This window comes from Homo sapiens, chromosome Y (assembly GCF_000001405.40).
Source record: "Homo sapiens chromosome Y, GRCh38.p14 Primary Assembly".
Taxonomy (NCBI): domain Eukaryota; kingdom Metazoa; phylum Chordata; class Mammalia; order Primates; family Hominidae; genus Homo; species Homo sapiens.
In genome coordinates, this window is record NC_000024.10 from 17,766,410 (window position 1) to 17,838,498 (window position 72,089).

The 72,089-nt window shown below is 36.7% G+C and overlaps 7 pseudogenes across 1 annotated transcript; 2 read left to right on the top strand and 5 right to left on the bottom strand.

Annotated features, from left to right (window-relative positions):
• Positions 1–2,570: 2,570 nt before the first annotated feature.
• XKRY (XK related, Y-linked (pseudogene)) lies at positions 2,571–4,151 on the bottom strand (annotated as a pseudogene). Its single transcript, NR_171026.1, has one exon. The product of NR_171026.1 is annotated as an XK related, Y-linked (pseudogene) (transcript).
• On the top strand, positions 15,722–18,507 carry USP9YP23 (USP9Y pseudogene 23; annotated as a pseudogene).
• USP9YP27 (USP9Y pseudogene 27) lies at positions 21,806–23,175 on the bottom strand (annotated as a pseudogene).
• RNU1-128P (RNA, U1 small nuclear 128, pseudogene) lies at positions 22,594–22,753 on the bottom strand (annotated as a pseudogene).
• Positions 29,776–34,409, bottom strand: TRAPPC2P3 (trafficking protein particle complex 2 pseudogene 3; annotated as a pseudogene).
• OFD1P1Y (OFD1 pseudogene 1 Y-linked) lies at positions 43,399–57,130 on the top strand (annotated as a pseudogene).
• On the bottom strand, positions 70,792–71,119 carry ELOCP6 (elongin C pseudogene 6; annotated as a pseudogene).

Genomic DNA, 72,089 nt, shown 5'->3' on the forward strand with positions numbered 1-72,089 from the left:
ACTGACAATTAAATAGAGAAATCAGACGAAAGTTGAGTCATGTAATCCAAAGCAAAATAGTATTTCAAGAATGAGGGTGTGAATCAGTTTTACAGATACACACGACTGTTTGAGTAATACGCAATAGACAAGTGATATATGGGATTTAGTGACAAGTATAAGATATGATTCCAAAAACAGGGTAAATGCCTGAAGAAAGGAGAGTTAAGAAAAATAAAATTAAACCTTGTCACAGGCAACTCTTTCCATGAGTCTTCCTATCATAGAAAATAAATAAATGAGTTGACAGTGGCATATCTAGAACTAAGACAAGCAGCATGTAGATCTAGTAAAGAAAATGATCAAATGGGGTGTGGCATCTTACACCTGTAATTGCAGCACTTTGGGAGGCTGAGGTGGGGGATCATTTGAGGTCAGTTTGAGACCAGCCTTGGCAACACGGTGAAACCCCATCACAATTATAAGTTCTAAAACTAGCCAAGCGTGGTAGTGCATACCTGTAATATCAGATACTCAGGAGGCTGAGGCAGGAGAATCAATCACCTGAATCCAAGAGGCCAAGGTTGCACTGAGTCAAGATTGTGCCAGAGACTCTCTCTCAAAAAAATTAAACTAAACTAAAATAAAAAGAAATGATCCTGCAGGTAGAGCAAAGAAGTAATGGTACAAGGAGACAACAAATAATAAGCAAATCAGTGTTTTAAGAAGCTGGGAAATCCAAAGCAAAGGCGAAGAGGGTCATAACAAGGAGCAGTAAAAAATATACACAAATCTACACAAGTTTTATTTTTGGTGGTGATTTCTCAGGAAAAAGAAACACAAAAGAAAGTGTGAATAAGAAAGTTGTCACCATTGCCTTGGTAGAAAAAAATGGAGAAAAACCACCACCAACAAAATAATGTAAATTATACAATGTTAAGATCTAGTGTTCTTCATCCCTTCCCATGGTGTTTGTTTCCTCAAGAAATAACAGAAGCCAAATATTCAAAATAGAAGGAAACATTAGCATATATTACTGTCTACATATATTAAGTCAAGTTTGTTTTAACTGCAATTCATTCTTTTAAAATTTGTATTTTAAATTAACAAATATAAATATTTATGGGACACAAAGTGATTTTATAATTCATGTATATATTGCAAAAGAATTATATTGGGCTAGTTACCATATCCATTACCTCACATACATACCATTTCTTTCTTTGTGGTAAGAATATATAAATTCTACATTTTAAACAATCCTTATTTTTGAGATAGAGTTTTGCTCCTGTTGCCCAGACTTGAGTGCACTGGTGCAAACTCAGCTCATTTCAACTGCCACCTCCCGAGTTCAAGTTTTTCTCTTGCCTCAGCCACTCGAGTAGCTGGGGTGAGATGTGCATGCCACCAAACCTGGCTAATTCTTATATTTTCAGTAGAGACAGTGTTTCATCATGTTGGCCAGGCTGGTCTTGAACTCCTGACCTCTACTGATCCTCCCTCCATGGCCACCCAAAGTGCAGGGATTTCAGACATGAGTCACCATGCCTGTCCTTTTTTTTATTAAACAATTTTTAAGTTGACATTTATTAACTGTGATCACCATTCTGTGCAAAGGATCACCAGAACTTCTTCCTGTCTCACTGAAATTTGTTACCCTTTGATGAACACCTCCCCTTTCTCTATCCACGCCCATCACCACCCCACACTCCAATCTCTGACTACTTTTTGTGTGTTTGTAGAAAGAGTCACGGCCTTGCTGCATTGCCCAGGCTGGAGTACAGTGACACAATTATGGCTCACGGTGGCTTCAAACTTCTGACCTCAAGTGATCCAACCACCTCATCCTCCCTTAGTGCTGGAGTGACAGGCATGAGCCACCACATCTGGCATATTCACAGTTTGAATGAGTTCAACTTTTTTAGATTTTACATATAATAGTGATCATTCTATACTTGTCTTTCTGTGCCTCTCTTATTACACTGAGCATAATATCTTCCAATTCCATTCATTTTGTCACAAATAAATAAAAGATCTTCCTCCTTTTTTAAGGCTGTATAGTATATCTCATTGTGTATATGTGCCACACTTTATCTCTTGATGTGCACTTAGGTTGTTACCGTATCTTGGCTGTTATGAATAATGCTGAGATGAATATAGAAGTGCAGATATCTCATTGCCATGCTAATTTTATATCCTTTGAGTACGTATCTGGAAGTAGAGTAGCTGGATTATGTGGTAATTCTTATTTTTAATTTAACTGTATTTTTGAACACTCAATTCTATGACCCCAAAAGCACAGACTAGAAAAGCACAACAAAAAACAATTGGATCACATTACATCAAACTAAAATGTTTCTGTACCACAGAGGGAAAAGGGTGAAAAGCAAATGTTCACTGATAGTGTATATGCTATATTACAAGCACTTATTAAATTAAAGGTATAGGTTCCAAAATGTACTAGGTGAAAAATGTATTATGGTTATTTTTTCTGCTTAGTTTTTGTAGCCAGATGGATTTTTCATTTTGTTTTGTTTAATAAGCTGTACAATTATATTTAAGAAAACAAAAATTATTAATGCATAGTCACATTAGAAAAATCAATTTTATTAGAAACTACTTCCAAGGTTTTGTTGTTTATATTTTTTATGAGTATCTTTATAAAGTCACACTCAGCCTCTTTACTCTTTGTTCTGTGAAAGTATATATGGATATTGCATACTCACTTATTGAAAATATCCTACCCTTCTCCATGAGTGATAGTAATTCCTCAGCTGCTTACTTTTATTCTTTTAACTGAATTTTCTCCAGATGCTTACACAATATCACAGTGCTTCTGGATGATTTTCAGTATCTCCTGGCAATACTTTGCCCGACCACCTTGGTTGCAAATACTGACAGAAGCGGAGCTTAAAGCCAAAGGCTAATATGTAGGTTTTGATGAACTACACGGCAATTATTGAGTCACAACACTTCGGTAAAACGTTCCCTCCAAAGAAACTAAATATCAATATTATTATCACATTTTCTAAAAACTGAAATCTGTAGTGTAGGATTGTATGTCCCACCTCGTGTCTCTTATCAATTCCTCATTTGACAGCTGCAGTTTCACTGCTGACAAGCAGGAGAATTGATGGCAGCATATACTAGCATGATTAAGATAAGCATCCATACTTACCCACCATGCTGGAATTATTTTTTGTGTTGCTAGGAAGATGAGTTCCACTTTTCGAAAACTCCAGCCATGGTGTCAACAATAATACAAAATATATGATTAATAGAAAGTGTAAGCTCCCCTGTTTCAGAGATGCAGGGAAGAATGCCAGAGTCACTACAGGTGAGATAATCACCAACGAATGCCATATCATGAGATAGATCAATTTTATCACCTGTAGCTTAATGGCAGCAAAGTCGTTGCCAGTGCGGATGGCCAGTATATTGCAGTGAATGGCACCTACACAACTGATAAGAGGGAATATGTCATCAGCAATGCTATTAAAGATAAACATGAAAATGCTAGAGAATAATTTTCATTAGTAATGGCCACTTTCTCTTTTAAACTTGCCAAGTTAAGATATATTTCTCCCAACCCACCTCCTTCGGAAAATAATTTACATACAAAAAAGAAAGAAAAAAAAAGATTTGTTATCTTTCCATTATCAGGGATTTAGTGAATATATGCATGCAAAACATATAAAATAAAGAATAAGTGAATACACACATACACAAATTTATAAATGTATATACACATTCCCTTAAAATAAAATAACTGGAACTCATGAAATTGGATAGAGACATTTGTATCTGACGTTACAAGGTGTGACAGCACCTAGAAAGAAGTCTCAATTAAGAACAAATAAAATTGCGTGAATTAGATCTTGAAAAGGTAGTTTCTTTTTTATATAAAGTTAGAGTGTAAAGTAGGAAATTACGGTGTAAAATAGGAGGTGAATGCAATATAAACTGTGTTTTAGACTCTGGTGATAACAGGAAATCGGAAATAAGCTGTGGAGTTCAAGTAAATTCTGGAAGTGGAGCTGCCAGATTTTGCTGTGTGATGGAATACAAGGTACTAGAGAAGCAGAAAAATTAAAAGTTTTAGAAATTAAGTGATTTGTGTGGGCATGTTTTTGTTTGTGTGTACTTAGGTAATTTTATCAGAAGTTTTTAATACGAAAATTAATTTAATTTTGACATTGTTATCCCAATAATTAGACTAATATGCACAAGGAAGAAAAACAAAATTATGTAGTAGCTGTATAATCAGTTTAAACAATCTTCTACTACATTCAGTTGAAAGAGTAAAAATTCATTTCACATATACAGAAGGGTTAAAATAATACAGTCTTCATACACAATGAAATGAAGCCAGAAAACAAAAAGAGGCCAAATAGTCTTTACTCATCTAAAGTAACTATTCATTTTCTAACACCATTTAGAAAATGAATATCGAGAGTCCATTTATTCCTTCAGGGATACCCAAAGAGAAACTCTAAAGCAATAACATTCTTAACTGCATTTATGAGAAATAAGACTGAATAAAAAGAAATGATCTAAAAGTTAAATTTTAGAAAGTAAATTTTAGCTGGGTGTAGTGACTCATACCTGTAACCCTAGCACTTTAGCAGGCTGAGGTGAGTAGATCACTTGAGCCCAACAATAACAACAAGAAAACACCAAAAATGTTATCCAGGCATGGTGGCACATTCCTGTAGTCTCAACTATTCAGGAGGTGGAGGTGGGATGCTCACTTGGGCGAAGGAGGTAGGCATAGTACATTTTGCCTTGGGACATTTATTTGCCTGTCCCCTTGCCCCAGCACTTTGGGAGGTTGATACCCAGGGGTAATCATGTAGACCAACCCCGGCAACAGATTAGAAACTATGATCTCCGCAGAATGGAGCTGAGTTCCCGTCAATATTCCCACTGATTGACTACAGTAACCTCAGACACTGAATAAAGATCAGAGGGCAGACCATGGAAGTTACAGGCCTTGAGTGCATCCAGTGCTCAACTGTGTGATACAGGTGCAACCTGGCACTGAGTCGACTTTGTCAGTCAAATTACTCCAGCCATGAAAGTCTGCTCATTAATGTTTCCCCTCGTGCTACCAGGGCTGAAGCTATCATAGGCTAAAATACCTTAATTTCCTCCTCCTTGCCCTGAATCTCCGGACAGCCTTACTGTGGAAGAAAGCTTCCAAACAAAGGCAAACTACAAACACTGCATTAGGCACCTACATCACTGCACAGACATTGATGCATAGTCACAAGCATTAGGATCAATGAGAGAAACATGACGGCATCAAGTGGTCAAAATAAAGTGCTGGTGGTGACTGACCCAAAAGAGATGGGCATGGACACAAGGCCTGACAAGGAATTCAAAATACTTGTTTGAAGACAATGCAGTGGACTTCAGCAAAACACAAAGAATTCTGAAATTTATCAGAGAAGCTTACAGAAGAGATTAAAATACGGGAGGAAAAAACAAACAGAAATCTTGAAGAATAAAACACAACAAAATAAAAAATGCAATTGACAGCAGTGACAATAGAAGTGGTCAAGCAGCAAAACTCAAAGGGAGGTCAATTCAAAATATACAGTTAGAGGAGAAAACATAAATAAGATTCATGAGATTAATGGGATAACATCCAAAGAGCCAATGTGTCAGACACTGGCATTCAAGAGTGTGGTAGAGCCGGGTGTGATGGCCCATGCCTGTATCTTCAGCACTTTGCGGGGCCAAGGCGGGTGGATCATATGTTGTCAGGAGCTTGAGAGTAGCCCGGACAATATGGTGAAATGGTTTATCTATTATAATACAAAAATTAGCCGGGTGTATTGGTGGACATCTGCGATCCCAGCTACTCAGAAACCTGAGTCAGGAGAATCACTGGAACTCAGGAGAATCACTGGAAACCAGGAAGTGGATGCTGCAGTGAGCCACAATCACACCATTGCACTCCAACCTGCGAGACAAGAGCAAACCTCCATCTCAAAAAAAAAAAGTGTAAGAAAAGAGTAGAAAGCTTATTTGGATAAATAATAACAGAAGCCTTTTCAAACTTAAATAAAATATAAATATTCTGCTATAGGAATCTTGAAGGCTTACAATCACATTCAATTTCAATAAACATATCCCTGTGACTTAATATAATCAAACCACCAAACATCAGAAACAAAGAGAGGATACAGAATTAAGCAGCAGAAAAAAAATAACATATTATAACGGGAATACATCCATACAAATAATATATGCATATATATAATACAAATGTTAATAGATCCAAAGGAAGAAAAAAATGCAAGATAATATTAGAAAAATTCAGCACCTTACTTTCAGCAATGAATAGATAATGCAGACAGAATTTAACAAGTAAACATTGGATGAAAATGCCATGTAGTGAAAATGCTAAAAACAGTTACTGAACTATCCATCCAAGAGCTATAGAATAAACATTCTTCTCCACTGCATACATGAGATATCTTTCAGGATATGTCATACATTAGGTAAAAAATCACATCTTAATGAATTTGGAAAGATCAAACTCACATAAAGTATCTCTTCTGAAATCACTAATTCATAAGTACATCAAAATTAAACAACATGCTCCTGAATAACCAATGAGTCAGTGAGGACATTAAAGAGAAAACACCATATTTCTTGAGACAAAAATAGAAACACAACACACCAAAACCTATGAGATTCAACCAAAGCAGTTTTAAGAGGGAAGTTATGACAATAAATGCCTTCAACTATGAGAAGATATCAGATATACAACTTGATGTTTCAATGAAGGAATTAGAAAAACATAAATCTAAACTCAAAAGTAAAAACAAAAAACAAAAACAAAAAACAACAAAAGAAAACAAAGCCCCTGATAAAGGAAATCAGAGCCATAAAAGAGATACCATAACTGATACCCAGAAACAAATTAATGGTAAGAAATCAAATCAGCAATAAAAGATCACCTATTAAAGAAAAGCCCAGGACCTGATGTATTCACTCTTGCATTCTACCTACCACAAAAAATAAACTGCTGCCAATTTTTTTTAACCTAGTCAAAACATAACACAAAAAGGAAGATATGGGAACTGTTCCAACTCATTCCATTGGGATGGCATTATTCTGATTACAAAACCAGACAAGGATACAAGAAAAAAGAGAGAACTATGGGCCAAAATATCTGATAAACATAATGTAAAAATCCTCAATAAAATACTGGGAAAATGACTTATAATGCCCATTTAGAAAATCATTCACCGTGATCAAGTGAGATTATAGGGATGCAGGAATGGTTTAATACACTAGAATCATTAAATGTCATACATTATATCAACAAAATAAAGAACAAAATCTATGCAGTCATTTCAATAAGTGAAAAAAGTTTTGACAAAATTCAACAGTTTCACAATAAAATCTCTTAACAAATTATGCGTGGAACAACCGTAACTCAACACAACAAAAGACACAGACCCGAATAACCAGATAACACCACATATACAAGCCCTTAGCTAATATCACACTCAAAGGGAATTAAAAGTTGAAAGCTTTTCTGTGAAGATCTGAAGGAAGACCAAGATGTTCATTTTCACTACTTCTATTAATGTAATAATAAAAGTCCTTAGCCGGAAAAATTAGACAAGAGAAAGTAAGAAAAGCTACCCAAATTAGAGAGGAAGAAATAAAATTGTCCATACATGCTAATGACAAACTATGGAAATCCTTAAACACACAACTAAAAAGTAGTTAGAACTAATACAGAAGGTCAGTAAAGTTTCAGTTTACAAAATCAACATATAAAATTGGATAGCATTTCCATACACTAACAGCAAAATACCAAAAAAAACAACAACAACAACAAAGATTAAGAACACAATCTCATTCACAATAGGTATGGGGGATAAAAGGGAATAAATTTAACCAAGGAGATTTAAAAAATCTGCATTCTGAAATCTATGAAACACTAATAAAATGTTAAAATGACATAAATGAGTGGAAAGATATTTATGTTCATTGATTGGAAAAAGTAATATGGTTAAAATGTTTATATGATCCAAAGAAGTGCACAAGTTGAGTGCAGTCTCTATCAAAACACCAATGGCATTTTTCACAGAAATTGAAAAAAATCCTAAATAAATATGAAACCACAAAAATAAAACCATGAATAGCCAAAGCCATCCTGAAGATGTCAATGGGGTTAGGGATTGAATCCACAGAACTGGGCATGCCACAATGCTATAAACCAATACAACAGAACACAGTGAGCAAAAATAAATCTACACCTGTATAGCCAACTGATATTCTGCAGAGGTGGCAAGAAAACCAAATGAGGAAATGTCAGTCTCTTCAATAAGTGGTGCTGGGAAAACAAGAGAGCTACATGCAGAAGGACCTAATTACAACCCTATCTCTCACTGAATACAAAAATTAACTCAAATGGATTAAAAAGCCCGGTACAGTGATGTGCCCCTATAATTTTAGCTACTCAGGGGTCCCAGAAGGGAGGATCACCTGAGCCTAGCTGTTCAAAGCTATAGCGTGAAACACTTATGCCACTGCACTCTACACTAGGTAATATTGTGAGACCTCACCTATAAGAATACATACTTAAAAACATTTAAAATTAAAGATGTAATGACAACAGCAATCTGTCAAACTAGTAGAATAAATCACAAAATATATTTAATGACCTTGGTCTGGGCAAGAATATTTTTGGATAAGACTTCAAAAACACAAGCAAAAAAAATGCACAAACAGAAAAATAAGGTTACATCATACTAGAAAAATTCCTTACAGCAAAAAATAAAAATAAAATAAAATAAATCACCAGACTAATGTAATGAGAGCAAATATTTGCCAACTGTATATCAGACAAGGGGTTAATCAAAATGTACAAGGAACTAAAAACAGATTCAAAAGAACAAGAAAATAATAACCCAATTAAAAATAAGTATCTTCTGTTTCCCAAAGAATGTATATACACAGCTAACAGGTGTGTGTGTATGTGTGTGTGTGTGGCTGTGTATATATACACACACACACACACACACACACTATACATAAATATCTCAACATTTCTCATCATCACAGAATTGCAACCTCTACCTTCCAGGTTCAAGTGATTCTACTGCCTCAACCTCCTAAGTAGCTGGGATTACAGGCGTGTGCCACCACACCCAGCTACTTTTGTATTTGTAGTAGGGGTGGTTTCACCATGTCCTCTAAGCTTGCCTCGAACTGCCATCTTCAGGTGATCTGTATGCCTTGGCCTTTAAAAGTGCTGGGATTAGAGGTGTGAGCCACCATCCTCAGCCTATTGTAAGAAATTTAAGAAATGTATAAAATTTCTTAAATTAACCTTGTAACAAAGACAAATTTTGCCATGCACGATGGCACATGCCTGTATTCCCAAAATTTTGGGAGGCCAAGGTGGGTGGGTCACGAGGTCAGGAGCTTGAGACCAGCCAGGCCAATATAGTGAATCCCCATCTACACTAAAAACACAAAAATTATCTGGACTTGGTGGTGTGCGCCTGTAGTCCCAGCTATTCGGGAGGCTCAGGCAGGAGAATCCCTTGAACCTGGGAGCTGGGGGTTGCAGGGAGGTGAGATCACACCACTGCTCTCCAGCCTGGGTGACAGACACTGTCTCTAAACAACAACAACTACAGCAACAAAACTAGATGTGTTTCTACTACACGGAGATTTATTGGTTCTAATATTTTCAGGTGTTTTATTTATTTGTTGAGTTTTCTGGCTAATGTATTGTTCATTTTTTGTTGTTTCTGCCTAAGTCCTTTTCTTTCAGGAGATTCAGTCAATTAAACTTAAATTATCTCCAGAGTATGGCCCAAAATCACTTCATGCATTATAACTGGTATTAATTCTTTGGCTTTGCAGGAGTATTTATTGCCCTGCTAGTGCCACCAACTGCCCTCGCTATTACTAATTTTTATTTGCATAGAAGATTAAATCGTGAGATTGCACATTTTTGCATGTGTTTATAAACTTCTGCACTTACCTTTTAAAGAAAGGTAACACTTATCCCCAGTGACTCCTAATTCTATAAAATGTATATTTTTTATATATTTTACTATCTTGGAAGTCTAAATGCAGATCTGAATGAAATTAGTTCTTACAAAATTTACAGTACTCGTGAAAATCAGTATAGTAACAGACAAGTCATATGGAAATGAATTGTTTAGCTACATTTTGATATTCCAAGTCACAGCTCCAAATTTAAGGATGAGTAGAAAATCTACCACTAACATGTTAAATCACATGAGTTGACAAATAAAACTTATGAGATTATTTTTGAGCCATACTTTCTTCTGTCTCACTCTACCCTCATTCCTTAATTTAAGGTTATATTCATATCCCTCATTGCTATTTAGAATGCCCATTAGGCTGAATGAGAATAATATTAAAAGGAGCAGAAAAAAACCACTAACTAAATTCCATTTTCATTTTTTTTTTTAAAAGCTATCATTATCTTATGACTGATAAAAATTGAATAGGAAAATTTTCAGAATTGTGAAAACTAAATAAAACTAAACAGGGATGTATTTCAGTTAGAGGAACAATGATTATCCCATCCTTAATCTTGTTAGGGAACTATTTGTATTCTATTTACTTGTTGGAAACAGAATGAGAGACATTTGTGTCGTCACTTACCTCACCATAGATCCTAAAGGAAGAACGTGCCAAAAAAAGTAATGTAGCTTTATTTCTTCTAAAGTCTTTGTTGAAAAACATTAGGGTAATTTGATCCAAAAGTACTTACACAGTAATAAAGTTCACGGCAAATGACATCAGAATCTGTCAATAGCTTTTCAATTAATTTCAAACATATACAAAGCATAGGTGGCCTCACCACAACAGAGAACAGTTGAGCAGAGAATTCTGAAAGTAAAGCTCACATGGGGTCTGTGCCCAAGGACCATTTTTTCTTCCAAAGATAAAACTCCTCCTGTAATTTCTTTATCAGTCTCTTCAAACGCTGTGTCCATTCTCAGCATGCTGCTAATTCAAACTCTTCTTGTCAGTGAATCCAGTATAGTTCTGTATCAAATCCAAACAGAAGAAAACAAGATTCTGTATAATTCACTATTCATGGAAAATGTAAAAAGGTAAGTATGGATCACTAATCACAATAAAACATATATATCTGGTTTAGGAAATATTGAACCACCACTTGACATATGCAGTCAATTAAAGCATTTGACATAATTTAGTCAATATGTCAAATAACTTGACATATTATTTCTTCAGCAAACAATGTTTCAAGGAAATAGACAATAAAACTTCTATGATGCCTTAACTACCTCTTAACACCAAGATGATACTCCTGTCTTCAAGTAGTAAGAAGAAAGGGATATATTTCTCATAAGTTTTCTTTTGGTGCTCTACAGTCAATGTCTGCTGCTGACATTGACTAAAACAAAATGGCACAAGGTCTAAGCCAAGTCCAACCATGATGACACTAAGAAAACTATCTAGCAGATATTTCTGATTTGGAAAGGAATACAAAACAGTGAGCCCTTTAAGTTCCACTTATTGTTAGATGTTGGTCATTTTGCATTTAAAATACTGTTTCTTGGCGTGATGCTATGAAGTTATTAATCAAGTAAAGTTTCAATATAAATAGAATGGAAATCCAGACTTTGCATGGTTATAGAAGATGTAAATTCTATTTTGTTGGGGGGTATGAAATAGCTCATATTAGGTTCTTTCTAGACAAACTGTCAGAGAAATTAATGATATATTGTGAAGGTCAATTAGTCATTATGGGTGGGAAGCAATCAATATTCAACAAAAATGGCTAAAAAGGAAGATAAAAGGCAACAGTACTTTTAAATCCAGTAAATATTGGAAAGGAATTTAGACAGCTTTTCTGAATAAAAATTCTGTTAATATAATAAAAAGGCATGAAATGTGTAAGAATATAATGCAAATTATCAGAGAGAGAACATAATATTTCCCAAGAAGATGTTGGTCATTTGTTAAAATATATCAATGGGAAAAATAGAAGTAGCAGTTTAAAAAAGTGGGAGGGAAGAATCAAGAAGTTACCTATTTTGTTTTTATTTGATAATATGTTCATTTCCTGAACTTTCTTTGCATTGCTTTTATTCTCATAACTTATCATAAACATCCTTTCCTCCAATTTGTTAAGTTTTATACTGTACAGTATTAAATTCCTCAACTTCTGTTGTTTGTTATTCTGATCTAAATCACACCTTTATCTATATGCACGTATTTATTCAAAGACAAAACCTTTATCACGTTTTAAAATACATCCTCCTGGACCCAACCCATCAATGTGATTGATCTTTTCCTCTTTCGTGTAATTTCTTTTGTTCTCTTCTTCACTGCCCTGATTTCCTTATCACACATATATAAAAACTCCATATTTTATGATCCACAACAGAAACTGTCTCTTTTGGTACTGACATTTTTCTCTGCTTTTAATATCAACAGAGAATTTCTATTAGTGATTTTCTTTCCATCAGTTCATATACTGTCTCAGGTTTTATCCCACAACAAGGAAGTCACAGTCCTTTCTCAAAGGCCATCGGTGACACCCTAATTGCTAAATTTAAAATGTTACATTGAATTTCAGGTGAGTATTTTTTCCATTGGTAATATGCTCTCATTTGAAAATTCCACTTACCTTACCAGTCAGGCACTCATCCCCAACAGTCTACCAAATATACTATACTTAAAATAATCACCTTTTTTTGGCCAAATATTTATATATATATATATATTAATTTTAATTTCTTGTCTTTGGTTTTTTTTTTGTTTGTTTACTGAGACAGGGTCTGCCTCTGTTGTCCAAGCTGGAGTGCAGTGGTGCAATCAAGAACTCACTGCAGCTTCAAACTCCCATGCTCAAGTGATCTTTGCACATCAGCCTCCTGGGCGACTTTGACTACAGGCCACCCAGACTAGCTAATTTTGGTAGAAACAGGGTCTCTCCCATGTATCCTAGGCTGGACTTGAGTTTCTAGGACCAATCCATCTGCCTGCCTCAGGCTTCCAAAGTGCTAGCATTGGAGGTGCAAGCCACCAGGCCTGACCAAATATAAGTTACTTCTTAGACACCCTCTTCCTTGAACAATTCCTGATGAATTTGCTCCCAATCTCCCAGTTATCTCTGCCTGTATGATGGATTTCTGAATGGTACTATGAGTCCCACATGGTTGTCTCCAGCCAGTCTCTTACCAAACCCAAATCATATATGACTCTATTGCACATATTCATGTTTAACAGGCAATTTGATCTCAAGGCTATACACTGAATTCTGATGTTCCTTCCAAACAACTTCCCTCCCCCAAGTGTTTCCCATTTCACCTGATAGTAATTACATCCTGTTGCAAAGGCCTAAAACTGAAAGGTCATCCTTGATGCTTTTCTTTTCATCTCCTCATTTCTATTAGTCCTCAAATTCTTCATGTTTTCCTTTTAAAACAGGTCCAGAATCTAACCACTTTTCCCTATTTTTCATGCTGTCATCCAGATACAGGTTATCCACATTTCTCATCTGATTAGCTCAGCCTCTTTACTGATCTCCTACCTTCCACTATTACAAGTATTACACTATTACCACTATTACAACTAGGTGAATTATATCTCAGATACTATAAAATTAACCATTTTAAAGTACACATTCAGTGATTTTCAGGATATTCTCAATGTTATGCAACCATCACTATTATTTAAATATAGAACGTTGCCCTTACCTTAAAAAGTAACTCTACCTATGAGCATTCAATACCAGCTTCCCTTTTTCCTAAGCTAAAACCATGGTCTTTATAATGTAACAAACAACCATATATTATTTTCTTCTTATTCTCTTTTGCATGTCTTCTTCTACCATCCTCTTTCTTTGCTCAAATCTCCTTTGAGCTTATACTATTCACATGCTTATAAATGAACCCCAAATCCTTATCCTTCTTACATAAAAATAAAATCAATAGACGTTGTCACTACTTTCCACTAAAGTGAAAATGTAAGTTCCATCAGTACCTGGATTTTTGTCTTTGGTCAGGTGAACTGGCATAAACAATACCTGATGTATTCACAGTTAATTTGATCTTTTCTTATTTATTTATTCTTTTTTGGCACGTGAGTGGGGTGTGATTAAATCTTGCTCTGTTGCTCAACCTGGAGTGGCAGGATCTCAGTTAGCTGCAACTTCTGCCTCTCAGGTTCAAGCAATTCTCCTGAGTCAGCCTCCCGAGTAGCTGGGACCTCAGGCACCTGCCAGCCCAAACGGAAGTTTTTTGTTGTTGTTGTTGACATTTTTAGTACCGACTGAGTTTTGCCATGTTGGCTCGGCTGGTCTCAAACTCCTGAATTTGAATGCAATATATTCCATAGACAAGGCAATACTAGTGAGTTTTTAAATTATAAAGCTGTTTTTGTTCATTAATAATAGTTTACTTTGAAAGTCTATTTTCATTTAGAAAAAGTTAACTCATGTTTTTTTTGTCTGTTTTTGATCAACTAGTTTAAAATTTTGTAGCTATCAGGTACATATGTAAAATCATTTATGTCAGACAATATTAAATTAAAAGCATATGCATTTCTTGTTTTTTTTTTTTTTTTTTTTTTTTTTTTTTTGAGACAGAGTCTTGCTCTGTCACCCAGGCTAGAGTGCAGTGGCGCGATCTCGGCTCACTGCAAGCTCCGCCTTCCAGTTCATGCCATTCTCCTGCCTCAGCCTCCCGAGCAGCTGGGACTACAGGCGCCCACCACCACGCCTGGCTAATTTTTTGTATTTTTAGTAGAGACGGGGTTTCACCGTGTTAGCCAGTATGGTCTTGATCTCCTGACCTTGTGATCTTCCCGCCTCGACCTCCCAAAGTGCTGGGATTACAGGCTGGAGCCACCGCGCCCGGCCTAATATATGTATTTCTTAAGTGTTCCCCTATATTTGGTGTTGGTAACTAAACTGAGTTTTATTGAATCATATGTTTCCTTAGTGTAAAAAGAAGCCAAATTTAATGGTACAAAATGTTTATATTTAAAATGTATTCATGAGAAATATTTTAATAAACCAAGCCTTGAAGTTGCTTAACGTTATTCTATTTAAATTCTAAGAGAGGTATGGCTTTAAAAATCATAATGTGAGAAGAGAAATTTTGAGTGCATTGTATGACTTCTAAATGTCCACCTCTGTCCAACAAAGTAAGTAGTAATGTTCAAATCTTACACGGAACTGAAACTCAGGGTGGGAAGTCATGTAAGTAAATTAACAAATTATAACAAAATTTAGTTCATTTCAAGAGAAAACTGAGGGCTAAGAATACAATTAGCAACACATTCTCTACAGATCTTTAATTGGAAAGTGTGAAATTATATTTGTTTATGTTTTTATCTGTATGAGTATATTTTCTAGTGCATTGAAGAAGTTTCTAGTTAAACTCACCACTTAAAAGGTCAGATCTTTATTTGTCTTGTGGGATCTATGTAGAAAGAAGAGTTTCCTTTATAAAAACACCTTTTTTGTTAATTTATTTACAGTTGCATTGACACAGTAAATGTATATAATCAAAAGATTTTTTTAAACAAACACATTTTTTAAAAAAACAGACAGATATAATGTCATTAAAATATGGACCTAAGGGGTCTGTAGTTAAAAATCTGTATAGTCACTCAATTTGTTGTTAATATCAAAATTTAAAATACTCCTTCAAAAATGGCTGCATTGATAAATGAGTTGTTGTTAATATTAATTTGTCACTTGATGGAAAGACAAGTGGACAGAATTATTTTCATACTACAAGCATTATTTTTTCTTCTTATCTCAGGTTGTGAGCACTTTTTGAGTGGGAATATCTGCTCCCTGTTAGATCTCACCCACCAGAAAAACTTGTGGTACTCAAAAATACTGGTACTACTTGTCACATGAATTCTGTGATCCAACAGCCACATATGTATATATATTATATAATATATTATATATAATTATTCTTATATATTATATAATATATATTACATATAATTATTCTTATATATTATATTATATATTATATATAAAATATAAAACATATAATATATATTATATAATATAAATTATATATTTTAATATTATTTATTATTTATTATTATTTTAATAATATATTAAAATTAATTATTTTAATAACATATTATATATTTATTTTATATTATATTATATATTATATATTACATTATATTTAATATTTATTTTAATTATAAATAATATATATTTATATAATATAATATATATTATTTATATAATACATTATATATTATATATAATATATAATGTAAGAATATACATAATATAATAATATATAATATAAGAATATTATATATAATATATTGTATATAAATATTATATATTTATAATTTATAAATATATAACATTTATAATTTATATATAAATTTTATATAATATATATAAGAATAATTTTATATAATATATTATATATGAATTATATATAATTTATATAGTTTATATATTATATATATAATTTTTATATGTATATAGTTTCCACCAGAAACAGTATTCCTGCAATTGAATGCATAGGTAAAAATATAGACTATGATTTTTCAAACATGAGAAGCAGAACAGTTAGGTAAATTCTAATTATTCATTATTATTACTTTGAAGATTCTGATAGCAGCTACTGTTTTTCTCTCAGAAATTAGTGTACTTTAAAAGAATTATGCAGGAAGTTCTTCTTCATAATATGGCTGAAATCTCTGAGTTACTGTGACTGACATATTTATGTTATCTGTTTCATAAGCTGTGCTTTTTTTAAAATTCTCTATGTATTTTTCTCAAATGAGAGCTTTTTCTGCTAAAGAAACAAATTTCTTTTTCAAATTACGTTATGTGAACTTGTAAAAAAAATTAGTTAAGAACTATCATCAAACTGCCTATGGAAAGTATTCATTTGAAAATAAAGTGGTAAAAAAGTTATATCATATTTGTAGGTCACCTATTTAGGATAAACCTCCAAATAAGAGAATATGGGATGCTTAAATTTTGGTAATGTTTATACTCAAGCTCTTTATTATTATTATTTTTTTTTTTTTACTTTTCTGTATAGATATTGATAGAAACTAAATTTAAAAATTAGAATATTTTAACTGTAGTAAATGATTCTCCTAGAATTTCTTCATTTTTTTTCCTTTCAGTGGGCAGAAATAGTTTGTCTTTCAGCTACTAGTTTCTCAGCACTTATCATTTATAGGATTACAAAACACACACTTTCTTTCTCTTTCCTAGATTCAGTAAATTATGTCATCCAAACATCGCGGTCACGGTAGCTTTACTTTTAGTAGAGTCTTCATATGGGATGTTCACCAATACTTGGTTAACAGCCACTATTGGAAGAAAAATTGTAATGTAAGTTCTGGTACTATAGCCCATATGACCCCTAGGGTGTTGAATTTAACACATATAGAGATGGTTAATCACACCAGTAAGAAGCAAATGAAACAGACAGAATATAAAATTGCAAATTAGGTATCTTACCTTTGTACTTGGTTGCTTGTGCTTTATGTTGTCTCGGCAATGTACTGAGGCATGTATATCTGCCTTGTTTCTTTTTCTGTGCAATCAGCTTCTCCAGGGCAGGAAGTGGGTATTCTTTCTTTCTTTGTCACAACCCTAAGACACGATTAAAAGCATACAGAAATGTCTTAGATACTTGTAAACAAACTGTATTTTGCTTTATGGCTACAACCATGTTTTGACTTTTGGAGCTTCTGTCTATGCTCCTCTTTCTTCCACAACTATGGTTAATAGGTATATTTATTGAGTGTTAATAATTCTGATTTAATCATGTAAATAATCTTATGTAATTCAGAAAATGCATTATTCTCAAAAGAAGATACTGAAGCCTAGAAAGACTAAGTAACTTATTCCCCAAAATGTACTTATTTCCCCAAAGTTACTCATGGCAGAGGACTCACTTGTCTTTACTCCTGCCTACTTGACCAAACTTTACCATATTACATCCAGTGTATATTATTATTTTATTACTCTTTTATAATAACTTTTCTGTGAACTCAGTTATAATACCCCATGTTTGAAATAAGCAATAATCACAAAAATTAAAAAGAAATTAACTACTTTGAAAATTAGGAGTATAAACGGTATATCCTTTTATTAAATAACTTTTGGTATTTGTTGTAACTTCTTTCTTTGTATTTATAAAGTTAAATTTGTGCATTGCTGATTTCTTTTGGTCTTTAATGTTGGTACCCAACATAATTTACTAGAATATTTTTATTAATTTGAAGACAAACCAAAGTTAAATAACACAGGAGATAGAAAAGAGTACAATATTCATGTCCTAAGACAGCTTCAAGACATCTTTGTTCATTTAGCTGTTTCCAAACTACAGTCCTATGTACTGAAGGAATTTTGGTAACAGTTAAGGTAAATTTTAAGCAAGTCATTATTTCAGTTTTATAAAAACCTCAATACATTAACTAAACATTACTCAGAAAAGGGCTTCATATAAGGGACATTATGTTAAGTGAAATTAGCCAGGAAATATAAAGGACAAGGATTGCATGTTTTTATTCATACGTGAGAAATAACAAAGTTGATCTCATGGACGTAGAGAATAGAATGACGGATTATTATAGGCTGTGAAAGATATTGAGCGAACAAATAAGTAAGTTAGTTAATGGGTAAAAAATACAGTTAGAAGGAATGAGTCCTAAAGTTTGATTGTATAGGAGGGAGAATATAGGTATGAATAATTTATTATGGATTTCAAAATAACTAGAAGTTTGGATGTGGAAAGCTGTTTAAACAATTATGTCATGTATGTCTGAAATTACTAATACAGAAATTACCAATAGGGCATTTAAAAATTTGGTCATTACTCATTGTGTGCATGTATAAAAATAATAGTTCTACTTTGTAAATATGTAAAATTATAATTCATCAATTTGAAAAACAATAAATTGTGGTCTATTTAAATAAGAAATTTCACTAAATCTGGCCATTTCTGAATGGTAAAATGCTCCTTCTGTCTACACATTGGGCTTTTGTGATCCAAATTCTGATTTAGAAGTACTTTCAACATGTTCTCGGGCAGACTGAGGCCATGGCAGAAAGCCCACACATGCCCCTCTTCATCATTAGCTGGAAATTGTGATCCAGGGCACTCCTGGATGCCATGAAACAACAGCTGCCATTGGAAAGATAATTACTAGCTTGTCTTGCCTTGGTGTTGAGACTGCTTCTTTGACTGAAGACCATAAAATAATTACAAAACTTGCAACACCTATAATGTGTTGGGGAAATTAAGGAAATAATCTAATGAGGAAGTGCTCAGAAGGCTTCCAAAATATCATAAAAGATGGCTTTATAGAGTAAAATGTTACCAGGGAAGTACAAGGAGATGCTCATCCTGTTCAACAGCAAGTAGTCTGGTATTTTCTAGCATCAAGTTTGGAAACACCTCAGGAATTACCGGATCTCACTCTTACATGGGCAATGCCCTTTGAAGAGCTCCTGATTAACAACAACATGCCTGGTTGACGAATGGCAGTTTCAAGGTGGATGAACAATGTCTTCTTGGCAGACTTTCATAGAGACCAGAAATGAACGGACAAACCTAAGATGGAATGAGCAAATTAGCTCAATGATTAAACTGCATGCTGTTTTTTTAAATGAAGCAATAAAAACATTAAATCATTATTTTATAAAGGCAAATATTTGAATTCATGGGTAGTAAATAGTCATTAATGTTCTGGTCATGTGATCAATAGAAAACTGGACTTTCAAGCAGATACCAGTATGTGACATATGGACTTTCCATGGGCTGAGTCACATCCTGACATCTGCTTAATAGTAATAATTTAAGGGGTCCATTAAAGAAGGACATGTTGATTTCCATTTGAAGAATCCTCTCCAGGATGATTGGGAGGTGATTAGAACCAGGACAACATGATGCATTCACTTGAGGTGGCAAACTTGTAGAGATGCAGCAGTAATGCAGAGCTAGGATTAATCTACACATATTTCTCTTACACTCTCTAAGGAATAGAAATTCCAAAATCTAAGTCTAGGCCAGAAGAGAAATGTAGACTGCAAATAACAATAGGCCAAATAGGAAGGGCCATAACATAGTTGGATTACAATGTACCAATATCAGTAGCCCTGATGGTATATTTATAGGTCTTGACTAACGTAGACTGCATTTTGCATTCATAGTGGTCGATGCTACTGCTTATGTACTATAAAAAGATAAAAACATAGTATATTCTAACCAATTTGAACAAACAAATTGCTGTTCCTCAAGCTATGCAACACACTTCATATCCTATTGTTTCCAACAATGGGCATTGAGATATTACATCAAATAAAAAATTACATGTATTATTTAAAATCAGAAGGCACTTATATCTTCAGTAAACCCTACATCTAACAACAAAAGCTTTAAAATAATATAGAAATAAACTAGAAGACTTACTGCTTTCAAGGAAAATTGTCACTGGCTAGCAAAGCTGTCAGAAATCTTGGCGCAATGGTACTTCAAGGTACTGTGGATTCTGATAATATGCACTTCACTGGGGTTAGATGAAACCAAATTTTAGAAGCATCACTTAATACATTCTACCACAAAAGTGCCCCAACACAAAAACATAATCTACTATGCTCCACACATTGTGACATATGAAAATTGTGCATATTGATTTTAATATTTTATAATTTCTATTAAAAATATGTCCAGATTCTTTATCTCAACAAGAAATTAAACTATCAAAGATTAAATGTGAAGAACGTTTTAGAATTAAAATATGCTTGTTTTTTACATTTTCCCGTTTTCTATTTTTTCTGGTGATAAAAAATAAGGTTTCTGAGCAATACAGCTGCTATTCTGGGCAACTACTGTGATTTAGGTAATTCCATCCCTTGGCTACATGAACTTGATGAGAAGTCATGCTAAATGTTACAGCACAAGACAAGCTTTAAATGATTAACCTGGCTGGGTGCAATGACTCACCACCTGTAATCTCAGCACTTTGAGAGACCAAGGTGGGTGGATTGTGAGTCCAGGAGATCTAGAACTATCTGACTAACACAGAGAAGCACTGTCTCTACCAGAAATACAAAATTAGCCAGATGCATGCCTGTAATCCCGGATACTTTGGAGGATGAGGCAGGAGAATCGGTTGACCTCAGGGGGTGGAAGTTGTAGTGAGCCAAGATCACAACCATTGCACTCCAGCCCAGGCAACAGGAGTGAAACTCCATTAAAAGAACAAATGAAAGAAAAGAAGAAAGAGAGAAAGAAAGGAAAGAAAGGAAGAAAGGAAGGAAGGAAGGAAGGAAGGAAGGAAGGAAGAAGGAAGGAAGGAAGGAAGGAAGGAAGGAAGGAAGGAAGGAAGGAAGGAAGGAAGGAAAAGAAATGGAAAGGGAAGGGAAGAAAAGAGAAAAGAGGGAAGAAAAGAGAAAACTGCATTACTCACATTGTGGCTAATCTTCCCAAAATATTGTAACACAAATATTTGTTTTAACTTAGCATTGCTCATACATTGATTTTATTTACATTTTTGTTCAGTACTTTTTGTAGTAAATTTTGTATTAAAGCTGGTAAAATTGTTAAGTTTTACTGCCACTGGATTTTGAGAAAGACTAAATAAATTGCTTTATGCTTCTATTGAAATATTGCACATTTTTATGAACTAAGACAAGGTAGTACCTAATTACAAAGAAAATATCACAAGGGTAAAATAAAAGATGACCCCACTTAAACTATTCTTCTTCTGATCGTCTTGCCAAAGCTGTCCTAGAATTTTTTTTTTAGTTTGCAGTCACAGCTGATACGTTACAAAATATGTAATAAAATAATAATTGAAGACCATATAAGTAAATCATCAAAATGAGTTTTGAAAAATTATTATTATTATTATTTAACCTGTTGATACATAGAGCCTGTTGAATGAGGATATAATGGAGTATCTTCTGTTGGAGAGGTCTTATGCCCATCTAAAGCATCGTGGTCAACTGGCTCCAAATTCTAAATATTTAAAAAGATTGAAAATTTGATTATAAAAGTAACTTTATACCTTATATTTTATTTTCTTCATTAGAATAAACTTTTAAGAAATACAAGAAAGCTGACATCTATAACATGTTTACACTTCCTCAAATGATTTATAATTTAGGGAAAAAATCTGAATTATTTTAGCTACATAATTTTCAGGCCATTTCACACAAGTTGCTTCCAAAAGGAAACTACTTTTTAAGAACAAACAAACCAATGCTAATCATTTCACAAAGTAAATATTTTTAAGGGCAATATTAATACATAAACATTGGCTTATGCATTTAAAAATTACCTCTGTTTTTCCCAGATTTATCTGCGGCCTTTTGGGGGCTTCCCCCAGCCACCTCATCTAGACAAAGTTCTCAAGCATTTGCGAGTGTCATCCTAGCACTATTTGATGTTTCTAAGAAATAACCATTTGATGTTGTATTGTTTTGTACTGGAGGACACCAATTTTTGTAGGCATATTGAATTGTTTCCAGTATGTGGTTTCCTTTCAATTTTCTATATCCACTAAATGACTCAATTTTATTTTCTCTCTCTTTTTTTTCCCATGTGAAAGCACAAACACAGTCCTTCACTTCCACCAATTATGCATTTGAGTGTCCCACATTTGGGGAAATCTCACGGGTCAGCACATCTAGAGTGCAACATATCGGCCTTTCCCTGGGAAAGCCACCTTCATGATCACGGTATCTCCCCTGGCAGGGAAGTATCCATTTTCTTTTTAAGACTTCCATTAGCCTTTGAAAGAAAATACAAATAGAAATGTAATAGAATTTAGAATAATTTTCAGTATCAGCTTAAAATGTTAATTTCAATCATCCATGATTATTCTCTTCTAAAAAAGTTCTTAATTCTGACACAGGCTTCTACAAAATTGTAAGAAAAAACACTACGGTAAACAATGAAATAACTGCTAAACTACCACACATTTTATGCACTGATATGCTCATTTTTGATAGTGACTCTTAGAGCATTCTATTGTATCTAACAGCCATTCTCGGTCTTCTGGAATTTTATCGTGTGCACTATGAGCTTTAAAAATAAGCAGATGAAAATAATTGATAATATGTAGTAGTAGCTAATGTTTTACTGTCTAATATGTGCCATTCAGAACAAGTTTTTGAGGTAATCTAATTAATATCAGAGTTAGTTTCCTTAGAGGGTAGCATTAGTAAATCCACAAATAAAAAATCAATTACAGTTAGGTCAAATACTTTGCCAATTATTACAGATTTAGCCAGTTGAGGAGCTAGCTAGCAATCTGACCCAAACATCTGACCTCTTGGTGTATTGCCAATTTAAAATGTTTTGGCTAAATATACTATCCATGCATTACTACTAGCGAATTAAAAACTGTAATGCTATATTACTTTTCATGGTTCTATTTTTTGTTCTATACTTAGGATTATGCTCCATGGCCCAGGCTGGACTACAGTGACAAGATGATAGCTCATAACTCAATGAGGCCTCACATCCAGGGTTCAAGGAATACTCCTGCCTCAGCATTCTACCTAGTTGGGATTAGAGAAATGCACCACCATGTCCCACTCGCCTCATTACTTTTACTAAATATGAGTAGCATTTTATGACTACCTTTTTAAAGAAAAAACAAAACTTACTTGGTGTTCACTCATTTTTCAGAGACAACATTTTAGAATGTAAAGCAAGAATCTCATGATAATAAAACAGCAATATTAATTGGCAGTACAAAATTGATTTCAATTCTGATAGTAAATGAACACACACGATGGGTAAAGCAATTTTCAATGGCAACAATAAAATTTTCCTGATTTGCTAATGATCAGTCATTTTCTTTCAGAGCTGGCTAAATTGCAACATATTTACATTGCCAACTTTTTACTGTTCTTAGGAGTCAATATTAAAAATCACAAAAAAAGACTTCTGTCTTTTTTGTCATTACCATGACAGATAAATAAAATAGTTTGTTTCTCTCTACCATGTATCTTACTTAATAAAATGATATTAGATTCCAAGTCAGAGGCCAGGTTTTTTTTCTTTTTGCCATAGGAACATTTATAATATAAATTTCTTTTGAAAAAGGTAATTTTTATAATCTAATTTCAGGTAAAGAATAACATGGAGAGGCTTCTTGTAACACTTAAACAGTACACATTTCATTATCTTATTCTCTTAAAAATTATAATAAAGTAAAAATCATGTCATTTGCCACATTATTAATAGCATCAAAAGTTTTCATGTGAAATTTGGATTAATATTGTATTTGCCTATATTGTTATCTGCTGCCTTGAACAGTGTTGATCTCAGTTGAACACTGCCTATTGAATAGACTAAATGTTCATCAGAAAAAAAGATTCCAAGCTTATCTTAATAAGGAGAATAATAAATTTATACATGAAACCCACATTAATCCACATCAACTATTTTCCACATTAACCCAACATGTATACCTTTACTGTAATCACCTCCTTGGATGAGATGAGGCTAAGATGTGATTTAGCCTTACTTTAGAGCAAATACAAGAAGTTACATAGTAAACAATATATGACTACAAACAATTTTTTAAATGGTATAAATTAATTTCCATTGATAGGAACTCAATGTCATTCATACAACATTAATTATCTGCTTGAAATCTATGATGGTGGACCAAAGAACAATTAGAAAATTTTAATTGCTAAAATCTAATATTTCAGTTGTTTAAATTTAAAATTATCTTATGCCTTTAATTATTTTGTTCTACAGCTTCATAGTAACTTTATTTTATTATCAGGCTTTCATTGTGCTTATTATAATGTCTATTGAGTGAAAACGGTGTGTTTGTGTGTAGGTGTGTGTGTATAGAGTTTCCAGATATATAGTATGATTGTCTCTAGAATCCTATAACAATAACACTTTGAATCTCCTGGCAGAGTTGGGAAACTAATTTTGGTGCAATTCTTAGGCTTATTTTACTGCAGATGACACAACTAAGAATTCTAGAAGAATGCTCAAGATCTGTGTTTAGCATAAACATAGTTCTTTAAAATTATCATTTTTCTCAAAACCAGTCTGGCCACAATTGTGAAACCCCATCTCTTCTAAAAATACAAAAATTAGCCAGTCATGGTGTCAGGCACTTGTAATCCCAGCTACTCAGGAGGCTGATGCAGAGAATTGCTTGAACCCAGGAGGCAGAGGTTTCAGTGAGCCGAGATTCCGCTCCTGCACTCCTGCCTGGGTGAGAGTGAGAATTCCTCTTACACACACATGCACACACACCCACAAATAATAGTAATAATAAATAAAAAAGAAAAACTCTTCTCTTACATACTGATTAAACTAACTACTTAGAGGCTACGGACTGCTTTTGGATAACTTAATGTTGTCTGCCATGATAACATCAACTTTTTAAAAAAAGTTTCCATTCTAGTACATTACTTTCTATGACTGTTTTTCATTGTTACTTCTGTAGTAACACATGTATGCTTTTAGATGATTCCAAATTCTGGACATTTGTATCCATTGCAATTTTTTATTTGGTGTCCCGTATGTTTCTAAAAGGCAATCTGCTCAAACAGGTTCACTTTTTTCTATCAGTAAATTGCATTACTATTCTCTCAGCTTATCAAATCACACCCAGGACAGAGGTGTTAACATCTCTTTCCTACTCCACTTTCTCAAATATCCAGTTGGTAACCCCTGCCTATTCTAACTCATTAAGAGCTCATACATCTGTCCACACATATGTTCTACATTGCCAGCTTTTCTAATGTAGAGCACCCACAGTCTTTTTCTACAGATAATTTTGAATACTTCCTTACTGTGGTATATTGTGAAATTTTCTATGCTATAGCCAGTGAGATGTTACTAATATATGCCTTTTTTTATCCTCTGATGGTTTATCAAGTCACACTGAATATCTCACATAATTGCTAAAAAGCCAAGTTATGTCAATACTAAGTCTGTACCCACTGTCTACTTAAAAAAATCAACTTAACAAAGCAACCCTTTTCAACTGCAAGATGCTTTCTACTCTCCAAATCTAAGTCACATATGCCCTATAATAGGCAGAAGATCACCCTGTATTGTATTTTTTTTGTTGTTCATTATGATGTTTTGTATCCAACCTGGGCTGTTATTCTGTACTGTGTTTTCAAAATCATAATTAAGACAGATTCAAAATACTTTATCTGAAATTCAAAAAGCTCAATTAAGCAAGACTTTTTAAAAATGAGATTGGTATGTAACTCAATTTCTGATGTAATAAAGCCTTAATTGAGGGAAGCTGTTTCAGTCTGCATTCATGTAACATTCAGGCTTAAAGGGAATATCCATTTCTCTTCATAGAAATATTAATATGTTTGATTCTTGAGTATTTTCGGGGGCCTTACAGGGAATGGTACACAAAATGATGCAAATGTGTTGACTCAGTTTTCTCAAACGCAAGAATTCCTAAAACCTAAAACACAGTGCCTAAATGCCTTAAGATGTATAAATATATACTGAACCTTGGCAATTAAAATTAAACTTAGGTTATATCATAAACCAACCATGTGTCATGTATGAGCAACTAAAATCTCAAGTTAAATTGTGCAAAACAAAATTTTTGTGAATTCTTAGGTTTGATACTTTTACATTTAAAATAAATATGGTATTTATGTTTGTATAATATATGCTCCTACTCTACTAAAATTATCCCAACATCTCAGATGTAGTCAGGCTAGGCTGAGAAAAAGAAAGCACAGGGGTGGTCAGAGCAGGAAGAGTAAAGGGTAAAATTTATTTTCTCCCAAAGGTATATATTAATAATACAAATAACACTTTCATTACAGGAATGTGTGGCCATAGAACTTAGTTTTAGATAGTAAATTATTTGTGATTTTACCAAGTTCCTTAAAATGATCTGTTAATTGTCTGAGTCAATCATTCATATAAATGTGACTTCTAGCTCATCTTGCTGTTGAATGTTAGAGATAAGGCAGATGCATTCTAACCAACTCACACGTATACACAAAATCAACATGGACATGGAGAAGAGAATTAGTGTTTGTAGCAGTGTATTACTTACTAATAAAATTCAATGAATGGATATGGCTGTGTGATTAGTTGATGGGAGATGGGACAAATCCACTCATGGAGGAATATATTTTCTCAATAATGGCATCTTACATTTATAAACTGTAATGGTTTTCTGAAAATGTTTCTTTGATTTACATATGTAAATTAGAGAGCTAATAAAAGAGATGACCAAGACTTAAATTATAATTAAAATAAGAAACTTGACTACTATAGAATTTACACTTGGATTTTTTTTCCTGGAAAAATCAGATACTACTTTTTATATGTATATGAGTTTTATGCAATTAGCATTGTATTCTTGGTGAAACAAAATGATCTCCTAAAACAATAATGTTAGATATGAAAGATTAGAATCTATCATATTTTCAATGCATTCTTATTTAATTTACTTCTTCATTCTTTTCAAAATGACTTCACCTTTTTTATTTTCATTCCACATATCATTAGAATTATTCTCACTAGCAATTTCTCCATGATTTACACGCCATTAATGAACTTCTACCACCATATATCATGTTTCACAGCCCCAGGAGGAGGGAGGGCCAACAGTGGCACAAGAGTTGCTTCTTACAGTCTGTCACACATCCTGCTAAATTTAAGCTCTCCACGAATAAAAAGCCTTTCCATAGCCAGAGTTCAGCTTTAAGAAAAAGGCTAACTACTGAACTTGGAGAAAAGACAAATCTGCATTTGATAACTGATTTAACAAATATAATGTGTGTGTAGAGGATACAAAATTACAGTTCCACTACTGGGATAGTTACTATTTGTGTTACTTTCTTCACCCTTGTGGAAAGTCTACTAGTTGAAGTTAAACCATTCCTTTTTCACACAAGACACAAGCTAACCTTATCACTCTCAGAGGAAATACTAAGAAGGGTTGTACTTTGTCAGAGGGTAAATCAAGACATCTTTATTATGCCATGTGTTTACTTAGTGTCTCCTCTATTACTGAACATTGTTTAGTGATTTGCTCTCAAGGATTTTTGTGTTTGTTTCAAAAAAAATCCTTGCTACAATGATCAGACTTGATAAAGCAAATTGTGGTCTCTTGTGGATGTTCACATTCTGTGCAGTCGGTAACTATCTGATTCTAAGGAAGCTAACCGAAGCTTGGACTGAATGTGGATGAGACCCGCCACTGGGGAGTGATGGAGGTATGAAAAGACATGCTGGATGAGGGGAGGTGGCTCTCATATAGGGAGCAGAGTTTTGAAAACTTACATCAAAACATTTCTCTTCCTGGCCCCACCCAATATTGCCATCTGGAAACATTTGATAAAAATCACAATAGAAAATGGCAGGAGAACAAAGCAGGTGGTGAGCGTGGCAGCAGGATCAGTCAGAAGCAGCTGCAGAGCCACCCTGGACAGAAGAACCATAGATGATGCCCCACAGTTTGAAGGAAGTGTGGTTCCCAGTGGTACAGATGTTGCTCCATACAGTCTTTCATATATCCAGCTAGATGCAAGCAAAGAATGGAAAACTTTTCCATAGAGAGAGTTCAGTTTATAAAAAAAAGGCTAACTGCAGAAGTTGAAGAATAGAAAAATGTGCATTTGATAACTTATGTAACAATTACAATGTGCAGAGTAGAAGATACAAAATTACAATTCCATTACAATTAAATAAATATTTCTGTTAACTTTCATCCTTGGGGAAAGTTTCCTAGTTGAAGATAAAACATTCCTACTGTTTCTTATCTTAGAACAAAACTATTTAGGTTTCTGTACAAACCTAAGTTTTCACTTCTATATTAAGACACCACCATGTAAATTTTATTGCAATAAACATGTCATGCTGAGTAGTAAATTTATAAGTAGAGAAATGCCCCAGTGTGTTACCGAGTGAAAGGTGGTGTCTGGACAGTCAGCGCTTTCTGGAACTCTGGACTGACAAGCAGGAAGTGTTGAAGTGACTGAAAAGTTAAAGATCACAAGTACAGCATGAAGAAGACAGAGATTGGCAGTATCTACATCCATGCCAAAGGAAGTATCCTAGGAAATTTCGGCTATAACAAGAGAATGAAACTCCATATGCACATTTCTTCTGGATCACTTTTGGAGCACTAAAGCAGATAACAAACTTAGTGCTAATGCACATGTGCTAAGGGGAGCCTGATTTTAAGACTGATTTAATTTCTTTCCTTTTATGTTAAAGAGCCTTCAGGGGAAATTGCCTACTAGATCCAAGCTTTGCCAGCTTATTTTTCCTCATGATCAGCTCCTATCTATCAGCTGACAGTCCTACCCATGTGCCCCAGTGCTCTCCTTCACCGCTTCACGCCTGAAATACTGTTCTCTGCAGGCAACATCGGAAGTCCCACTTAACGCTCCACTTTCCTTCCAGCTCCTTCAAATAATTGGCCATACATGAAATTTGGCACTAAACTTTACTAATATACACACAGGATGTGGATTACTAGTTCCTACCTCATCTTCATTAGCCTGGAGGAAAGGTTATTTTTGGAGTGCCACTGTTGTGCAGCTGGGCCATGTCTTCCTGCTGTCACTCACCCCGCTGCTCTTGGTTGGATTTCATCACAATACTCAGGATTATATGCTCATTAAGGGAAGGAACAACCATAGTAAAAAATACTGAAATTACTCCCAGATTTCTAGATGGGTCTTACCTTTTTCTGCACCCATAGCTCTGGGATTTAGTTTGTTTTAATATGAGGGCTGTATAACAGGTTAAGACATCATACTAGTTTGGACACTACCGATAGGGGAAATGGAACAAAAACAGCTGTGGTTGGCGGCACTTTAAAAATGAATATTAAACTACCACAATCTTGAACAAATATCTTTATTGTAAAAATCAAATAAGTGTGGTAAAAATGATGGTAGCTATTTCACACAAGGACACAAGACAAAAGCTTAGAATTACTTGCTTAAAGTTAATTCAGAATGGAACAAAATTGTTCAAGTGCTTAGCATTAGAAAAGGTTTTATAACCTGCTTTTCAGTGGACATTACCTATTTTACAGTAAGATCTTAGTATGGGAACAAAGAGATGATTCCCAGCCTCCTGTGGTATATCATCTCAGCCTCCCAAAATGCTGAGATTAGAGGCATGAGCCACCATGCCCAGGACAATTCCAAACTGTTTACAAAAGTTCTGTGACTTCCTCCACCTTGCCTTACCCACAAAACAAGCATTACTAAGAATTCCAATATATAATACAAATAAAGCAACTGCCATGACCAAAGTACTACATTGATATGTGTATGCATCAATGGTCTGTTCAATTTTTTTACTGCTCTAACAGAGAACTTTGATGCATCTAAAAGGATGAGTACAAATGTTAATGTAATCCTGGCTTTTCTTTGACAACTCTCCTAAAAACTGCCTTACAACTTTTTGCAAGTGTAAGTATCAACGGTATACTCTCTGAAGGAAAGGAAATAATCAGCTGGACCACTATACCTAGCCACTGTCAGAAGCATATATGCAACACTTAGCACTACACACGTGTTTCCTTGGCTTCTTGAGTACTGCTGTGTACACTGCCTATACATTTTTACAACATCTCTAAATGTATAAAAGAATTAATGTGAATGTATGTGCTATCGCATTTCATTTCCAACTGCAGAATATGTTAGTTTTAAATCTATCTACCACATCTTGACTCTGACATTTATTTTTGGATTGTTACATTAAAATCAACTACATGGGATAGTCACCGTGGCTCATGCCTGTAATCTGAGGGCTTTGGAAAGCAGAGGTGGGTAAATCACCCGAGGTCAGGAGTTCGAGACCAGTCTGGCTAACATGGTGAAACCCCGTCTCTACTAAAAATACAAAAACACATCACACATGGTGTTGGGGCCTGTAGTCCCAGCTACTCCAGGGACTGAGGCAGGAGAGTCACTTGAACCCCGGAGGAAAATGTTGCAGTGAGCCAGGATCATGCCATTGCACTCCATTCTGGACAACAGAGCGAGACTTCATAACAACAACAATAAAATCACAAATAAAAAAACAAACCAAATAAACAAGTGGCAACATTCTTCTTGAATGACTATTTGATCACAGAAAACTTAGTTCCTGCCAGGTCATGATCTCTATTAGTAGCACAGCAACTTATTTGAAAGTAGATGGAAACATTTCAGATTACATTTTTATTTACTTTTCTCTTATATAGGCTGCTTCCTTGCCCTCTTTAGGGTTCCCTAATAAAATCAACTTAGAGGGACACTTAGAGGGAAAAACATAAGTGTATGAACACTTAGAGGGAAAACATAAAACAATTTGCCTTCACAATATTCTACAAATAACTATTGTAAGTTGTTTTCTTAAATACCTATTCAACTGGCTGTGAAGACTTACTTGCTAAGGGAGTTGACAGAGATAGTTCTGATGAGAAAACGTGGTCTGAAAGGTAAGCTGTGCAGCCTAAGGGAGTTACTTCAAAAGGCCACTTTCCTGACAAAGATCAAATCTTTTTTTCTATCGTCAGATTTTTAAAATTATAGAACATGCCTTACTTTTATATGTAAACCATAAACATCAGTAAAGAAGTGATTTATTCCATCTTCTTGCCTTATGCCATGAAGCATAATAAGTCTCATATGTGACATAATTAAGGCAACATTTTTCTTAGAAATAAAAAAAAGCAACAAGTTCATTGACACAATATTCCTCAAATTAGTCACCGGCCATGTATTTGGGATGGAAGATTTGAATGCATTAATTGGGTTTAAAATTAGCTTACTTTTACCAGAAAGAGAACATAAGCATTCTAAGTGAAAAAATAACTACAAGATAAAGTAGCATCACCCTTGATATTTTTCAGATAAACTTTTTGGTGGGTGTGAGACTTAGTTTTAAAATTAGCTGTTCAACAAAATATTTTCTCCCCTAACAAAACAAAAGTAGTCCCATGAATGGAAACTTTTACATTCATACAAATTGTGAAGCATACAATCTCAGAGCCTGACATCTGTATTCCATCTTCTTCTAGTTCGTGAACCTGAACTTTAGTTAATTATCTTTACTAAAAAGGTAAAGTTATGTCCTGCAGTAATGAATGCTGACACAAACCACTTGCTGGAGTTGCCCCCACTTTTCAAGAACATGTTGTTCAAAAGCCACATGTTCTCTTCTGTGAGGTCCAGAGCAGCATGAGCTATGAGCTGGTGCAGATGACGATAGTCATAAGTGACTGTGTGCGCAACAACAGATTAACTTACCCACATGGAATGAAGAATGCCAACATTTCATTCTGTAAATTCTATAGACGGTTTTCTTGTGCAGAAAAAGAAAAGCTTGACTTTGCTTTGTTTGCTATTGTCAAGAGACATACAAGAGATCTGTTTTCTCATTATATGTAATTCTTTCTTTTAAAATACAGATTTAAAATGACACCTCAGTTATGGGTTGAAGCGTATTCTCTCCAAAATTCCTTTGTTGATGTCCCAAGTGAACAGTACCACAGAATGTGTCTTCATTTGGAAGGAGAGGTTACATGTAGACATGGTTATTTCACATGAGGTCATTTTATAATAGGGTGGGCCCCTAATAAAACCACTCATGTATTTAGAAAAAAGGATCTTTTGGAGATACATGCAGGGAGAGAAATGACACAGGGACGCTGGAGTTACACTGCTGCAAGCCAGGGAACTTCCAGAAGCTGGGAGGTTAACCAAAAAGATTCTTACCTTAAGACCTGCATAAGAAGCATGGCACCACTGACACCTTGATTTTAGACAGTGGCTCTCAGAAATGAGGCAATAAATTTCTGCTGTCCAAAGCCACTAAATTTTTGGTACTTTATTACAACAGCCACAGGAAACAGAGACAGCCTCCTTGTTGAGGAAGCTGTTCCCAATCCTGGGCTGGAGGAGGGTGACCCATTGTCCCAAAATGTCTCCGACATCTAAAGCATGCTTTACTTCACTCATGTTGTCACGACAAACCTAAGTGAATCTTTAGATAAATGGATGCTTTTGTGTCTCAATCAAGCAGTAGTTTCTTTTACAATGATGATCAATCCTGAAAGATTAGGAGCAAATTGTGAAAATGCCTTAACAAGGGAATGGTAGCAGGAGAAAGAATTATAATCAATGCATGCAACAAATTATTTTTATGTGTTCTCTTTTGTCCACCACCAGGCCAGTGGAGTGCACAGAAACTATATTCATGTAGCTGCATCCCAGAAAGCAATACTGCTACAAGTACTCAAAACAATTTTTAATTAGTATTTTTCCCATAATATGAGAAAATAATGTCACAACAACACCTGGCACATAATCCTGTCTATCATATTTTGGTGAGAAGTCCTGAATAGTTGAAAAGTATCACACATTAAACATTATACATTGCAAGCAACTTACAATATGAATTCCTCAAAAGTCAGTAAAGCTGACTTGGGTACTTGAGAGAAATAGTGCAAATGTGCCAGGAATGTATTAGGAACATAAATTGGAAAGGACGGGGCTCTTTTCATGACAAAAATCTATAGGGCTATTTACTCTGAATGACAACATGTTCTCAAGCCAAGCCTGGTTTCTGGAAATATTCTTGACAAGAAAGTCAGGTGTCATCATCTCTGGTGTTGCTTTTGAGCTTCCTGTGCATGGCTAAGTGGTCACTGGGGAGGAAAGCATGCATGTATGACCAGCCAGGAAGTGCCACTAGGGGTCACTGGGGTCTTTTTAAATCCTGTAGGTCCTCATCAAAAACATGATTCACGGAAACTGTCTGAATTTTAATGGATGAAACCCAGTAGGTCTTGATGAAAAATGTGATTCATGAAAACTGCCTGAAAACTCATAGATGACATTTCAAGGCTGCAACTTGCTACAGGTGAACTAGGCTTTTAAGTGCTCAAGTAGCAGCAATTCATGGTAGATGACATAGTGAACTGAATATCATAGGCAAGTCAGAAGTCATGCTAGTCTGTGCTGAATTAAAGTATAAAAGAACAACTCCCAGGATATTCCTTGGCTGGCTTCTATCAGTCTCTGGGACTCCAGAGGAAGCCTCATTTAATTGTGTTGGATTTCATTAACCTCTTCTGTCCTGATCCTCCACTTCTAAAATCACACTACACTGTATTGTTACAATATAATAAAAATTCTTATGAAATTTAAGCTTCTACATGCACTTTGGATTCTGCCTTCCCAGCTGGCAAAAACTCCATTTCAAAAACTGGTTTATCATGGTGGCCAACAATTACAAAGTAGAAGCTCCTAGACATGGTCTTAAATATGTGGCTCCTGATGAAGTAAAAAATAGTACATATTTTTAGCAGTCAATATTGAAATTCAAAGATGACTAAGGGAAGTGTAAAATTCTTGTTTTGTTTTGCTTTCTAACTTAAACTTGGAAGATGCCAGTAAGCTTGTCACCATTTCCCGTGTACTAGTGAAGATGCATGACTTCCGGAATAAACAAATGATAAAACTGTGATATTTCTTGTAGAATACTATGTATTTCTGTTAGAAACTAGAAGACCTCTAACATAAAATCACAGATAACATTCTCATGATCTGCAAGTATGGCACATTCAGCTCAAAGGACCCTGAGTGTCTGGTGGAGTAATCTAGGCTTCACTTGGTCTGGAGCAGTTAGCGCCAGCACTGACACTTAGAAGATTTAACAGAGGTAGACAGTAAGTTAAGAACCATAGACAGTGGTGAGAAGACCAAGGAATTAATTAGCTTGCCTTAGAAATGTACATAAGATATCCATTGGGGGAAGCTAAAACCAAGTCTCCCTCATGTCACTTAGAAAAGAGAAGCAATGCAGCACTTTGTGCTCTATTTTTCTTCTTTCTACCTGAAGTATGTGTGCTATAAATATACGTCCTTGCAAATAAAAGAGACTACGATATGCCTCTTGACACAACAATTTATAAGAAAGGAAGTTTTGTATGCTATAAGACATGAAAGAAATATTCCATAAAGGAAGACATTTTGAGTTACTGAGAGATCTTACAACGAAGTTTAACAGATTGGGGCAGGTGTAATGGCTTATGCCTGCAATGCCAGCACTTTAGAGGGCTGAGGCAGGCAGCCTGCTTCAGCCCGGGAGTTTGAGACCAGCCAAGGCAAACAGCATGGAAGAAGAAATACTTCTCTACAAAAAATACATCTCTACGGAAACACTAAAACTTTCTGGGCGTGGTGGTGTGTGCCTGTAGTTTCAGCTACTTTGGAGGCTGACAGGAGAGAATTACCTGACACAGCAGTAAGCTGAAATATCCTGACTCGAAAACAAAACAGAACAAAACAAAACAAAACAACAACAACAACAAAAAACAACAAAAAACTTCAACAGATTCACAAAAGAAATGAACCTATGAGAAACTGGGGAAAAAACATGAGCAATGACATGGCTTCTGGCACAGATAATTAAAATACAGATGAATGACTGATGGGTGGGAGCATAGATGGATATATGCAATGGTAACCCCACTGTGTGTGTTTTTAACACAAGGGATTTGAAATCAAACGAAGCTAGGTTCCATCTAACTCTGCTACATACTTGCAATGTGACCAGAGGGAAACTTAATCTACTGTTGGTCGTCTCCTTTATATGGTAATTTTGTATCACTTCATGGTAAAGTACCCAGCACAATGTCTGACGCACAGGACGTGCTTAATTAATATTATATAGAATAACATGGAAAGGCCAAATGCACACTGAGATGTGGGGGATTATAGCCTTGTCCACTTTCTCACTACCGTCTAAGCTGCTCTCACCCTTCAGTGGCAGAGTTAAGTATCTGCAACCAGGGTATCCCACAGAGCCAACAATATTCACTATCTGGTCTTCCAAAGACAACCTTTACTCCTGCTTTAGAAAAGAGGTGAAAAACAGATGAGATAGGAAAATTGGGTAACAAAGACAAGCAGGAATGATACAAAAGCCATGAAAACTGGCAATGATTCTCCAGAGAATGTGATGTGAGAAAGGATGGGCAGTAGAAAATTCAACAAAGTAAACAATGGTATCATGAATTATTGCTGGGCTAAATTTTAGAGCCAAAAGAAGCGGTTGTTACTTTCTTTAGTACAAACATTGAAGCAGCAGCAGCACCAAAAAAAGGCGGGGGCGGGAAATGTGTGTGTGTGATTTGGTGTGTGTGGTCTGCGTGTGGGTGTGTCAGTGTGTGTGTAAGGGAGATAACATGCATCCAATCCCCATATGAAAAGCCACAAATGTTAGAGCAGCATGGTGCTAACTCAGCAGGAGCACGGACAGAAGAGAACGCAAAGAAAAACTGCATGAGGGTGCTGTTACCAACTACACAGGTGGGCAGAAGACAAGACAGAGTTTACTTTATATACATTCCATGCTTATTGTGAGTTGCTAATTTTGTTTTCCTTTTGTAAACAGCTGAAGATGCAAGAAGGCTGTAATTTTTCATTCAATTTTGGCAAAGAAAACCTGACAGGTGAAGTGGAAGAATTGGAAACCCTGGGAGAAAATGGCCCCATTGCCCCAGGAAGGGAAGGTAAGAGCTGCAATCACTTAGCAAACACTTGAGGGTATTGGGCAAAGGTGAGACACACATTACTATTCTGCACTGTCCAATCTGTGGAACTTTCTCCACGGATGCAAATGTTTTACCTCTCTGCTGTCCAATATGAAAGCCAGTGAGTATTAGAAATATGGCTACTGTAATTATAGAATTGATTTTTAATTAAACAAGAATAGCCTCATGTGGGTGGTGGCTATGTAATAGACAGCACAGGTCTAGATCAAAGATTCCAAGCCAGTGGCATGATCTTGGCTCACTGCAAACTCCACCTCCCAGGTTCAGAAGATTTTCCTGCCTCAGCCTCCCGAGCAGCTGGCATTAAGGGTATGCACCATTATGCCAGGGTAAATTTTGTAATTTTAGTAGAGATAGGGTTTTGCCATATTGCCCAAGCTGGTCTTGAACTCCTGGCCTCAAGTGATCAGCAGACCTCAGCACTGCTGAGATTAGAGTCAGGAGATTGTAAAGTGCTGAGATTAGAGTCCCCAAAGTGCTGAGATTAGTCATGAGCCACCATGCCCAGCCTAATTTCAACTTTTTTATACAAAATTTCTGTGACATCCTCCACCTTCCCTTCACCAACAAAACAAGTATTATTTACTATTCCAATATATAATGCAAATAAAGCAACTGGCATGACTGACATACCTGAATTGGCATGAATGGTCTGCTTGATTATTCCATTGCTTTAAATAGGGACCTTTGAAGAATCTCCAAGGAAAACTTGTCCTAGAGGCCCTGAGGAGGTAGCTACATAGACTCAGACAATAGATTAAATTGGGAAACTGAGGACAAGAGGAGAATCTAGGATAGTTTCCAAATGTCTAGCTGAGGGGACAAAACAGAATATGACGTCATCTAAGATGCCCTCATCCAAATCTCTAAAACTTGTGAGTATGTGAGGGCTCATGGCAAAAAGAAATTACGGTTGTTCAGCAGCTGACCTTAAGATAGGAAGATTGCCCAGGATCATCCAGCTTGATCAATGCCATTACAATGGCCTTAAATGTAGACGATGGAAGCAAAAGAGGAAAGTCAGGGGGAAGTGACAGAAGAATGGAAAAGCAATGTGATGTAGATGGCTTAGAAAATGGAAGAAGGGGCTATAGCTAAGGAATGCAGGAGGCCCCTAGAAGCTAGAAAGTACAAGGAAGCAAATTATCCTCTAGAGCCTCCAAGAGGAGCACAGTTCTGCGCACACTTCGATCTTAGCCAAACAAGACCTGTATTGGACTCCTATATTACAGAAGTGTAAGATGATACACTTGTATTAAGCCACTAAATTTAAAATAATTTATTACGATGGCTATTGTTCCACCTCTGCTAGAGTTTTTTTTAATTAATTATTATTATACTTTAAGTTTTAGGGTACATGTGCACAATGTGGAGGTTTGTTACATATGTATACGTGTGCCCTGTTTGTGTGCTGCACCAATTAACTCGTCATTTAGCATTAGGTATATCTCCTAATGCTATCCCTCCCCACTCCCCGCACCCCGCAACAGTCCCCGGAGTGTGATGTTCCCATTCCTGTGTTCACGTGTTCTCATTGTTCAATTCCCACCTATGAGTGAGAACACGCGGTGTTTGGTTTTCTGTCCTTGCGATAGTTTGCTGATAATGATGGTTTCCAGTTTCATCCATGTCCCTACAAAGGACATGAACTCATCATTTTTTATGGCTGCATAGTATTCCATGGTGTATATGTGCCACATTTTCTTAATCTAGTCTATCATTGTTGGACATTTAGGTTGGTTCCAAGTCTTTGCTATTGTGAATAGTGCCACGATAAACATATGTGTACATGTGCCTTTATAGCAGCATGATTTATAATCTTTTGGGTGTATACCCAGTAATGGGATGGCTGGGTCAAATGGTATTTCTAGTTCAAGATCCCTGAGGAATCGCCACACTGACTTCCAAAATGGTTGAACTAGTTTACAGTCCCACCAACAGTGTAAAAGTGTTCCTATTTCTCCACATCCTCTCCAGCACCTGTTGTTTCCTAACATTTGAATGATCGCCATTCTAACTGGTGTGAGATGGTATCTCATGGTGGTTTTGATTTGCATTTCTCTGATGGCCAGTGATGATGAGCGTTTTTTCATGTGTTTTTTGGCTGCATAAATGTCTTCTTTTGAGAAGTGTCTGTTGATATCCTTCACCCACTTTTGGATGGGACTGTTTGTTTTTTTCCTTGTAAATTTATTTGAGTTCATTGTAGATTCTGGATATTAGCCCTCTGTCAGATGAGTGGGTTTCAAAAATTTTCTCCCATTCTGTAGGTTGCCTGTTCACTCTGATGGTAGTTTCTTTTGCTGTGCAGAAGCTCTTTAGTTTAATTAGATCCCATTTGTCAATTTTGGCTTTTGTTGCCATTGCTTTTGGTGTTTTAGACATGAAGTCCTTGCCCATGCCTATGTCCTGAATGGTTTTGCCTAGGTTTTCTTCTGGGGTTTTTACGGTTTTAGGTCTAACATTTAAGTCTTTAATCCATCTTGAATTAATTTTTGTCTAAAGTGTAAGGAAGGGATCCAGTTTCAGCTTTCTACATATGGCTAGCCACTTTTCCCAGCACCATTTATTAAATAAGGAATCCTTTCCCCATTGCTTTTGTCTGGTTTGTCAAAGATCAGATAGTTGTTGATACATGGCATTACTTCTGAGGGATCCGTTCTGTTCCATTGGTCTATATCTCTGTTTTTGTACCAGTACCATGCTGTTTTGATTACTGTAGGCTTGTAGTATAGTTTGAAGTCAGATAGTGTGATGCCTCCAGGTTTGTCCTTCTGGCTTAGGATTGACTTGGTGATGCGGGCTCTTTTTAGCTTCCGCATGAACTTTAAAGTAGTTTTTTTCCAATTCTGTGAAGAGTCATTGGTAGTTAGATGGGGATGGCATTGAATCTATAAATTACCTTGGGCTGTGTGGCCATTTTCACGATATTGATTCTTCCTACTCATGAGCACGGAATGTTCTTCCATTTGTATCCTCTTTTATTTTATTGAGCAGTGGTTTGTAGTTCTCCTTGAAGAGGCCCTTCACATCCCTTGTAAGTTGGATTCCTAGGTATTTTATTCTCTTTGAAGCAATTGTGAATGGGAGTTCACTCACGATTTGGCTGTCTGTTATTGGTGTATAAGAATGCTTGTAATTTTTGCATATTGATTTTGTGTCCTGAGACTTTGGTGAAGTTGCTTATCAGCTTGAGGAGATTTTGGGCTGAGACGATGGGGTTTTCTAAATATACAATCATGTCGTCTGCAAACAGGGACCATTTGACTTCGTCTTTTCCTAATTGAATACCCTTTATTTCCTTCTCCTGCCTAACTGCCCTGGCCAGAACTAATTGCCCTGGCCAGAATATTGGTCTTTTCACAAAGTCCCATATTTCTTGGAGGTTTTGTTCATTTCTTGTTATTCTTTTTTCTCTAAACTTCTCTTCTCGCTTCATTTCATTCATTTCGTCTTCCATCACTGATACCCTTTCTTCCAGTTGATCGCATCGGCTACTGAGTCTTCTGGATTCGTCACGTAGCTCTCGTGCCTTGGTTTTAGCTTCATCAGGTCCTTTAAGCACTTCTCTGCATTGGTTATTCTAGTTATCCATTCGTCTAATTTTTTTTCAAAGCTTTTAACTTCTTTTCCATTGGTTCGAATTTCCTCCTGTAGCTCGGAGGAGTTTGAATATCTGAAGCCTTCTTCTCGCAACTCACCAATGTTATTCTCTGTCCAGCTTTGTTCCATTGCTGGTGAGTAGCTGTGTTCCTTTGGAGGAGGAGAGGCACTCTGATTTTTAGGGTTTCCAGTTTTTCTGCTCTGTTTTATTCCCATCTTTGTGGTTTTATCTACCATTGGCCTTTGATGATGGTGATGTACAGATGGGTTTTTGGTGTGGATGTCCTTTCTGTTTGTTAGTTTTCCTTCTAACAGACAGGACCCTTAGCTGCAAGTCGGTTGGAGTTTGCTAGAGGTCCACTCCAGACCCTGTTTGCCTGGGTTTCAGCAGCCTTGGTTGCATAACAGAGGATATTGGTGAACTGCAAATGCTGCTGCCTGATCGTTCCTCTGGCAATTTTGTCTCAGAGGAGTACACGGCCGTGTGAGGCGTCAGTCCACCCCTACGTGGGGGTGCCTCCGAGTTAGGCTACTCGGGGGTCAGGGACCCACTTGAGGAGGCAGTCTGCCTGTTCTCAGATCTCAAGCTGCATGCTGGGAGAACCACCACTCTCTTCAAAGCTTTCAGGGAGGGACATTTAAATCTGCAGACGTTACTGCTGTCTTTTTGTTTGTCTGTGCCCTGCCCCCAGAGGTGGAGCCTTCAGAGGCAGGCAGTCCTCCTTGAGCTGTTGTGGTGGGCTCCACCCAGTTCGAGCTTCCCAGCAGCTTTGTTTACCTAATCAAACAACTAACTCCGCAATGGCGGGCGCCCCTCCCCCAGCGTCGCTGCCGCCTTGCAGTTTGATCTCGGACTGCTGTGCTAGCAATGAGCAAGACTCCATGGGCGTAGGACCCTCTGAGCCAGGTGTGGGATATAATCTTCTGGTGTGCCATTTTTTAAGCACATTGGAAAAGGGCAGTATTAGAGTGGGAGTGACCCGATTTTCCAGGTGCCGGCTGTCACCCCTTTCTTTGACTAGGAAAGGGAATTCCCTGACCCCTTGTGCTTCCCGGGTGAGGCGATGCCTTGCGATGCCTCGGGTCGTGCGTGGTGCTCTGCACCCACTGTCCTGCACCTACTGTCTGGCACTCCCCAGTGAGATGAAACTGGTACCTCAGTTGGAAATGCAGAAATCACCCGTCTTCTGCATCACTCATGCTGGGAGCTGTAGACCGGAGCTGTTCCTATTCAGCCATCTATCACCTCTGCTAGAGTTTTGTCATTTACTTTTTATCCCCCCAAATCCACGTTGACTGTATCCACTTCAGAACTACTATTATTTCTGTCCTCATGCCTAGAATGTTCTCCCTGATTCTGCCTGCAACCGCTACCTATTTTTAAAAATCCAACTAAGTTCTCCCCCTCCTCGATTATTTCCCACAAAAACCTACACGTTCTCCACATCCTAAGAAGTCCTGTCACTCATATTGCCTCTTGAAGTGTTCGTTTTTCACAGCCAGTGATCAAAACTCATTGTGCACTTCCTCAATGCTGTGTACAAAGCTGACACTGATCAAATTTTGTCCTCACAGGACTTGGATACTTTATCAGGCTTATTTTCCCAACCTACAACTCTGGACTCGGGTAGATTCCTCACTGCTCCCAAGAAGGTCCTGGATTTTTGTTTGTTTGTTTGTTTGTTTTTATTCCTTTGCTCACTTTTCCCCTCCCTGCAGTGCTCTTCTTTTAGCCCCCCCACCTAAATCCTATGCATCAAAGCCCTGAGGAGTTTACACTTTTTCTCAGAGATGATCTGGATCACTTCCATCTTCAACCACCTCTCCTTTAAACTCTTTACTCAGTTTATAATATTACCTTAGCTCTTGTTCAATTCTCTGGCCGTAACTTTTTCATTATTGCTTCTGAGAGGTTTGGCTCATTTTCTTTTTAGTTACATGTAAGCATTATGAGGTCAGTCTCACCTTTCCTCACAACACACAACGGTGGCTATTAAAAAAACATTTCACTCTGTGGATCTCAACCCTGAGCCATCTTGCTTCCAAGAGGACATCTGGCAATGTCTGGAGACATTTATGGTTGTCTCGCTTGGGGGAGAAGGTGCTATGGACAACATAGAGACCGAGGATACAGCTAAATCTACAATGCACAGGACAGCCTCCCAAAACAAAGAATCTGCTGGCTCCAAAAGGCAAAAGTGGCTCTATTATGAAACCCTGAGTCAGCTGAATGACCCTGTTAACTGTGAAAGCAAAGCCCCCAAGAGAGCAGACACTCGCAGGTGGAAGTGTGCTCAGTGCATGGATGAGCCTGTTGGGGCGTGGCAGATCTGATCTGGCTACCCTAGGGAGGAGTGGAGGTACAGCACCAGCCTGTGCTGTCATGTAGGGCCAGCAATGTCCCACAGGGTCTCAAAATGCCTGTTTCGACTCACTCCATCCCCCTACCTGCAGCCAGAGGTCAAGGAGGGAAAGGCATTCTCAGTCCCGCTGAGGAAACCTGCACTCCTGCGGCTTCAGCCCAGTTTGCGGGGGGCAGTTATTTGGATACCCTGGATATGCTCTGGCGAGATGTGGGCGGAGCTTCTGTTGGGTGCTAGGCAACCAAGTGCATGCCATGTATCTTCAGAACAGGAAGACTGTACTTTGTAGGTCTCCAGGAGGGGCAGGATGGGATATGAGGGCTGTAATCTCGCGGTCCTGCCTCATTACTTTTCATCCCTAGTGTTTGAGTCCCAGCCCTCCAGCCACCTTTGAGTTGTGCCTAGGTCACGGTCCTCGTCCATGCCTCAGAACGGCGAAGAGAGGAGGCTTGCATGTTTGATAGAAAACCTACTTGGGATTGTGAGAGTGAGAGTGTTCAGCACGCTTGTTCCTCACCTGGGACACAGGCAGGTTTTTGAGGACGGAGATTCCCCCTCATCTTGGACCTGCATCCTGTCCTGTGCACTCAACTCTGGCCATGGCGGGGCGAAGGAGGCGGCCTGGGAGGAAGCTGATGATGGGAGGAAGCTGGCGCCTACTGACTCAGGAATACACAACTGCCCCTCGTCGGGGACAGGTAGAAATGAAGTCTTGTTGATGTTCCATAATACCTCTTTCCCTGCTAGGCCACTCAGGGTGTCCCCAGAGACCAGTGATCTTTTTTCCTTCCTTCACCTTTCCTCTATCCCCCAGATAACCTGTAATCATTTTGTCTTCTAGTCCAACTTGCTCCTCATGTCTGACGTGTTGAGTCAAGATGAGCTGCGAGAAAAGCTACACCAAACGTTGAAGGATCGGGGTGTACTGGGCACACTCAAGTATCGGATTTAGGTTTATCTGTTCCATAACTTTTAAAAGTGTAACCTGTAACAAGTAGTTCACATTTAAATTCATCCAATGTTTGGGTTTCAAAACTCTACCCTGAAATATTACAGTCTCTTTGAATCCATTGAGAAAATGTTGCATTTGAATCGACTTTAAGGAGACTGTTCAAATAATTAATTGAACCCACAATAAGATAGGAGCAGAAAGCATTTATATAATGAACATGTTTTAGTAAGATTAGGCCTGTTTTATAAATCTGGCTTACAGGTTGCTAAACTGACAAGTGGGTTTGTAATAAATTAGGATGAGGAACATTAACACCATATAGAAAACACTAATGTGCTGTTTTAATAGTCTGGGAATGAACAGCTTCATCTTTAAACTATATTGATATGCCTGACTATTTAATTTGAGCAGCAAATATCTGTAGGTATGCTTTATGTTTGGATTAACAGCTAGGAATAACATTAACTCAACGTGTTTTCATTGCAATATGTATTTCAAAAGCATATTTTACATTCAAAATATTTAGATATATCTTGTATATATGTCCTTTTTAAATTTAAATTATATGGTGTGAGCATTTCTCTGTTTCCTTAAAAGTTTCTTGAAATCCTCATCTTTAGTGGTAACAGATTTATCTTTGGAAATTTTTGTAACACACGAGCAGTCCCTTGCTGAATATTTTGGTTATATTTTCCAACAGTCCACAGAGGTGCGAAGAAATGGCAGAATTTTTTCTTATACTTCATAGCCCAAGCGTAAGCTACTGAAATGGGCTTCTAGGGAGTGAAGTGAAGAGTCTGCAAATGGGTCTGGCTAATCATCAGTTTCACTTGGAAGCTGAGGAAATAAACATTTTTCTACAACACACTGGCCTTCTTGTCTCAGGGCATAAGACTTCTGCAGGGGAAGGTTCCTAACTTCTGGCCATGGATCTAGCAACATTATGGAAATAAAAGGAAGTTTTCCAATGAATATAACACATCTGTGTATATCTCTACTGAGAAAATCCCACTGAAGTTTTTTTTTTTTAACTTGTCTGACTTCCCTCCTTCCTTCCTTCTTTCCTTCCTTCTTTCTTTCCTTCCTTCTTTTCTTTCTTCCTTCCTTTCTTCCTTTCTCCTTTCCTCCCTTTCTCCCTCCCTCCCTTTATTTCTTCCTCCATTCTGTTTTTATTTTTTTCCTTTCTTTCTTCCTTCCTCCATGGCAAGACACAAATTCAAAACCAGCTAATCTATGAGTAGATGCACCCTGAATTGAATGGAACATTGCAATCTCCGTTCATTTCAGTGCAAGGGAACTCCCTCTTACTAGCAGCCTCTAACTCTTCAGTGGCCGATCACTAACAAAGATGTGGCTATGAGTCTTCACTTTCTGTTTTCTTTCCAGAAATTGGTTTAGCAAAAGAAAATGTAATGAATTTCCTTTTCTGTTTTGAACTTTTTATTAACAGTTTTTTCTTGGCAGACTCTAACATGCTGCATTATAGCTAACTGCTTTTAAACTAGTTCTGTTTCTCATTCCTCTTTGAATTTACATCGTACCTGCACATAATACATTTGCTATATAACAAGTGGGTACTAAATTTGGAATTAATTTCTTGGTATCCCATTTAGTCTTTTGTAAAATTGTGATCTACAATCTCTACAGCTTTAAGAGCTAAAACTGATTTATCTATTTTCCATGTTATTTAATAAGACTTTGCCAATCTGCTGAATGTTTGCTCTGAGCTTGGCACTGCGATAAACACATGACAGATGTTTAGCGTGTTACAGATGAGGAACCAGACTGTGGAGAGGTGAATCAAGTAACTTAAGTGATGTAATTCTTAAAAATCTGTAAAGTTTCCTAATAATAAAGACACTCTCATTTTATTTCTTAGTACATTTCTAATTATTTGAACTATATTTCTCCACCATTATTGTTGAACAGTCATCCCAGTTTATTACTTTAAAGGTAGATGCAGCAAAGTTTCCCTGTGAATATGTGTGTGTGTTGTTGGCGGGGTGGTGTTTGTAGACTTTGTTTTTTAGAGCAGTTTTTAGTTCACAGCCAGGTAGATGGAGAAGTACAAAGAGTTCCTATACACCCAGTGCTCCTACACATGCACAGTCTTTCCCACTGTCAACATCTTTCATCAAGGTGGTACATTTTCTGCAATTGATAAACCTACCTTGACATGTCATTATTCCCAGTCTATCGTTTACATTAAATTTCACTCTTGGTGGTGTGTGTATGTCTTTATTTTCTTTATGTTGTCATAGTTATCTAAAGATTTCATATTCCAAATTTTAAGGACACAAGAAGCTTGGTATTGTAATTATTTTCTTTGAGATGGAGTATCACTCTGTTGCTCAGGCTGGAGTGTAGTGGCATGATCTCGGGGTGCAAACTTTGCCTCCTGGGTTCAAGCAATTCTCCCACCTCAGCCGCTCAAGTAGCTGTAATTACAGGTGCTCACCCAAGTACCCAGCTAATTTTTGTATTTCTAGTAGAGGTGGGGTTTCACCATGTTGGCCAGGTTTGTCTTGAACTCCTGATCTCAAGTGATCCATTTGCCTCAGCCTCCAAAAGTGCAGGGATTACAAATGTGAGCCACAATGCCTGGGCTTAGTACAGTATTTGAATGAAAATTTTAAGCATGTTGAGTTTCCTCATAAGCAACCAAACTTTACTTATCGGTTTTATAAGTGTATTTATTTACCTATTTATTTTTTAGTAGTAGTGTCTCACTCTGTCACCAAGTCTGAAGGGCAGCGGTATAATCTCAGCTTACTGCAATAACTGTCTGCTGGGTTCAGGCAATTATACTACTGCAGCCTTTCAAGCGGCTGGGAGTACAGGCACACACCACCACATTCTGCTATTTTTTTTTTTTTTTTTTTTATAGATACTGGGTTTCTTATGGTGGGCAGTGTTGTTTTGAATTCTGAGCTCATGTCATCTGCCCGCTTAGCATGCCCAAGTGCTGTAATTACAACTGTGAGTCATTGTGCCTTGTCTGGAATTCATCTTTGATATATCTTTCTCTAATTTCATAATCACTCCATATTCTACTTATTGTGTAATTACCAGTTGTATAATTCTTATAACAGGAATTCATCCTGCTCAAACAACTTAATGGTTTCTCCTAATAGAAGATGCCAATGCTAAATGTTTTCTTTGAAGGAAATCCATTTGAAAACATATCAGTGTTCTCAGAGTAGACATAATTATTGATATATACTGTAGTAGAAACAGATATAAATAGCTGCCCAAAATGTCTGTTTGAGAGTATTTTAAGTGCATTTTAATCATGATTGTAAAGACAGTGAAAATTCAGTTTATTTAAATTTTAAACACTACTTTCAAAAAAATGTAATTGAATGACATTTGACGTAAAATACTTAGAGGTTAATTACATGATCAAGAAAGATATTTTATTATTTTGACCTCACTATGTTTTTGTAATGTATCTAACAGTGTAAGAAAGAGCTTCAATTTTGCTTTGTAATCTTATTTTTTTGAAGGATGTTTCTTAATCTCATATTCATAAATATATTATAATGTGTCATTTAAACACTGCTATAAGCATGTGTCTAAGTAGGAACTTTTAATTTTCTTAAGGTATTTACTATGCAGGATGGATTGCACTCAATAAAAATCACCGTACTTCAGGTTTCTAGAAATCACCGGTAAGATTACTTAGTTTCTGTAATCTACTTTGGTTTGTTAATTATAGCTGAATAGCATTATAAAGGGAAAATATGTTTTTAATAGGTCTCAGGATTTGATAAAGAAAACCAAAAATGTAGGAGTCTACGTATTTGTAAAGTATAGCAAGGTTTTTCTATGTAGTTTTCCTTATAAAAGAATGGAGCAAATTTTGAGGGAGAAGTGTAAGACATTTCATTTCATTTAAATTACATGTTTTCCCTTGCTCACCACATCTTAGTTTGTAAACAATAGTTCACCTGTTCTGCAGGTCATTATTCCCATATTTTCACTTTTGTAATAACTTTATATAGTCAAATAAGAAAACTTCAGACAGTATCAAGAGTCCTGCAGACACACTAAGAGATACTGTTTGTAAACATATCCGCTGTTGGCAAAATTTCTAAAAAAAAAAAAACATTCAAAAACCTGCCTTTTAGGCCAGGTGTCTTTGTATACTAGGTATGCCTCTCAAATACAATTGATAGAGTATTAAATGTATTAATATGTCATTAATGAATAGAATATGTGTTTGGTAAAGTGTAATATAACTTTTGTTCTTAAATGTTTACGCAGACCTGATTAATTGCCTTAATTTTGGCCTTCATACAAAAGATTTATAAAGTTTGTAACTACTGTGGGTTTCACACCATTTGTTAGACTTGATAATGGGCTTTGTAGCATGAACATAAGCTGGCAACTTGCCTTTTAATGCTTAGTTATCCCTTAGGTCTTTTAAAATAATCTGTGAATTAGTAATGGTCCTTTTGTGTTGTTACCCCCTTGGGATTTTGTCTGTTACATGCATTTCTATAATCCCCACAGAGACATTTATTCATTCATCCATTCATTCAGAACTTAATCATTTGAGTATATACTTTTGCCAGCCATTGGGGCTGTGTATTAATTTCCCAAGCTTCATTGTAATAATGTGAAGGAAGAAAGGAAGGCAGGAAAGAAGGAAGAAAGAAAGAAAATAAAAGAAACTGTGGTAGCAGTTCTCATAGTTCTCACACTGTGACACCACCTTTTAATTTTTATGTAGTGAGATTGATAAATATTTCTCCTTATTGCTTCCAGGTTTCATGTCATGCATGGGAAGGACTTTTTTCAGATTTACTCTTAAAAGCTATAACCAGACAAAGAGGCTCATTCCTGTGATTCCAGCACCTTGGGAGGCCCAGGTAGGAGGATCACCTGAGGCCACGAGTTTGAGATCAGCTTGGGCAGGCAGCATAGGAAGACCCTGTCTATACAAATAATAATATTAATAATAGTAATAATAATAATAATAAATAAATTAGCTCAGTGTGGTAGATGGTGGTAAATGCCCGAGCATTTTCAACATATAGAAAAGTTGAAACAATTGTAGTCAACATTTACATACCTACCACCTAGATTTCACGATTACATTTGTATTATACATACTTCATCATTTTTGTCTGTCCATCTATTCATCTATCTTGCTTTTTTTTTTTTTTTTTTTTTTTGTATTTCAAAGTAAATTGCAGACACCCATATTTTCCCCTAAGTATACTCTACTTTTGAGCTAGAAGTCTGGCCTCTTACACACCTGACCATGCTTCTGTGTCCTAATTTGACCTGTTACTTTTTAATAGCTGACAACCTTCAGCTTATTGGTGATCAACTGGCAGATGCTTATCCTAAGCATATAAAGTTTGAGTCTTTAGAAATAAAGCTAAATGAAGATAAGAGAGAAATAGAAAAGCAACTTCTGGCAGAAATGTGTCAAAAGGTAATCTTTATCTTGTTACAGTTAATAAGGCATGTTTTTGTTGGCCATCTAAAGATTTAATCTTAGATATACTAAAAAATACCTGGAATTTTTAATAAAAAATAGGGTACTTCACTGTTTTGCATATCAATTTTTTTCTGATGAGATTTGTTTATTCCTTTTGATTCAGTCCTACAAATACAGCAAATGGTATAAAATGATAGATTAAATAAATATAACACATTTGGACAGAACATTAATGTGGAGACTAGCTGTGGAGGGAGAATCTGTTACTGCACTTATATTATAATGATTGGAACTTTTATATTTGTAATCAATTCACAATTGAAGTTTTTTATGAAAGTTATAATAGAGTGTGAGAAGGAATTATCTATGTTCTGAAATGATTTTGAGAAAGCTTGTCAAGCGGAATCTGAAAACTTTATTCTTTGGAAAAAGAGTACCCTTGAGAGACATCAAAAGCACCAAGAGGTGGTATTTACAAATATTTTACTGGGTGGCTATTTCCTACAGCTGTTACTGGATTGACTCAAGGAATGAGATGTTACAATTGATGGAACAAGGTCCCAGAAGAGCAGTAGGGACTGTGGCCAAGACTGAAAATAAAAGAATGATGGGCCTTGAAAAGGATACAGATTTGCATCCTTTGAGTCTTCTGGAAATGCAAGATTTGCAGAGGTGATCAGCCAAGTTGGAATTATGAGAAACACACTCTAAAAAACTTCATCTTCTCAGGCAAATTAAGGAGATAGATGAAAGGTTTCAGGAGCAGCTTGGAGGTGCAGAGTAGCTCATGTGGGTAATGTATGAACAGCTCTTTACAGCAGAGCAGACTGATTACCTGTACTGAAGGCCCAGCTGTGGTGGGGGTAACCCTGGAAGTGAGAGAGACAAAACCACATGTTTGTAGGCAAGTTTTCTGTTCTACCTCTGGGGAGGAATTTTAAGGGTCTCTCTTGCTGTCCCTTTCAGTGAGGGTGGAAAGATGGAGATGCTTGGGAAGTGGAGATTTGCAGAACATAATTCAATGTCCTTGAGAAAGGCAGCCTATCTCATGAAGATTCCCTGGATCTCCTGTGTAGTGATGGTAAGCAGAGGAGAGGGCAGGTGGCTGGTAACCTAGGGGGAAAGGGAGGGTTGAGTGGTAGTTTCAGTGATAAAGAACTAGATCTGGAGAGACTGGCAAGTGGAAGAATAAAGATGGTCCAGGAGTGCAGAACTGCAGAATGAGGTTTCAGGTAGAGAGTGGAAGTCAAAGGTACTGTGCTGCCATTGGATGGAGCCATGGAAATGAGCAAGAGTAAAGATCCCTGGAGTGAAGGAGTCACCAGGGCCCCAAGGGTCATCCATGTGGCCATTTGATCTCATCACCAGGAAAGTAACTTGAAAGGAGATGAAGGGGATGAGGAGTGGCAGGGAGTTTGTGTTGGCAAGTTGGGTTGGATCTACTCCTTTAAGAAATTGTATTCCTTTTCCATGTGAATGTCTTAGACCACACAGGATTCACAGCAGTATTTCAAACATACATCTAAAACTGCTGCTGCCAGATGTTAAAAGTAGGAAGTCTTCCCCCTAGTGCCCACTCTTGCTTGGAGCTTCTCAATGAGACATAGTTGTTTAATGCTAAGGGCACTCACTCTAAAATTTTCCATAGCATTTCTGGAAATTCAGCTTGCTTCAGTTATAAAATTGAATGTTGGATGCACAGATCTTAGAGATGATTAGATTGTGTTTAGACTAATAACTTCATCTTCAAGATAGGTGACTGACTAAGTTTCTGTTTATTCAACCGTGAATATCTGAAGCCTTTGAGGAAGATTGTCATTCTCATAAAAACCACCATGCCTGTATTTCCCCACCTGCAATATCAATCCTGTCTCTCTCTGATAAAACCATAGTGTCATTCAAGGCCCAGCTTTGGTGTCACCCCTGAGATGCCTTCCCTGACTCCCACTGAGCAACTCATTTAGGTCTTATTCCTGTCTGCAGTCTTTATTTACCTCAGTTATAAAATTATCCTATCTTAGCGTGATTGTTTCTCCCTGACTATACTGTGAGGTCTTCAGAGATGAGGACTACATCGGTCTACATTTTTATATCAAGTTCCTAGTATGCTGCTTGATATATGATAGAGAGTAAATTCTTACTCTGTGAAGACATAAGTGTAATGTTGGCTCATTCATTTATAAGTTCATGTGAGCTTACTAACTCTGAATCACAATGACTCATGAACATTTAGATGACTCAGAAACATTCAGGCAGCACCACCACTAAAATCCATGGGGATTTTATTCCTTTGGAGTTTTATTTCTGAATGTACATTTTGTTTATTTATTTTCCTGAAGAACTTCCCAAATTTTAGTTAAGGGGGCTAGGTCTGGTGGCTCGTGCTTATAGTTTTAGCACTTTGAGAGGCTGAGATGGGGATCTCATTTGAGCTCAGAGGTTCAACACCAGTCTGGGCAGCATGGCACCACCTCATCTCTAAAAAAAAATTAGGGGAACTCGGTGATGTGTGTTTGTAGTCTCAGCTACTCAGAAGACTGAGGTAGGATGATGCCTTGAGTCTGGGAGGCAGAGGTTGCATTTACCCAAAATCACAACACTGCACTCAAGCCTGAGCAACAGAGCAGAACCGAGTCTCAAAACAAAGATTACCTAAAATTACCTAAGGGACTGAGATATGTTAATTAAGTAGCATAGATTACACGGGGATGTTAACAATATATGGAAATGTACTTTAACAGAAATTGGGAGAGTAAATGTAAATACATGTGCCGCTGGAATAGCTAGTTGAGGAAGACATTGAATTGGATTTTTTTTTTTTTGAGATGCAGTTTTAATCTTTTGCCCAGGCTGGAGTGCAATGGTACTACCTCAACTCACTGAAACCTCTGCCTCCCAGGTTCAAGTGATTCTCCTACCTCAGCTTTCCAGTTAGCTGGGATTAAAGGTGCCGACCACCTTACCCAGTTAATTTTTGTAATTTTTGTAGAGATTGTGGTTTCACCATATTGGGAAAGGCTGGTCTCAAGCTTTTGACCTCAGGTGATCAGCCTGTTTTGGCCTCACAAAGGGCTAGGATTACAGCAGTGAATCACCATGCCCAGCTGAGTAGGAATCACTTGAAGGGGAAATTGTATTCTTAATTTCTGTACTTTGTTTTTTGGAATTTAGTTAGAAGTATATTTATTTCAATTTGTTCTGCTTCCATTAACTTTCTTGCTAAAACTTTTTTTTTTTTTTTTTTTTTTGAGAAATAGTCTTGCTCTGTCACCCAGGCTGGAGTACAGTGGTGTGATGTCGGCTCATTGCAAATTCTGCCTGTCAATTTCAAGCAATTTCCTGCCTCAACCTCCTGAGTAGCTGGAATTACAGGTGCCTGCCACCATGCCCAGGTAACTTTTGTATTTTCAGTAGAGATGGGGTTTTGCCACCTTGGCCGGTGTGATCTTCATCTCCTGACCTCGTGACCTATCTGCCTCTGCCTCAGTCTCCCAAAATGCTGGGATTACAAGCATGAGCCACAACAATCGGCCAAAATTAATGCTTTTTTACAGATTGAAACAAGAAAATCTATGCTCAAAGCCTTGTTTTACTAAAAGATATAGATTTGTTAAGAGGAAAAAAGGCAAAGCTAAAGCAGAGAGTTGAAGCTTTTGAATTATGCATATGCATGTTTATCTTGAATCTTCGGAATGATGAGATTAAAAAGAATTACTAAATATATGTCTAAATATTGTAATGTTTACTGACAAGTAGAATTATTTTTTATAAAGGTGATCTCACCCAGCATTAGAAGTTACACATTAACAGAAACAAATATTAGGTCTGTGCTTTTGAAATATTAAACGTTAACATGAAATGCTATCACTAGGCTACAGTAACACCAAATAGAAAATTTGGAGAAGCTGTATGACACTTGAACAGATCATACATTTTAAAGTTAACTTCAGACCTTCAGGTCTGATATTTTTGTGTGTTTATGTATTGTAGCCGAATTCCAAATATCCAGGCCTGAAGCTTTTACCTGCTCTGTGCTCAAAAAAGGAAGTATTGTGGTTTGACTTGTACTGGATGAAACTATTTCTCAATGCTATTCACTTTTTCTGTGTGCTCAGAAATGTTTCATCCTTCATATATTACCTGGGATTGACAGAAAGCTCACCTGTGTATAGTTTGCACAAGAAGTTTTCCTTTCCATTGGGAATATTCTGTTAATTGACACCCATAGATATTTTAGGCTTTTAGCTCATTAAAGAATTTGTCCCCATCTTATTTAACGTTGTTTTCTCACTTCTATAGGTTTGATTTTTTATTTCAGCCCACTGTGTATCTTACTCTCTTTTTGGCAGTAATGAAAAGGTAGATTAAACGAGAGAGAGAGAGAGAGACGAAAAAAAGAGAAACATTTGGGCAAGGAGTGTGTGTCACTTTTTTTAACCTCCATTTTCTCTACTCCTTTTCCCTTCTCTCAGCGTATATACACAATCAATGTAGTTTACCTCTCCATGGCGTTCCAGATTACCAGAAGAGGGAGCTAATACCTGGAGCTTTTAACTGCTCTTAGACTAGTTAGTGTTTTGCAGTGCTTCTCAGGATGGCTGGATCTCATCTCCTGTGAATCCACCTCCCTGGCTGGGGAGTTGGTGTAATGGGTGATTTGAAGTCTCACTATGAAGATCATTCTATTCTTAAGTATGTGGAAGCCCTGAATGACCCATCTATCTGTTGCCCTCTCTTTTGGTACTTGATCAATATTCAATCAATCGGTTTTTTTTTTGTTTGTTTCATAGGGATTTTTTGTTGGTGTTTTTTGGTTTTAAGAGACAGGGTCTTGCTATGTTGTCCAGGCTGGTCATGGAGCAGTTTTAGTCTGTTGAACTAAAAAGGTGTCACGTGATGTTTTTCCTAAATTTGTTAACTCAGCTATTATAGTTTATTTACTTTATGTTTTTTGCTAATTTCAGAACCCAGGAACTCCAGGAAGAAAAACATAAAAGCATGACTGAGGACTTAGGAGATGGGAGCAGAATACAAAGTGTCTTGAGGAAACCTATGACTGAAACCTAAAAAACGTACTTCTAAAGTAATTGTTTGGCACATTTGAAGAAGTAATATGTTTAAATTACATTTGTAGAAATATAACAAAAGCCGAGGAAGTAGTCTATGATTAATCTTTTATGCAAACTTTAGTGTTAAAAATACATATGTTTATCAACAGCCAATATATTCTTGCATTTGAGTTAGGGTAGCTTTTAAAAGATAAGGTGTAGAAAAGCACATCCTCTGTTCTTCTTACTCATGGCTTCTTGAATATTTATCAAGGACTGAGATTTGCTTTAAATTTCAGGGCACGTTGCGACTTGCTCAGGTTGCATAATTAATAAGATGTAGTTTGAATTATAATAACTTTTAGTTTCCTTTTTCTCTACCACACTCATACTGCCACAAAGATGGGGATATCTAACAATGTATAAAGTATACTTAGTGGTCAGATTGTTTGTCAGTGAACGTGTGTCTTGTATTCCTTCATGATTCTGCAAAGTCATGATCACAAGAAAGGAGCTAAAATTAACTATGTGGGGCAAAAATTGATATAGGGAAAGCAAAATATGGACAACTGTCGTTAATTTGGCTTTGCTTTACTCTCACCTTGTGTATAAGTGAGTAATACGTCAGTTGTAAGACTTTATGCCCATGTGGTAACTTTTCAGTGGGTTCGAAAGCATCTGACACATACAAAATCCTCAGTTAATATTTGCTGTTAATGTGTCCGGAAGAGATGACTCAACTCACGTGCTCTGGGCATTTATTTATGTGGCCTGTTTTTAATTGCCTTCCTCATAATTTATCATCAATATTCCATTACACAGAACTTGCAAAGGTTTCTTGAGGTTATTCTATAAACAAATTCTATTTTTAAAATATAGAACAGTTATTTATAGATTCTGAATTCCCAATATATTCTCAATATATTTTCATAAATCTGTAGTCGTCGAGAAGTTGGCAGAAGCTTATTGCCTCTGGTACATATTACTTCTAACCACGAGAAACTTTACTTTTCGTGATGAAAATGAAGTATTTTATCCAATTTTTTGGTCAGTTTCTATATTAAAATAGCTGACATGAAGTTTCTGTAATTTTTTTAATAATACATTTATTAGTAGTTTTTAGTAATTTTTAGTTTTACAGTTAGTAATTTTTAGTAATACATTTATTAAAGTATGTTAATTTTATATAGTTATGGAGCTAGTGAACTGTTTGGTACCATTGTGACAGCTTCCATGGCCTGCATGGTGTATTTCTGGCTTTGGGAGTTCTCATATGACTTTGGCAAGCTTGGAGTTTGAGGACTGTTCACAACAGGAATGTTTCTTCATCCTTTTGGAATCAAAAGTCAACTTGTAAAAGCTGAGAAACAAAAGTAAAAATGTGAAAATGTGCCTTTGGATATTGCTAATTCAGATATAATGCTTTTAGCACCTGGTTCCCTGGACTGGGCTTTGTCCCTGGGCCCAAAATCCTTACATTTGTTTGGGCTGTGCAGATAGTACAGGTGGGTTGAAAGTGACTGTCTAATTATCATTTGGGATTGAGTCTGTTGTGTGCTGTGTAAATTTAACTGTCTTCCCTGTTCTTTGGGCCAGTTGAGACCAACTGGAAAGGAATGCTTTCAGTAACCTTATGAAAACACAACCCTGCATTTTGTATGATTGTGCTTTATAACACCAAGGCAGGGTTTTGTTGGACATTTTATGTTTGAAAGTCATATCCCTGGCTTTAGCACTGAGGGACTTTGAAGTCCCACAATGTCATATTCAGCGCCCTCAGCTGTATCTGTACCATAGATAAGGTCCTGCATTGATAAGCATCTTTCTGGAAAGACAACTGTGAAACTTATATTTACTCGTTCTGATACTCAGATATCAACTTCAACTAACGGATGACTACATCATTAGAACTAGTCGAGTGATTGAAGAGGAAAGGAAGAATAAAGGTATTGTTTGGGTGGGGCAAGAAGCCGTAGTTTTCAGTTTTGATACAAGGTATTAGCTTCCCTAGTTGAGTCTGTTTTATATTAAAAAATAGCTTATGCTATTTTTCTTGTCTATAGTACACTTTTGGTGTAATATTAATTATCTAAAATTTAAAAAAAGAATTGTCTTCCCTCCTTTTGAGAAACCATTATTTTTAATATTTTATATAAACAGAAAGCCCAGAGATTTTTTTCTGGATATTTTATTAAACTTTATTTCAACATATTTTGATAAATCTGCAATTATCAAGAAGCTGGCAGCAACTTATTGCCTCTGGTGCCTATTACTTTTAGCCATGAGATACGTTCTTTTTCACTTATGGAAAAATTTTAACTTCTCTGTTTCCTGTGACATAGCTTCTTATTTTGTTGCCTTCTCATATTTTTTTTTATTTATAATATTTTTACTTTACATATAACCTCCTGAATTCTTGTGTATATTGCCCTTGAGACTGGAAGATGAGTAATGTCTCAATCTTCAGATATTTTATATTTCAATATATTTTTAGGAAATTGCCTGTAATGAGAAGTGAAGTTTTGGTGGAATATTCAAATAGATTCTTGGGAGTATACCAAAGTAGTTATTTGATGTTGTCCAGACACCCAGTGTGTGGCTTCCCCTTTTACTACTATCTTGTGGAGACTAACACTTCTTTTATAAATTAGTACCATCATCTATGTAACAAATTTTGCCTTGATATTATATCTACATAGATTCAAGTTAGATAAAATGAAAATGACAAAGTAATACCTACAATACAATAACAATATTGTCTTTTACAATATAGTAACAGACAGATCTTCTTCTTCAAGGAACTTAAAACCTCTCTGGTTAGCAGGTGTAGATGGTGGAATTTCACCACATAGATGACAGTTATAGCTTCACGTCACCTGTTAACTAACAGGGCTTATTTCTTACTTGCCTGTGAAAATTTTATTCCCTACACAGGCTATTTCATATTATAAAATAATGGTCATTAGGTCTGACAGACTGGCCATAAATATTAAATAGCTTTTGTATTCACAAGGAAAACATTATGATGTTTAAAGGGCTATTTATTTCAGGAAAAGCTGTTTACTTGCAAGAGGAGCTCACAGTTAGTAATCCAAAAAAGGAGGAACTCAATCAATCTGTAAGTTTTATGTAAGAACTCCAAGAATTTTTTAGCATATTTTTTGAAATACATTTTAATGAATATATAAAATTTTAGTCATGTATAATTTATCCAAAGTCTTTCTCTCGAGATGTTTAAACTGCCATTTCTACGGCAAAGAGGGGGATGACTAAAGTTAACTCAACAGTTCTTAATTTCAACCAACATCATATATGAAAGTGTAGACAGTGCTTTGGGTCTTAGAGTCCTCCTTGAATCCTATCTGTGGCCCAATTTCTTGTGTGCCTCTGGGCAGGTCCTTTGATTGCAGATTCCTCAGCTGTAAACTCTAGGATGTTTTCCACATTATAGGGTTGTTGAGGGAATTCAGTGAGTTAACGTATGAGCCTAGTTCATAGCAGGTGGCCAATATTATTATTGTTCTGTTTCTACATTAACCTGTTCTTTCCTTTCATCAGCAGCAGCTAGAATTTTTGACATTATAGTGTTATCTCACATATTAAAACTAAATGCAGTGCATTTACCACCTGCCATTGCTTGTTTAATTTTCTGTTTATTTTTATGCTTGCTGTCTGAAGATGAAGCTGGAATTTTAGGCACTTAAAACATTTTTGCAAGTTGAACTTTTGTGAGAACTTTGTATGCCTTCTTATTCAAATATGGCATACAGTATACTAAGAAAAGAAAAGCTCTACGCAAAATGTTACTTTTTTTTTTTTTTGAGACTGAGCCTCATTATGTCATTCAGTGTGGAGTGCACTAGTGTTATATCGGCTCACTACAATCATCACCTCCCAGGGTAAAGCAATTCTTGTGTCTCCACCTCCCGAGAAGCTCGGATTATAGCCATACCCCACCACACCAAGAAAATTATGTGTTTTTGTTTTGTTTTTGTTTTTTACTTTTTTACTTTTTAATTTTTTAAGATGGAGTCTCATTCTGTTGTCCAGGCTTGAGTGTAATGATGCAAACTGGGCTCACTGCTACCACTGCCTTTGTTTTCAAGTGATTTTTCCTGTTTCAACCTCCTGGGTAGCGGGGATTACAGACACCTGCTACCATGCCTGGCTAATATTTATAGTTTTAGTAGAGATTGGGTTTCACCATGTTGGCTGGAGTTGGCAAATTTTTTACCTCAAGTGATCTGCCCATGATGGTCTCCCAGTGTGCTGGGATTACAGGCTTGAGCCAGTGTCTGGCTGTACTTTTAGTAGAGACCGGGATTTTCCTTGTTGCCCAAGGTAGTCTGGAAATTCTGAGCTCAAGCTATCCTCTCATGTTGGCCTCCCAAAGTGCTGGAGTTACAGGCGGGAGCCACCATGCCTGGCCATTTTTACCTTATCTTTTCATATTTAAAACAAACCTATATTGGTATGATGAGTGACTGTTTTAAGTTCTTCAATGCCTATGCAAAATGGGGTTATAATCTTACTTAGAAGGACTTGCTTCATGGGATGTTGTCCATAAAACTTCCTCTGCCCCAACTGCAGGGCAGAAGACAATTTTTGTTACTGTAGTTTGCATCTTATTGCAGAGATTCAGACATCGGTTCAGTGACCTCAGTTAAATTGTGACGCTATGCTAAAAGGAGCCTGCCAGCTTTTACTTTTGCAGCACTGTAAAGTCATCATTCAAATGCAAATTTTCCTTGTTAACTTTCAGATTGAGTTAATGTCTGTCAAAGCACAGTCTTTGGCAATAACAAAACAAATATATTGTGAATGAAAGTGTTCAAGAGATAAGTGACTATTTACTACTAAAGGAAGAAAAACTGGAAGAGAATAAAAATAAAAACATGCATCTCTTAAACCATATGTCCACCTCCTATGTTCAAGCAATTCTCCTGCCTCTGCCTCTCAAGTAGGTAAGACTACAGGAATTTACCGCCCCCCCCCCCCCACCCGCTCCACACACACACAGCTAATTTTTATATGCTTAATAGAGACAGGGTTTCACCGTGTTGGCCAGGCTGGTCTCAATCTTTTGACCAAAATGTTCCACTAGTCTGGGCCTCACAAATAGCCAGGATTACAGACATGAGCCACTGTGCATGGCTTGCATGTATTAGTGATTCATACTAAGTCAGTATAAAACTATGTTTTATACTTGTAAAGGAGGCTTAAATTGGAAAGATTTATAAAATTATGATTTCTGGATTAAACTCTGCTAACCTGCCTCTAGGTGGTGTCAAGGCATTTTTTTTACTCTCTGCCTGCTGATTGGGTTTGGCTAGTGGGGACACCAGCCTCCACATACAGTGGCCCTAGACTGGCTGCTTCATATCAAGTCCCAGAGAGGTCATAGTGCCTGTGATGACATCTTTCAAGTGCTCTGAACCATCTCTGTCTCTCCAGTGCTGAGAATTTATCTCTCCCCTAATTCTCCATTACCAAGGAGTACAAAGACTATGGTCCTGTTACTATCCCAGGGAACTCCACTATCTTTTGTAGATACCCTGAATAAGTCCCTCTTTATTAAAAAGTTCTTAGATGACTTTGACTGTGGGGACCATCTGCCTTCTGTCTGGATCCCAGCTGCTTCTTACAGATGCACAGATTATATTGGATCTCGAGTCTGTCACCAAAAGGTAGACCAGATAGCACCTTGTGTGTATGGTAGAGGACAGAAACAGGCTTTCAGGTTAACATGAGAGTTTGAAAGAGTTCTTTTTCTTTCTGTGCCATCATGCATTCCACAAGCAATGAATGAATTGTTGTTTTTCCTGCAGCAAATCAGTTGTCATGTTTTAAAAATGGTTTAGCCATTCCAACAAATATAGATGGGCCATGCTAACTCGTTGTAATTTTCAGTCACTTAAAGATATATGAGTTTGAGCATCTTTTTGTTTGCTTGCCATCTTTGTATTTTCATTGGTGAGCTCAGCTTTTTACACATTGTCAATTGGGTAGTCTGTTTTATTGTTGAGTTTCAAGATTTGCGTATTTTCAGTGCAAGTTTTTACCCCGATCTGTATTTTGCAGATATTTATTTTCAGTCTGTTGCTTATCTTTCTATTTCCTGAACAAGATTTTACTCAGAGTATAAGCTTTTAATATGAGAAACCTTAAATTATTAATTTTTTTTTTACCGTTGCTGATCGGCTTTGTTGTCATTTGTTAAAACTTGTGGCCAAATCCAAGATCACATACATTTATGTCTGTGCTTTCTTCTAGAATTTGCATAGTTTTACATTTCCAGTTAATGGCTCCTTCACCATTAAAAAAAAAAAAAAAAAATGAGGGGGAATTGCTGGCAAGATTGCTGAATAAAAACAGCTCCAGATTGCAGCTCCCAGAGAGATCAATGCAGAAGGTGAGTGATTCCTGCATTTCCACCTGAGGTACACTGTTCATCTCACTGGGAATGGTTGGGCAGTGGGTGCAGTCCATGGAGTGTGAGATGAAGCAGGGTGAGGCATCACCTCACCGGGGAAGCCTGAGAAACCAAGGGCCCTATTCCAGATATGCGCTTCTCCCATGGTCTTCACAACCTACAGACCAGGATATTCCCTTTGGTGCCTACCCCATGAAGGCCGTGGGTTTCAAGCACAAAACTGGGCAGCTGTTAGAGCAAACACTGAACTAGCTGAAAGAATTTTTTTTTTGTTTGTTTGTTTTCATACCTCAATTGTGCCTGGCATGTTAAGGAGACAGAACCGTTCACTCCCCTGGAGAGAGGTGATGAGGCCAAGGAGCCAAGTGGTCTGGCTTGGGGAGTGACACCCCCTACAGAGGCAAACAAACTAAGGTTCACTGGCTTGAAATTCTCTCTGCCAGCACAGCAGCAGTCTGAGATCGACCTGAAATACTCGAGCTTGTCTAGGGGGAGGGTCATCCGCCATTGCTGAGCCTTGAGTAGGCCATTTTACCTTTGTAGTGTAAATAAAACCACAGGGAAGTTTGAATTGGTTGGAGCCAACTGCAGCTCAGCAAGGCTGATGTGGCTAGGCTGCCAGATTTCTCCTCTCTATGCAAGACTTTTCTGAAAAAATGACAGAATCCCCAGTCAGGGGCTTATAAATAAAACCCCGGTCTCCCTGGGACAGAACATCTGGGGGAAGGGGCAGCCATGGATGCAGCATCACAGACTTCAACATAACTGCCTGATGGCTGTGAAGAGAGCAGCAGACCTCCCATCACAGCGTTTGAGCTCTGCTAATGGTCAGACTGCCTTCTCAAGTGGATCCATGGCCTCTGTGTATCCTGACTGGGAGACACCTCATACAGGAGAGCACTGGCTGGAATCTGAAGGTGCCCCTTGGGGATGAAGCTTCCAGAGAAAAGAACAGGCAGCAATCAATGAGGCAGAAAATTAACAAGGATTTGCAGGACCTGAAATCAGCTGTGGACTAAGTAAACCTAATAGACATCTGCAGAACTATCCACCCCCAATCAACAGAATATACATTCTTCTCGGTGTCACATAACATGTATTCAAAAATTGACCACATAATTGGAAGTAAAACACTCCTCAACAAATGCCAAAGAATGCAAATTATAACAAAGAGCCTTCCAGACCATAGTGCAATCAAATTAGAACCCAGATTAAGAAACTCACTCAAAACCACACAACAACATAGAAATTGAACAACCTGTTCCTAAATCACTGATGAGTAAATAACAAAATAAGGCAGAAATAAAGATGTTCTTTGATACCAATGATAATGAAGACACAACGTATCACCATCTCTGGGGCACATTTAAAGCAGTGTGTAGAGAAAAATTGATAGCATTAAATGCCCACAAGATAAAGCAGGAAAGATCTAAAATAGACACGCTAACATTAAAATGAAAAGAAATAGTGAAGTAACAGCAAACCAATTCAAAAGCTAGCAGAAGACAAGAAATAACTAACATCAGAGAAGAACTAAAGGAGATAGTTCAAAAAAAACTTTCAAAAATCAATAAATCCACGCGCTGGTTTTTTGAGAATATCAACAAAATAGATAGACCACTAGCCAAAATAATAAAGAAGAAAAGAGAGAAAAATAAAATAGATGCAACAAAAACTGATATAGGGAATATCACCACTGATCCCACAGAAATAGAAACTACCATCAGATAATACTATAAACAGCTCTCGGCAAATAAACTAGATAATCTAAAAGAAATGGATAAATGCCTTGACGTATACACCCTCCCATGTCTACACCAGGAAGATGTTAAATTCATGAATAGACCATTAACAAGTTCTGAAACTGAGGCAGTAACTGATAGCCTACCAACCAAGAAAATCCAGTACCAGACAGATTCATAGCCGAATTCTACCAGAGATACAAAGAGGAACTGGTACCATTCCTTCTGATATTATTACAAACAATAAAAAAAGGAAATCCTCCTTAAATAATTTTATGAGGCCAGCATTATTCTGATGCTAAAAACCTGGCAGAGGCTCACCAAAAAAGAAAATTTCAGGCCAATATCCCTCATGAACATTGCTGTGAAAATCCTCAATAAAATACTGGCAAACTGAATCCAGCAGCACATCATAAAGCTTATCCACCACGATTATGTCAGCTTTATCCCTGGGATACAAGGCTAGTTCAACATACGCATATCAGTAAATGTAACACATCACATAAACAGAACAAATGACAAAAACCACATGATTATCTTCATAGATGCAGAAAAGGACTTCATCAAAATTCAACACCCCTTTATGTAAAATCTCTCAGTCAACTAGGTAAGGATGGAAGGTATCTCAAAATAATAAGACCTACTTATGGCAAAGCCACCGCCAATATCATACCGAATGGGCAAAAATTGGAAGCATTCCCGTTGGAAACCTGTACGATGCAAGGATACACTCTGTTTTCACTCTTATTCAAAATTGTATTGAAACTTCTGGCCAGGGCAATCAGGCAAGAGGAAGAAATAAATAAAGGGTATTCAAATCGGAAGAGAGGAAGTCAAATCGTCTCTGTTTGCAGAGGTCATTATTATATACTTAGAAAACCCGCCATCTCAGCACAAAATCACCTTGAGCTGGTAAGCAACTTCAGATAAGCCTCAGGATTCAAAATCAATGTGCAAAAATCACAAGCATTCCTACACACAATAACAGAGAAACAGACAGTGAAATTATGGGTAAACTCCCATTCACAGTTGCTACTAAGTGAATAAAATGCCTAGGAATACAACTTACAGGGGATGTGAAGAAACTATTCAAGGAGAACTTCAAACCAATGCTCAAGGAAATAATAGAGGGCATAAAGAAATGAAAAAACCTTCCATGCTCATGGATAGGCAGATCAATATTGTAAAAATGGCCATACTACCCAAAGTAATTTATAGATTCAGTGCTATCCCCATCAAGCTACCAATCACTTTCTTCACAGAATTGGAAAAAACCTTAAAATTCATATGGAACCAAAAAAGAGCCTGCACAGCCAAGACAATCTTAAGCAAAAAGAACAAAGCTGGAGGCATCACACTACCTGACTTCAAACTATATTACAAGGCTACAGTAACCAAAACAGCACGGTACTTGTACCAAAATAGATATATAGACTAATGGAACAGCATAGTGGCCTCAGAAATAATACGACACATCTACTACCATCTGATCTTTGACAAACCTGAAACAAGCAAGCAATGGGGGAAATATTTTCCCTTTAATGAATGACGTTGAAAAAACTGGCTAGCTATTCAGAAAACTGAAACTGGACCACTTCCTTATACCTTATGCAAAAATGAACTCAAGATGGATTAAAGAATTAAACGTAAGGATTAAAACCATAAAATACCTAGAAGAAAACCTAGGCAATACCATTCAGGACATAGGCATGTGCAAAGTCTTCATGTTTAAACACCAAGAGCGATGGCAATAAAAGCCAAAATTGACAGATGGGATCTAATTAAACTAAAGAGCTTCTGCACAGCAAAATAAACTATCAACAACGTGAACAGACAACCTACAGAATGGGTGAAAAATCTTGCAATCTATCTATCTGAGACAAGGCTAATATCAGGAATCTACAGGGAACTTAAACAAGTTTACAAGAAATAAACAAACAACCTCATCAAACAGTGGGCAAAGGATATGAACAGACACTCCACAAAAGAAGACTTTGATGCCGCCAAGAAACATATGAAAAAATGCTCATTAATTTATCACTCGTTATTAGAGAAATACAAATCCAAACCACAGTGAGATACCCTCTCAAACCAGTTAGAATGGCGATCATTAAAATATCAGAAAACTGCAGATGCTGCAGAGGATGTGGAGAAATAGAAATGCTTTTACAGTGTTGGTGGGATTGTTAATAATTTAACCCTTGTGGAAGACTAGGATCTTGTGGAAGACAAGAAATACCGTTTGACCCAGCAATCCCCTTACTGCGCGTATAACCAAAGGACTATAAATCATTCTACTATAAAGACACATGCACACGTATATTTATCGCAGCACTATTCACAGTAGCAAATACTTGGAACCAACCCAAATGTACATCAATAATAGACTGAATAAAGAAAAGGTGACACATATACACCATGGGATAGTATGCAGCCGTAAAAGTGGATGAGTTCATGTCTTTTGCAGGGACATGAAAGAAGCTGGCAAACATCATTCTCAGCAATCTATCAGAAAAAAAGAAAACCAAACACCACATGTTCTCATTTTCAAGTGCGAGTTGAACAATGAGTACACATGGACACAGGGAGAAAAACATCACATGGTGGCGGGTGGTGGGATAGTGCGGAGAAAACATTAGGAGAAATACCTAATGTAGGTGATGAGTTGATGGGTGCAGCAAACCACCATGGCATCGTAGTTTGCATTTCTCTAATGGCCAGTGATGATGAGCATTTTTCGTATGTTGGTTGCATAAATGTCTTCCTTTGAGAAGTGCGAACAGACACTTTTCAAAGGACATACAGGCAGCCAATAAACTTATTTTTAAAAGCTCAATATTATTGATTATTAAAGAAGTGCAAATCAAAGAAAAAAAACAATGACATACCATCTCATACCTGTCAGAATGGCTATTATCGTAAAGAAATTTATAACAGATGCAGGCGAGGTTACAGAAATCAAGGAAAAATTATGCACTGTTGGTAGGAATGTAAATTAGTTCAACTGTTGGGGAAAGCAGTAGGGCAATTCCTCAAAGACTGGAAAGCAGAACTACTGTTCAACCCAGCATTCCCTTTACTGGATATGTACTCAAAGGAATATAAATCATTATACCATAAAGACACATGAATGCAAATGTTCATGCGGACTCTTCCCAACAGAAGACATGGAATTAATCTAAATGCCCATCAGTGATGGTTTGGATTAAAGAAAATGTGGCACATACCCACACAAAATACTATGCCGCCATAAAAAAGAATACAGTTATGCCTTTGAGGGAACATGGATGGAGCTGGAGGATATTATCTTTAGCAAAGTAATGTAGGAACAGTAAACCAAATATCACATATTTTCACTAGAAGTGGGAGCTAAATGATGACAACTCATGAACACAAAGAAGGGAACAATAGGCATGGGACCTACTTGAGGGTGGAGGGTGGGAAAAGAGAGACCAGCAGGAAAAATAACTATTGAGTCCTAGACTTAATACCTGGATGATGAAATAATCTATACAACGAACGTCCGTGACAGGAGTTTACCTATATAACAAACCTTCACACGTACACCTGAAACTAAAACAAACAAACAAAAAGAAACCAAGATAATAGGCAACATTTCCATTTGAATTTCTAAAATGACGGCTTTGAACAGTCTGACCTCTGCTTTTATTTGGTGCCGCAGGCCAGCCAGGCGGGGCGTCGCACGTGGCTGCTTCACCTTGACCATGAGTGTCCTGCAGTTCTTCCGGCTGCTAGCAGGGGACGCAAGAGTCTGCCTCTTCTGACCCTGGGAGTGCAGGTGTTTTCAGCGCATGCTGCTTGAGGGGGAGAGCAGCGTTCTTCTCAGCACAGACCAGAGCAACAACGCCTTGCTGTGGGACAGCTGCAGGGAGTGGTAAGTAAAAACTTCCCTCTGACTGCTGAGGATCAGGGACCCAGGAGAAGTGCTTCTTGTGGAAAATTAAACATAAAAATATCCCATGGCTTTAGTGCACCCCAACGTCCTTCCCCACACACAAGGTGTAGTGGCCACAATGCCAGGTCCACACTGTGGCCTCATGCCACAAATGTATCATTCGTCATATAACATCTGTAATAGACATATAACATCTGTAAACAAATATATCAACCATAATACAGATGTGTCATTCCTAATACTAATGTAACACCTGAAATACTGATCTAACACCCATATTACCACTGTAACACTCATTAACAGCAATAAAACACTCATAATACCAGTATACCATCTGAAACACAAATATAACAACCATAATACTGATCTAAGACCCATAATACAAGCATCACTCTCATAATACCAATATACAACCCACAATACAAATGAAACACCCATAACACTTATGTAACATGTGTAATGCTGTCCTGACACCTCTAATACAACTGTAACACTCATAATACCAATATACCACTCATAATACCAGTATATCATCCTGCAATACAAATATAGCAACGGTAATACTGATGTAACAACTGTAATACTGATGTAACACCGGTAATACTAACACCCATAATACTAACACAACATCTGTAATACAAATGAAACAACCATAATACTGATGTAACACCCATAATTACTGACGTAACACTCATCATAAAGATGTAACACCTGCAATACTGACATAACATTCCTACTCTTACTGGGGCACTTTCTTTCAGAGCTTCCACTGAGCTGGATTTGGGTTGGATTTGGCCTCTATAATGATGTTTGATGTTGTTGTCTCTGCTTTAGTGAAAAGGTATTGACATGGTTGTTTTTATTAAAAAGTAGTTTATTTCTCAATAATTTCATACTTCTAGGAAACTTCCAATAGCTATTAGTATAGATTAATCCTCTCTTCCAGAATCTCCAGTGGTTTCTGCTGTGCCAGATTTGAAGCTTTATGCAGAATATCCCAGTGGGTTTTACAAAAAGTGGAGACATTCTCCAAGGGTACCACCACATAACTACAACATCAGGAAATACAGGATTGGTACTGGTAATGGTAATGGCAAAATATTCACTTACAAACACAAGTTTCATCCTGTCACTCTCCTGATTTAATTTTGCCAGTGGTTTCCCACTGACCTTAGAACAAGAACCATAGAACTCACCATGGCTGCAGACCCCAAGTTCTCCTGCCTGTTTCCCGTGCCCACTCAGTCCGCTCAACTGCCTGCAGTCTCATCTGATTTTAATTGTGGGAACACAGTGTCTGGAGTGTCTCAGGAATTTTATGTGCTATCTCTCAATCTATTCACCTAGTGCCCACACTTATCTAATTTCCCAAGGCTTTGTCCAGCTAATAAAGTCAGAGCTTGTGCTATTTAACTGTAGAAAAGATAATAATGTGCTGTTTCTAAAGATGAAAAGAAATTCATTATTTGTTAGGTAATTGATGAGATCACTCTCAACTTATAAATCAAGGAAATGATAGTTAATGCAATGAAAGTTCATGTTTGGGGAAATTAGTAAATACAACATCTCAGTGCTGAAGACAAATGACCCTATTAATTATTGAAATTACATAAGAATTTATTGGGCAGACTGTTACCTTGCTATCTTCCGTAACTGTGTGTTATTAATTCCAAGTTATGTTAGGTTTAAGTACTTACATGTAACGTAGTGCATCAATACATTTAAGTGACAAAAAAGTCCTAGAACATGACATGACAATTCATATAAATATTTGTAAACCTCCTTAACTGTACAGTGTAAAGTAAATAAAGTAAGCTTAGCTATTTAAGCAGATGAGTTGTTAATATTTGAATATTGAAATGCTGTGAGGGTATGTAATTATGTCACAGCTTTGATATGAGACTTGGGGCATTTGTGTATCCATGTACCTCATTAACTTAATGACTTCCCTTATTACTTCCTTCTGGATGATAAATTTTGGGCCCATGGAGGCTGAGGGACAAACTGTCAGCTCTATTGGAAACTCTAGTCCAGCAAGAAAGTTTTCATTTCAGAATATTATTTCCTGCCAGATATTTATTTTCTCATCCAAGCAAACTTGCTCCCCAGCAATATTGTTACCTTAGCTGCTCCTCAGGTCAAGCTGGACAGGACTAATTTTCCCACACGGAATCACATGACTATGAGGAAAGCTTATTTAGGAAACACCTGATGGAGTAAAACTTATATATTTTACTGGTCATCTTTTTATGTGCTTGTATTCCATATGCATGTCTTTTTGGTGAAGTGTGTAGTCAACTACTTCTCTGTTTTGTACCTGGATTGTTTGTCTTTTTTTTTTGTTACTGGGGTATGCAAAGTCTTCATACATTGTCGATAACAGACTGTTGTTACACACATAAAATGCAAGCCTTCCTTTCTGTACCATGTCTTTTCACTTTCTTGATAGTGTCTTTTGATGCACAAAAATGTTTAATTTTGAGAAAATTCTTTCTTTAGTTGACTGTGCTTTTGGTATCAGATCTAAGAAACCACTGCTAAATCCAACATTATGAAGATCTATCCCCATATTTTCTTCTAAAGTTTCTTTTTTTACCTCTAATATGTAGGCTTTGAAACATTTTCTGTTAATTTTATTTTCTGTTGTGAGAAAAGTACAATTTCTTTGTCTGAATGCGGTATTCAGTTGCATAACAGCATTTGTTGAATTTACTGATCTTGGTTACATGTCAAAAATCAATTGTCTACAATTGACAATTGTAGACAATTGTAGAGGTACCGTTGGATTTAACCTTCAGTTCCATTGACCTCTGTGTGTGTCCTTATACCAGTATTATGCTGTTTTGATGACTGCTGCTTAGCAGTAATATTTGAAATTGAGAAATGTGAGTCTCTAAGTTGGTTTTTGTTTTCAAGAATATTTTGGCTATTCAGGATCCCCTGAAAAGTATATGAATGTTAGAATTGGCTTGTCCATTTCTGCCAAAAGGACTTTGGTATTTTCATAGAAATCACAATGAATTTGCAGTTTGCTTTGTGCAGTATTGTCACATAAAAAATCATCTTCTAATCCAAAAGCATTGAGTGTCTTTATGTTTATGTAGGGTTTCTGGAATTTATTTCAGCAGTATTTTGTAATTTTTCATGTCAAATTCTTGCACCTTGATAAAAGTTTGTCTGGAAAACTTTATGATCATTGGCTTTTTGTTGTTGCTCTTTGAGACAGGGCCTTATTCTTTGGCCCAGGTGGGAATGTACTTGTGCAATCATAGCTCACTGCAGCTTCAAACACTTGGGCTTGAGCAATCCTCCCCCCTTGGCCTCCCAAAGTACTGGAATTACAGGCGTAAGCCACAACATTCAGCCTGTTTTGTTGTTGTTGTTGTTGTTGTTGTTTCTTTGATTGTTTGTTTTTGGTTCCTGTTTTGAAAGTTGAAAAGGATAATTTGCTTTATAATCAATGAAAATATAGTACTTTGAATAGGCCAGAAGACATAATGCACAAGAACTTTAAGTTGTATAGTTGACTTATCAACCACCTGGGTAAAGTTCAATTACTTCTTAAAAATTTGTAGCTGTTAACCTTCCCAAATTGTCTTTAAATAAACTCCTTGAATTGTAGGAATAAAAAAAATGAGACGACAAGGCACATTTAAACAATACTGAAGTTTATCAAAGGACTTAAGGAATTTCAACTCATATGTCTCTCTCTCTTTCTTTCTTTCCTTCCTTCCTTCCTCCCTCCCTCCCTCCCTCCCTCCCTCCCTCCCTCCCTCCCTCCCTCCCTCCCTCCTTTCTTTCTTTCTTTCTTTCTTTCTTTCTTTCTTTCTTTCTTTCTTTCTTTCTTTCTTTCTTTCTTTCTTTCTTTCTTTCTTTCTTGGTCTTTCAGACAGGGTCTCACTTTTTGTCGAGTGTGGACTGCAATGGTGCCATCATGGCTCATTGCAGCCTGCAGCTTCTCACTCCTGGGCTCCTTTGAATCTGTCTGCCTTAGCTTCAGCTGCAATACCTGGTAATTATTTTTCTTTTTCCTTCTTTTTTATTTTCTTGGAGACAATGGTTTGCCATGTTGCCTGGGCTCTTCTGAAACCTCTGGGCTCAAGAGATGTGCCTGCCTTGACGTCTCAAAGTGCTGAGATTACAGGCATCAATAAAACATTTATTGTGTTAGGGTCAGTAAAAATAAATCAATGTTTTGGCTAAGTTATGAACATACCTATAATGCAATTATTTGAATAACTCCAGCAATGCCATGGGCAGCTACAAACTGATGAATTTTATTAACAAACAACTAAATACACAAAAACACTTAGCCCAATTGTTTAACTGAAAAACATGTTTATTATTTCTAGTTTCCAGCGTTTTCTAGGTCATCATTGTTCATTTTAAAAGTCCTTTCCATAGGATAAAGCAAAACCACCTATGAATTGCCATATTTGTTTATTTCTCAGTTATGAAAATGTCCTTAATTTGTTGACATTGCAAACAAATTTCAACTCTGTTATGAAAAACTTAAGACAACCTTCTTAGCAATTAATTTTATAGTTACATTGCATACAGGGAATGTGCTGTCTGTGAAAAAATACAAACTCAACTACAAGTCTTAAACACTGAAAAGAGTTACCAGGTGATTATAATTTATTTTATTATATCAATCTATTGTATTGATATACAATCAATTGTATTTACATACAATCTAGAAAGTTTACAGCTGTCAGAAATTCTAGTGCAGGTTTATGTGAAATCAGAATTTAAAAGTCCCTGTGGAGCTGTAGGTGTAGTAAAATGTGTAGGTAAAATATGTCCATGCTCTTGACAGTGCTCAGGAAGGGATGTCTCTCAAATTGACCTCAATGGTTCTCTTCTCAGCAAAATGACCTGGGCCACTCAACAAGGGTTTCATTATTGCTGATGTTTGTGAAGGATCTTTTATAAAAATTTATTACTCAAAAGATATTTATTTGACATCATGGCATTAGGGTTTTCAAAACCGCTAGAGGTTTTCTTTTCTTCATCCATTATATTTTAAAGGAATTCGACATTGATTTCTCAGGAACTTGAACAGTTTCTGGTTAGCCCCACAGTGATTCCAGCCAGGTCCCAATATAGTAGCACAGCCTCAACTCCAAGGCTGTCCCAGACCTCGGCTGCCTGATATCTGTGTCTTTCAGGGCAGTGGGAAATATTCCAGCTTCTTGTTTTTTTGTTTTTTTGTTTTGTTTTTTTTTTTTTTTTAGAAATAAAGTTGTCATCTTAATTTCATTTTTGTAGGGTTGATTGCTAGTGAATAGAAATAGATTTTGTGGCCAGGTGCAGTGGCTCACGCCTGTAATCTCAGCAATTTAGGAAGCCAAAGTGGACATATCATCTGAGGTCAGGAGTTCAAGACCAGCCTGACTGACATGGAGAAATCCAGTCTCCACTAGAAATACAAAATTAGCCCGGCATGGTGGGACATGTCTGAATCCCAGCTACTCAGGGGGCTGAGGCAGGGGAATCACTTGAACGCAAGAGGCTGAGGCAGGAGAATCGCTCAAACCCAGGAGACGGAGGTTGTGGTGACCCGAGATCGTGCCATTGCATTCCAGCCTGGGCAACAAGAGCAAAACGCCATCAAAAAGAAAAAACAAAAAGTTTTTTTTGTGTTGATATTCTGTCTTGTTATTTTTCTTAATTTGTTTCCTAGATTTCATAATTTCTAGATGGTTCCTTATGGTTTTCTGTGTATGAGATCTGTGAATAGTTTTACTTTTCTCTTCCACATATGAATAGCTTTGTGTGTGTTTGCGTATATGTGTGTGTGTGTGTGTGTGTGTGTGTGTGTGTGTGTATATATGTAATTATTCTTCTGGAACTTCTAGTACAGGGTTTAATACAGTTGAGCATCAATGCTGTGTTCCTCATCTTAAAGCTTTCGTTCCCAACAATTTAGATGATGATTATTATGGGTTTTGCATAAAGATGTTTTATCATGGGAAAAAATTGAAAT